The sequence below is a fragment of the Vicia villosa genome, linkage group LG7, assembly GCF_029867415.1.
Source record: "Vicia villosa cultivar HV-30 ecotype Madison, WI linkage group LG7, Vvil1.0, whole genome shotgun sequence".
Lineage (NCBI taxonomy): Eukaryota > Viridiplantae > Streptophyta > Magnoliopsida > Fabales > Fabaceae > Vicia > Vicia villosa.
The window spans coordinates 71,132,453-71,204,541 of record NC_081186.1 but is presented as its reverse complement, the minus strand read 5'-3'; the positions used below and the strand labels follow the sequence as shown (position 1 = coordinate 71,204,541).

Sequence of the window (72,089 nt, the reverse complement as noted above, 5' to 3'; positions counted from 1 at the left end):
TTCGACCAGAGATAGGGTACGGGAGTCGGTTACGCAAGGGGAAGGTGCTAGCACCCCTCACGTCTGTGGTACTCCACAGGATCCACTTATGTTTGTTCTATTCTAAGGGTGTATAAATCTAAAGCTTAATCGCTAAGAGAATGCATGCAAATGAAAGAAAAAGAAACACGGGGAAAATAAGGTTTATAAATAGTTGTGCTCGCTTAGGCCCCGCGACCCAATGCCTACGTATCCTTTTCAGGAATCAGAGCGCCGTAGTTCGGCTCTTCAGTTTTTGTTTGTTTTTGTGTTTTTTAGTTGAACAGTTACATTCGCACTCCGCTGCTCGACTTCTGGAGTCTTAAGCTGGGAATGGAGCGGAAATAACGTGTCCGATTAGGAGAAAGAATGCCCTGAAGGCAAGAGAAAGAATGCCTCGGAGGCAAGAGAGAGAAGAGAGAAAATTGGTTTGTGTTTTTTATGTAACTTCATGATGAACAAAACCCAATACAAGGTTCCGCACCACTTCGTTACTTTGATTTAGGTCTGAGCCTTTATTAGATGTTTTAGATGTTCTTGGTTGAGTGTTTTTTAAGGGATTTTAATCTGCGAGTTGAATCACATAGAATGTATGATGTCAAAGAAACAGATTAGGGAATGAATCCCACTCATTTCTCTACATGGATAGAGAAACAGATTAGGGAATGAATCCCGCTCATTTCTCTAATAATCGAGAAACAGATTAGGGAATGAATCCCACTCATTTCTCTTTGTAGTGATCGAGAAACAGATTAGGGAATGGATCCCACTCATTTCTCTCTCACTAAGTGTTCGAGAAACAGATTAGGGAATAAATCCCACTCGTTTCTCTCCCACTTTTAATGTGATTCGCCTCTTCCTTTGTTAAGTGTTTTAAAGTTGAAAAGGAAAATAAACAAAACTAGCCTAAGATGAAAACTAGCCTAATATGATGGGAACCTCTAATTCCTAAAGTTGTCATGGTTTCTACCTAATGGTTAGGAGCAAAAAGCGACATGAGAATATAAGCATAAGCGGAGATCGAAATTACAAGTAAAAATACAAGTAAATAACGATACAAGAATTAGTGTAAAATGGCTAACATAAACACTTGAAAATATGGTACAAGACATGAAAGTGAACAATGCAAAATAGTACAAAAATCGAATTTAAAATACTATTATTTTTATGGTTTTTTATGTGCCAAAAAGACAAGAATTTGATCAAGCAAAAAGAAATGAAATAAAAGCCTAAACTAATGTTTATTTGTTGATTATTTTTATATGCCAAAATCATGTATTAAAAGTCTAAAAACACTAGAAAAAGAATGTCATTTTTATTACTAAAAGAAACATAAAAAAATCTAAGTAACCTAGAAAGAAATGATAGAACCAGGGGGTGTGAATCGAAGACAATAGTGTGATTAGCAGGTGCTGGGCCCTGGGTGTTGGCCCAGCAATGTTTTTGTTGAGAATTTTGTTTAGGCAAGAAAAAGAGAGCATGGGCTTCAGAGGGGTGTAGTTGGAAATTCGTGTGGCCCATAGATATTTTGAATCAATTATCATTAATCACATTTTAATCCAGATTCATTATTCAAGTGAAACTTTATGCTAAATTAATCCCATTCCAAATAATCATACTAACACAATGGTTAATTGAGTTAATTCTAATTATTAATACTCAGACCTTATACACGTTTGATGGATTAATTCAATTAATGTTCATAATTTCAATTAAAACAAATTAATAGAAAAGAGGGATTTAGGGTTACTTGGTTGTGACGTTCCCAATTCATTCTTCAGACTCCTTCGTATTCGCTCTTCTCTAGCGAAACCCCAAACGGCGCCGCTTCAACCTTCCTCTCCGGCGAAACAAAATCTAACGCCGCCATGAGCCGAGCCACACGTAACTCTCTTCCTTGCCTCTCATCTCAAACTCAAACTCTCATAATCAAACCAAAAGAAGAACCCTAGATTCGATAAGAAAAATCTCCAATTTCTGGTAAATTTCGAAATCCCCTGAATTCAATCTTCGTCTCCTCCTTCTTTCTGTTTTATGGTGAGGATGATGATGAATTCTCCCGATTGAAGATGAAGATCGAATGGGAAGAGTTTGGTGATGAGAATTCATATGATTTGCAAAATTGATGACGAACAGATGAAGATGACTGCAACTCTGATGCGTGTCGAAGATTGGTAAGAGTTTGTGCCGATATGAACACTGATGGTAATTGATGATACCGATTGGAGCTATCGACTAATTTCTGATTCTTGTTTCTTTTTGCAGATTGAGGGGTGATTCTGGTGAAAGGAACGAAGGTTGATGATGAAGAAGTTATGAAGGTGGTAATTATGTATGGTATGAAGCAGAGAATGAAGATGATGGAGGTGGAGAAGGATAAAGAGTGGAATCTGCCAAATGGTGGAGAAAGATGAAGATGGTGAATGAAGTGTGTAGAAAGATGGAAGCAGAGTGGTGAAGATCAATGGAGTCATGGTGGAGTGAAGAGAGCTGAGAAGTGGTGAATGAATGGAAGTGAAGGGAGCTGTGAAGAATGTAGCAGTGCTCTGTTATATATATATTGAAGATGAAGAGAATTCCAGGTTATGAGGTGAGTTCAACTCTTGATTTCAGTTAATTCCCTCTCCTCCTTTTTGTGTCAAAATTCTGTTATCTGTTTAGAGTTTTGTAACCGACTTTGGGAAATTAGTTAGGGTTGTTATAGGTTGTTACAAGACTGCTTTTTCTGTTATAAAAATTGGTTAGAGGTGCTGTTATAAAACTGCTTAGGAAGTTAGTTACAAATCTGTTTTTGGTGGTTATAAGGTTAGTTAGAAGTAAGGATGTGAAGAGAAATTAGTTAGGGAAGCTGTTAGTTAAAACAGTTAGGAAGAGGTTTAGAAATAGGTTAGGACAATTAGGTGTTGAAAGGGTTATGTTTGGAATGTGTGTATATTTTTTGTGTGGAGACTAAACTGAGCAAGTTTGGATTTAATGAATTTGTATGAAGTGAATCGCTACAGGGACTGATTTTGTATTGCAGGGCTATTTCGGTTTCTTTATATGCAGAGTACCATTTATTTGATTCATGTGTGACTTAAACTGAACTTGAATATAGCATAGTGATGATGCTGATTAGTGTTGCAGGTTTTGGCTTGGCTTGAAACATGAGGCGTGAGGATATGAAAGCTTGAAGTGGATATGTTCGAGATGGATCGTGTGCAATGTGAAAAGCTTGAAACCTGAATTTGTTGAATTTTGTAACATGTACTTAGATGGCTGCAGCAAGTTCTTTTTTCCTCGATATAATCTTTCCTTTGCGATTTGTAGTGCCTCTGTAATAAGTTAGGATTATCAATTTGTAGGCTTGGAATATAATGTGATGCATTCTTGGAAAGTGCAATGTAACTTTTGGTCTTTGTAATTCGTAACTCAAAATGCAAGCATTTCACCTACGATTCTTTCCATCTTGCCATCTTTAAGATACTTTACTAAATTGAACCAATTTTGAATGAGTGATGAACATCCACATTCTTTGATGGTCTACTCTCCGCAATGCCTCGTGCTTCAACGATAAATTGATTAAAGACCCCATGTTCTTGGATTAATGAACATAAATGTAGCAATATATAGCCTGAATCCAACCCTACTTCACGGTCCTCAATTGACCTTTACCAAGCTCAAACGGAACGAATAAGAGCCATAATCCAGGATCCTTGAGCCCATACCGAATTTACTGGTTAATGGTGCATGTTGTATTTACATGACCTAATGGATGTATGCAGATGAATGTGAAACTTTAAGCCAGTTAGAAATAAAAATTAGGTGGGCAAATTTTGGGGTGCAACAGCTGCCCCTATTTAATCGTCTTAAACCTGAAAGTGAGATTGGCGCTAACCTTTCGAGCATTTGAGGTAGAAGAAGATTAAATACCAAGTGAACCTAAAAATTTGCTTGGAGAAAGATGAGATCCACTGGGATGAAAATGATATCAACTCTAAGGAAGATTGTATCAACTCTGGGTTGAACAAATTAACTCTGAGTTAGAAATGAAATAAACATCAACTCTGGGTTAAAAGAAAATTAGGTCAACTCTGGGTCGAAAAATAAAAGGAAGTCAGCTCGGGGTTGGATAAGAGGTAAATATTAATTCTGGATTGAGAACGAAAAGGGAAATCAGTATTAGTGGGACAAGATATAGGCATCAACTCTGGGTTGAGAAAGAAAGTACGAACATCAACTCTAGGTTGAAAACAAGAGATAGACATCAACTCTGGGTTGAGAGAAGGTAATTCAACTCTGGGTTGAAAGAGGGAAGATGAACAATTAGGAATACCTGTCAACTCTAGGTTGAGTGGGTAAAGACAAAAGATGACCATCAACTCTGGGTTGAGTGGGAAAGAGAAAAGATGACCGTCAACTCTGGGTTGAGTGAAAAATAAGAAAAGGTAACCGTCAACTTTGGGTTGAGTGGGAAAGAAAGAAGATAACCGTCAACTCTGGGTTGAGTGGGAAAAGACAAAAGATAACCGTCAACTCTGGGTTGAGAGAAAACAAAAAGATGACCGTCAACTCTGGGTCGAGTGGGAAGATACAAAAGATGATTGTCAACTCTGGGTTGAGAGAAAAACAAAAAGATAACCGTCGACTCTGGGTCGAGTGGGAATGATAATCAATTCTGGATTGAACAAAGGATAACCGTCAACTCTGGGTTGAGTGGGAAATACAAAAGATAATCGTCAACTTTGGGTTGAGAGAAAAACAAAAGATGACCGTCAACTCTGGGTTGAGTGGGAAAAAGAAATCAATAAGACATAACCGTCAACTCTGGGTTGAGTGGGAAAGACAAAAGATAACCGTCAACTCTGGGTTGAGTGGGAAAAGATAATTAACTCGGGGTTAAAAGATGAAAGGAGAGTCAACTCTGGGTTGAACACAAAAACATCAACTCTGGGTTGAAGAAAGATGAACATGATTGACTTTGGGAGCTGACACCACAATGGTAACTCTGAGTGATCCAGTAGAATATCAATTTGAATGCTTGTAGGGACCTCATCTGATGAGTAACTTGGCTTATGCTTCATATGCGAATGTTTGATTTATTTTATGCACTCCTGGAGATGCAATGAAATGAATTCTATATGCAGTGTACTGATTGATTATGGTTTCTGCTTTGTGCAGAATAGATTAGGTGGAGTTCTGACACTCTGTTTGAGAATCAAGGTAGGGTGGATGCCCCTGCTTTATTGATGATTGGATCAATGTGGGAGAAATGATAATGAGAATGCAATGATATGCATGATGCATGTGTGATTATGAGTGCAATGATTGTTTCCATGGTACAAGGAGTGGATGGAGGATGCCTTTGTGGAAAGGTCAATGCTTGTGAAATTGTTGGTGAAGGTGAGGTGTTTGGCTTGACCCCTCGACACCTATTTCGATATCTGACACTTGATTGAAGATGAAGAAATGAATCGTTGCTAGTTTGCCCCAGCTTGTATGATATTTTGGGATAGAACTTTGATATTCTTGAATTATGGAGATTTGAAATGGTCTGCCCCAGTGTAGATCAAGGGATGAATGAATGCCCCATATTGAAAGGAACTATTCCACTTAATGGATTCTTCAAATATTTGCTCAGTGGATGACCAAACTTTGCCCTTGTAAGATTACTCGATGGAATTTCAATGTTGAACTTTCCTTGGTATCAAGTACTTGCTTCTAGATTAGAGACAATTCTGTTTCGAAGAAGATAATGAGAATGCAATGCACATGTTAATCTCAAAGGGAAAGTTTTTATTTGTCAAAATGTTGTACTGATACTAACACAAGTGACAAGCAACATTAGGAGTCAGTTTTGACATGATTTTACAGTTGGTATGCTTTCAGAACGAACCTGCTTCAATTAGGACTTTTGAGGGTTGTAACGTGGTCGGGTTCACGGTTTGAGAAACAAAGGATAAAGGCTCAAGTTCTACTTAACCCATCCCTTCTTCGTGATGTTCTCCAGTCCTACGTTCAGCTAGTTTGACACGAGTGTTTGCCTTTCAGGAAGGATTGTGATGGGTGAGGATCCTTTATGGTTTTGATGGAGGTGGTAGCCACCATTTGGTTCTTTTGTTGATGGTCACAACAACTTGTCCCTTGGAGGACTTCTTTTGCTTTTTGCTTTCCCTAACTTTTGCCTGGACAAAAAGTTTCTTTTGATTTTGGTTTCCGTTGTCCAGCGGGATATGCCCTAATTTTTGCCTAAGTCATTTGCTTCAAAGCTTTTCTTTCTTTTTGACTTAGCGGGCTATTGTTTCTTCTTTTCTTTTTTTGTAAAAAAAATTTCATTATTTTTTTTGTCTCTCGTTCGGGAACAAGTTGTATGACTTTTGTGATTGACTTGATGAAAAGGTTGTGACTGTCTTATTCTCAGTGAATGAGAGACATCCATTGTGGATTGTACTCTTCTTCTTTTGTTGTGAGAGATGGAATATGATTGATCCTCTGATGGAATACCTGAAAGTTGAGCACTCAGTCGCACTGACTGAAGACTACCCTGCCCCTGGTTAAGATGAAGGGTTTCATTGTATTTATTTTTTTTGAAAAGAAACTACTACTCCTTAGGCTCAAAGGGGTTTACGAAGGTTTCACTCCCTTATAACTCCGGTGTTTAGGAATTAAAACAATGCCTGTACATCGTCAGCAGGATCTTTGTTCCAAAAGCATACAGTTAGTAGTTCATGTATTTTTGATTTTTCATCATTCTCCTTTTTTAATTGCTTAAGACAAATGAGTTGAATATCAATGAACATAATGACAAAGATGAAATGATTTGAGAAAAACATGTATATTACATTATTTTTATTTATTCAAACAAAATGAGTTTCTTACAATGAGAAGTACTTGATAACAACAAAAGTAATACAATTGAAAATACTAGAGAAATCTATACAATGGCAAGCTTGGCCTTATTCTAATGCAAATGAAATGTTCTCTGACAAACACAAAGTTTTTAGGCTCCTTTGGTGGAAGGTACCCTCACGAGGAGGCGTGGGGTCCTTAGATAGCAACTTGATTTTTCTTTTTGTAATTCCCCATGATTCTTTGCCGGTGAGCTCTTGTCAGATATCGGTGTGGAGGAATTGTCTTGTCTGATCTGATGGAGAGGAAGAATGTAGGAGTCTTGGTAACCATGGATGCATATGCATGAATGCAAAAATGTTAATGATGATGCAAATGCAGTAGGAATCAAGATCAAGGATCAAGGCCTCTTGTGATAATAACTTCTCATGGTCAATAAGATATGGTCGAATCCTCCAGATTCAGAGGTTCGACGTTGCTTTCTTGATAAATAGGCGGTGCATAAGCCCAAGATGGTTGAACCCTCCAGATTCAGAGGTTCGACGTTGATTCTGATAGATAACTTTGTAGAACTTCTGTATAAGTCAAAGATGGTCGAATCCTCCAGATTCAGAGGTTCGACGTTGATTCAGGATAGATAACCTTTGCATAAGTCACATAAGGTCGAACCCTCCAGATTCAGAGGTTCGACGTTGATTATGATAGATAGTCTGAACGGGCATAGGGTGGGATGGAGACATGTTTTCCTGCAAAACAAAATTTCCCAACCCCTCTCACAAGTAGGATCTAATACAAGGTAGGTCAAAAGGTTGCCAGCGTTAACAGTTCTCCTGAGACACCATCATCGTTGCAAATACATGCCAACGATGGTATCCCATTTGAACCTCAACTGGTCGTGGGTCTCATGATCGCAATCAACAGAACCTGACATTCTGTTGGGGTCATGACTATCCACTCTGTCCTAGGTAGCCTAAGTATCACTCTGGCCTGGGTATTGGGCCTTTTACCTCATAGAAACAACCCACCCAACCTGCAAACAGAGAAAATATGCGGCCCCCACGGGGACCCATAATATAGTCCAGAATGCGAGAAAATAAACATGATATGCGAGCAGTAAATAGTCATGATATGCAAGGCATAAAGAAATAAAGCAATAAAGCAGTAAAGCAATAAAGCAATAAATCAATAAATGAACACCCAAAGAAAAGAAAACAAACACAAGCTGGGATCGACTAAGCTAGTCCCCAGCAGAGTCGCCAGCTGTCGCACGCTCGCGAAAATGAACAACAGAGTCACCACCAATATATTTATCCCAAAGAGGGAAAGGAATATCAGAAAACCTAAGGTGAATAAGAGCGAGGTCTTTCGACCAGAGATAGGGTACGGGAGTCGGTTACGCAAGGGGAAGGTGCTAGCACCCCTCACGTCTGTGGTACTCCACAGGATCCACTTATGTTTGTTCTATTCTAAGGGTGTATAAATCTAAAGCTTAATCGCTAAGAGAATGCATGCAAATGAAAGAAAAAGAAACACGGGGAAAATAAGGTTTATAAATAGTTGTGCTCGCTTAGGCCCCGCGACCCAATGCCTACGTATCCTTTTCAGGAATCAGAGCGCCGTAGTTCGGCTCTTCAGTTTTTGTTTGTTTTTGTGTTTTTTAGTTGAACAGTTACATTCGCACTCCGCTGCTCGACTTCTGGAGTCTTAAGCTGGGAATGGAGCGGAAATAACGTGTCCGATTAGGAGAAAGAATGCCCTGAAGGCAAGAGAAAGAATGCCTCGGAGGCAAGAGAGAGAAGAGAGAAAATTGGTTTGTGTTTTTTATGTAACTTCATGATGAACAAAACCCAATACAAGGTTCCGCACCACTTCGTTACTTTGATTTAGGTCTGAGCCTTTATTAGATGTTTTAGATGTTCTTGGTTGAGTGTTTTTTAAGGGATTTTAATCTGCGAGTTGAATCACATAGAATGTATGATGTCAAAGAAACAGATTAGGGAATGAATCCCACTCATTTCTCTACATGGATAGAGAAACAGATTAGGGAATGAATCCCGCTCATTTCTCTAATAATCGAGAAACAGATTAGGGAATGAATCCCACTCATTTCTCTTTGTAGTGATCGAGAAACAGATTAGGGAATGGATCCCACTCATTTCTCTCTCACTAAGTGTTCGAGAAACAGATTAGGGAATAAATCCCACTCGTTTCTCTCCCACTTTTAATGTGATTCGCCTCTTCCTTTGTTAAGTGTTTTAAAGTTGAAAAGGAAAATAAACAAAACTAGCCTAAGATGAAAACTAGCCTAATATGATGGGAACCTCTAATTCCTAAAGTTGTCATGGTTTCTACCTAATGGTTAGGAGCAAAAAGCGACATGAGAATATAAGCATAAGAGGAGATCGAAATTACAAGTAAAAATACAAGTAAATAACGATACAAGAATTAGTGTAAAATGGCTAACATAAACACTTGAAAATATGGTACAAGACATGAAAGTGAACAATGCAAAATAGTACAAAAATCGAATTTAAAATACTATTATTTTTATGGTTTTTTATGTGCCAAAAAGACAAGAATTTGATCAAGCAAAAAGAAATGAAATAAAAGCCTAAACTAATGTTTATTTGTTGATTATTTTTATATGCCAAAATCATGTATTAAAAGTCTAAAAACACTAGAAAAAGAATGTCATTTTTATTACTAAAAGAAACATAAAAAAATCTAAGTAACCTAGAAAGAAATGATAGAACCAGGGGGTGTGAATCGAAGACAATAGTGTGATTAGCAGGTGCTGGGCCCTGGGTGTTGGCCCAGCAATGTTTTTGTTGAGAATTTTGTTTAGGCAAGAAAAAGAGAGCATGGGCTTCAGAGGGGTGTAGCTGGAAATTCGTGTGGCCCATAGATATTTTGAATCAATTATCATTAATCACATTTTAATCCAGATTCATTATTCAAGTGAAACTTTATGCTAAATTAATCCCATTCCAAATAATCATACTAACACAATGGTTAATTGAGTTAATTCTAATTATTAATACTCAGACCTTATACACGTTTGATGGATTAATTCAATTAATGTTCATAATTTCAATTAAAACAAATTAATAGAAAAGAGGGATTTAGGGTTACTTGGTTGTGACGTTCCCAATTCATTCTTCAGACTCCTTCGTATTCGCTCTTCTCTAGCGAAACCCCAAACGGCGCCGCTTCAACCTTCCTCTCCGGCGAAACAAAATCTAACGCCGCCATGAGCCGAGCCACACGTAACTCTCTTCCTTGCCTCTCATCTCAAACTCAAACTCTCATAATCAAACCAAAAGAAGAACCCTAGATTCGATAAGAAAAATCTCCAATTTCTGGTAAATTTCGAAATCCCCTGAATTCAATCTTCGTCTCCTCCTTCTTTCTGTTTTATGGTGAGGATGATGATGAATTCTCCCGATTGAAGATGAAGATCGAATGGGAAGAGTTTGGTGATGAGAATTCAGATGATTTGCAAAATTGATGACGAACAGATGAAGATGACTGCAACTCTGATGCGTGTCGAAGATTGGTAAGAGTTTGTGCCGATATGAACACTGATGGTAATTGATGATACCGATTGGAGCTATCGACTAATTTCTGATTCTTGTTTCTTTTTTCAGATTGAGGGGTGATTCTGGTGAAAGGAACGAAGGTTGATGATGAAGAAGTTATGAAGGTGGTAATTATGTATGGTATGAAGCAGAGAATGAAGATGATGGAGGTGGAGAAGGATAAAGAGTGGAATCTGCCAAATGGTGGAGAAAGATGAAGATGGTGAATGAAGTGTGTAGAAAGATGGAAGCAGAGTGGTGAAGATCAATGGAGTCATGGTGGAGTGAAGAGAGCTGAGAAGTGGTGAATGAATGGAAGTGAAGGGAGCTGTGAAGAATGTAGCAGTGCTCTGTTATATATATATTGAAGATGAAGAGAATTCCAGGTTATGAGGTGAGTTCAACTCTTGATTTCAGTTAATTCCCTCTCCTCCTTTTTGTGTCAAAATTCTGTTATCTGTTTAGAGTTTTGTAACCGACTTTGGGAAATTAGTTAGGGTTGTTATAGGTTGTTACAAGACTGCTTTTTCTGTTATAAAAATTGGTTAGAGGTGCTGTTATAAAACTGCTTAGGAAGTTAGTTACAAATCTGTTTTTGGTGGTTATAAGGTTAGTTAGAAGTAAGGATGTGAAGAGAAATTAGTTAGGGAAGCTGTTAGTTAAAACAGTTAGGAAGAGGTTTAGAAATAGGTTAGGACAATTAGGTGTTGAAAGGGTTATGTTTGGAATGTGTGTATATTTTTTGTGTGGAGACTAAACTGAGCAAGTTTGGATTTAATGAATTTGTATGAAGTGAATCGCTACAGGGACTGATTTTGTATTGTAGGGCTATTTCGGTTTCTTTATATGCAGAGTACCATTTATTTGATTCATGTGTGACTTAAACTGAACTTGAATATAGCATAGTGATGATGCTGATTAGTGTTGCAGGTTTTGGCTTGGCTTGAAACATGAGGCGTGAGGATATGAAAGCTTGAAGTGGATATGTTCGAGATGGATCGTGTGCAATGTGAAAAGCTTGAAACCTGAATTTGTTGAATTTTGTAACATGTACTTAGATGGCTGCAGCAAGTTCTTTTTTCCTCGATATAATCTTTCCTTTGCGATTTGTAGTGCCTCTGTAATAAGTTAGGATTATCAATTTGTAGGCTTGGAATATAATGTGATGCATTCTTGGAAAGTGCAATGTAACTTTTGGTCTTTGTAATTCGTAACTCAAAATGCAAGCATTTCACCTACGATTCTTTCCATCTTGCCATCTTTAAGATACTTTACTAAATTGAACCAATTTTGAATGAGTGATGAACATCCACCTTCTTTGATGGTCTACTCTCCGCAATGCCTCGTGCTTCAACGATAAATTGATTAAAGAGACCATGTTCTTGGATTAATGAACATAAACGTAGCAATATATAGCCTGAATCCAACCCTACTTCACGGTCCTCAATTGACCTTTACCAAGCTCAAACGGAACGAATAAGAGCCATAATCCAGGATCCTTGAGCCCATACCGAATTTACTGGTTAATGGTTCATGTTGTATTTACATGACCTAATGGATGTATGCAGATGAATGTGAAACTTTAAGCCAGTTAGAAATAAAAATTAGGTGGGCAAATTTTGGGGTGCAACAGCTGCCCCTATTTAATCGTCTTAAACCTGAAAGTGAGATTGGCGCTAACCTTTCGAGCATTTGAGGTAGAAGAAGATTAAATACCAAGTGAACCTAAAAATTTGCTTGGAGAAAGATGAGATCCACTGGGATGAAAATGATATCAACTCTAAGGAAGATTGTATCAACTCTGGGTTGAACAAATTAACTCTGAGTTAGAAATGAAATAAACATCAACTCTGGGTTAAAAGAAAATTAGGTCAACTCTGGGTCGAAAAATAAAAGGAAGTCAGCTCGGGGTTGGATAAGAGGTAAATATTAATTCTGGATTGAGAACGAAAAGGGAAATCAGTATTAGTGGGACAAGATATAGGCATCAACTCTGGGTTGAGAAAGAAAGTACGAACATCAACTCTAGGTTGAAAACAAGAGATAGACATCAACTCTGGGTTGAGAGAAGGTAATTCAACTCTGGGTTGAAAGAGGGAAGATGAACAATTAGGAATACCTGTCAACTCTAGGTTGAGTGGGTAAAGACAAAAGATGACCATCAACTCTGGGTTGAGTGGGAAAGAGAAAAGATGACCGTCAACTCTGGGTTGAGTGAAAAATAAGAAAAGGTAACCGTCAACTTTGGGTTGAGTGGGAAAGAAAGAAGATAACCGTCAACTCTGGGTTGAGTGGGAAAAGACAAAAGATAACCGTCAACTCTGGGTTGAGAGAAAACAAAAAGATGACCGTCAACTCTGGGTCGAGTGGGAAGATACAAAAGATGATTGTCAACTCTGGGTTGAGAGAAAAACAAAAAGATAACCGTCGACTCTGGGTCAAGTGGGAATGATAATCAATTCTGGATTGAACAAAGGATAACCGTCAACTCTGGGTTGAGTGGGAAATACAAAAGATAATCGTCAACTTTGGGTTGAGAGAAAAACAAAAGATGACCGTCAACTCTGGGTTGAGTGGGAAAAAGAAATCAATAAGACATAACCGTCAACTCTGGGTTGAGTGGGAAAGACAAAAGATAACCGTCAACTCTGGGTTGAGTGGGAAAAGATAATTAACTCGGGGTTAAAAGATGAAAGGAGAGTCAACTCTGGGTTGAACACAAAAACATCAACTCTGGGTTGAAGAAAGATGAACATGATTGACTTTGGGAGCTGACACCACAATGGTAACTCTGAGTGATCCAGTAGAATATCAATTTGAATGCTTGTAGGGACCTCATCTGATGAGTAACTTGGCTTATGCTTCATATGCGAATGTTTGATTTATTTTATGCACTCCTGGAGATGCAATGAAATGAATTCTATATGCAGTGTACTGATTGATTATGGTTTCTGCTTTGTGCAGAATAGATTAGGTGGAGTTCTGACACTCTGTTTGAGAATCAAGGTAGGGTGGATGCCCCTGCATTATTGATGATTGGATCAATGTGGGAGAAATGATAATGAGAATGCAATGATATGCATGATGCATGTGTGATTATGAGTGCAATGATTGTTTCCATGGTACAAGGAGTGGATGGAGGATGCCTTTGTGGAAAGGTCAATGCTTGTGAAATTGTTGGTGAAGGTGAGGTGTTTGGCTTGACCCCTCGACACCTATTTCGATATCTGACACTTGATTGAAGATGAAGAAATGAATCGTTGCTAGTTTGCCCCAGCTTGTATGATATTTTGGGATAGAACTTTGATATTCTTGAATTATGGAGATTTGAAATGGTCTGCCCCAGTGTAGATCAAGGGATGAATGAATGCCCCATATTGAAAGGAACTATTCCACTTAATGGATTCTTCAGATATTTGCTCAGTGGATGACCAAACTTTGCCCTTGTAAGATTACTCGATGGAATTTCAATGTTGAACTTTCCTTGGTATCAAGTACTTGCTTCTAGATTAGAGACAATTATGTTTCGAAGAAGATAATGAGAATGCAATGCACATGTTAATCTCAAAGGGAAAGTTTTTATTTGTCAAAATGTTGTACTGATACTAACACAAGTGACAAGCAACATTAGGAGTCAGTTTTGACATGATTTTACAGTTGGTATGCTTTCAGAACGAACCTGCTTCAATTAGGACTTTTGAGGGTTGTAACGTGGTCGGGTTCACGGTTTGAGAAACAAAGGATAAAGGCTCAAGTTCTACTTAACCCATCCCTTCTTCGTGATGTTCTCCAGTCCTACGTTCAGCTAGTTTGACACGAGTGTTTGCCTTTCAGGAAGGATTGTGATGGGTGAGGATCCTTTATGGTTTTGATGGAGGTGGTAGCCACCCTTTGGTTCTTTTGTTGATGGTCACAACAACTTGTCCCTTGGAGGACTTCTTTTGCTTTTTGCTTTCCCTAACTTTTGCCTGGACAAAAAGTTTCTTTTGATTTTGGTTTCCGTTGTCCAGCGGGATATGCCCTAATTTTTTCCTAAGTCATTTGCTTCAAAGCTTTTCTTTCTTTTTGACTTAGCGGGCTATTGTTTCTTCTTTTTTTTTTGTAAAAAAAATTTCATTATTTTTTTTGTCTCTCGTTCGGGAACAAGTTGTATGACTTTTGTGATTGACTTGATGAAAAGGTTGTGACTGTCTTATTCTCAGTGAATGAGAGACATCCATTGTGGATTGTACTCTTCTTCTTTTGTTGTGAGAGATGGAATATGATTGATCCTCTGATGGAATACCTGAAAGTTGAGCACTCGGTCGCACTGACTGGAGACTACCCTGCCCCTGGTTAAGATGAAGGGTTTCATTGTATTTTTTTTTTGAAAAGAAACTACTACTCCTTAGGCTCAAAGGGGTTTACGAAGGTTTCACTCCCTTATAACTCCGGTGTTTAGGAATTAAAACAATGCCTGTACATCGTCAGCAGGATCTTTGCTCCAAAAGCATACAGTTAGTAGTTCATGTATTTTTGATTTTTCATCATTCTCCTTTTTTAATTGCTTAAGACAAATGAGTTGAATATCAATGAACATAATGACAAAGATGAAATGATTTGAGAAAAACATGTATATTACATTATTTTTATTTATTCAAACAAAATGAGTTTCTTACAATGAGAAGTACTTGATAACAACAAAAGTAATACAATTGAAAATACTAGAGAAATCTATACAATGGCAAGCTTGGCCTTATTCTAATGCAAATGAAATGTTCTCTGACAAACACAAAGTTTTTAGGCTCCTTTGGTGGAAGGTACCCTCACGAGGAGGCGTGGGGTCCTTAGATAGCAACTTGATTTTTCTTTTTGTAATTCCCCATGATTCTTTGTCGGTGAGCTCTTGTCAGATATCGGTGTGGAGGAATTGTCTTGTCTGATCTGATGGAGAGGAAGAATGTAGGAGTCTTGGTAACCATGGATGCATATGCATGAATGCAAAAATGTTAATGATGATGCAAATGCAGTAGGAATCAAGATCAAGGATCAAGGCCTCTTGTGATAATAACTTCTCATGGTCAATAAGATATGGTCGAATCCTCCAGATTCAGAGGTTCGACGTTGCTTTCTTGATAAATAGGCGGTGCATAAGCCCAAGATGGTTGAACCCTCCAGATTCAGAGGTTCGACGTTGATTCTGATAGATAACTTTGTAGAACTTCTGTATAAGTCAAAGATGGTCGAATCCTCCAGATTCAGAGGTTCGACGTTGATTCAGGATAGATAACCTTTGCATAAGTCACATAAGGTCGAACCCTCCAGATTCAGAGGTTCGACGTTGATTATGATAGATAGTCTGAACGGGCATAGGGTGGGATGGAGACATGTTTTCCTGCAAAACAAAATTTCCCAACCCCTCTCACAGGTAGGATCTAATACAAGGTAGGTCAAAAGGTTGCCAGCGTTAACAGTTCTCCTGAGACACCATCATCGTTGCAAATACATGCCAACGATGGTATCCCATTTGAACCTCAACTGGTCGTGGGTCTCATGATCGCAATCAACAGAACCTGACATTCTGTTGGCGTCATGACTATCCACTCTGTCCTAGGTAGCCTAAGTATCACTCTGGCCTGGGTATTGGGCCTTTTACCTCATAGAAACAACCCACCCAACCTGCAAACAGAGAAAATATGCGGCCCCCACGGGGACCCATAATATAGTCCAGAATGCGAGAAAATAAACATGATATGCGAGCAGTAAATAGTCATGATATGCAAGGCATAAAGAAATAAAGCAATAAAGCAGTAAAGCAATAAAGCAATAAATCAATAAATGAACACCCAAAGAAAAGAAAACAAACACAAGCTGGGATCGACTAAGCTAGTCCCCAGCAGAGTCGCCAGCTGTCGCACGCTCGCGAAAATGAACAACAGAGTCGCCGCCAATATATTTATCCCAAAGAGGGAAAGGAATATCAGAAAACCTAAGGTGAATAAGAGCGAGGTCTTTCGACCAGAGATAGGGTACGGGAGTCGGTTACGCAAGGGGAAGGTGCTAGCACCCCTCACGTCTGTGGTACTCCACAGGATCCACTTATGTTTGTTCTATTCTAAGGGTGTATAAATCTAAAGCTTAATCGCTAAGAGAATGCATGCAAATGAAAGAAAAAGAAACACGGGGAAAATAAGGTTTATAAATAGTTGTGCTCGCTTAGGCCCCGCGACCCAATGCCTACGTATCCTTTTTAGGAATCAGAGCGCCGTAGTTCGGCTCTTCAGTTTTTGTTTGTTTTTGTGTTTTTTAGTTGAACAGTTACATTCGCACTCCGCTGCTCGACTTCTGGAGTCTTAAGCTGGGAATGGAGCGGAAATAACGTGTCCGATTAGGAGAAAGAATGCCCTGAAGGCAAGAGAAAGAATGCCTCGGAGGCAAGAGAGAGAAGAGAGAAAATTGGTTTGTGTTTTTTATGTAACTTCATGATGAACAAAACCCAATACAAGGTTCCGCACCACTTCGTTACTTTGATTTAGGTCTGAGCCTTTATTAGATGTTTTAGATGTTCTTGGTTGAGTGTTTTTTAAGGGATTTTAATCTGCGAGTTGAATCACATAGAATGTATGATGTCAAAGAAACAGATTAGGGAATGAATCCCACTCATTTCTCTACATGGATAGAGAAACAGATTAGGGAATGAATCCCGCTCATTTCTCTAATAATCGAGAAACAGATTAGGGAATGAATCCCACTCATTTCTCTTTGTAGTGATCGAGAAACAGATTAGGGAATGGATCCCACTCATTTCTCTCTCACTAAGTGTTCGAGAAACAGATTAGGGAATAAATCCCACTCGTTTCTCTCCCACTTTTAATGTGATTCGCCTCTTCCTTTGTTAAGTGTTTTAAAGTTGAAAAGGAAAATAAACAAAACTAGCCTAAGATGAAAACTAGCCTAATATGATGGGAACCTCTAATTCCTAAAGTTGTCATGGTTTCTACCTAATGGTTAGGAGCAAAAAGCGACATGAGAATATAAGCATAAGCGGAGATCAAAATTACAAGTAAAAATACAAGTAAATAACGATACAAGAATTAGTGTAAAATGGCTAACATAAACACTTGAAAATATGGTACAAGACATGAAAGTGAACAATGCAAAATAGTACAAAAATCGAATTTAAAATACTATTATTTTTATGGTTTTTTATGTGCCAAAAAGACAAGAATTTGATCAAGCAAAAAGAAATGAAATAAAAGCCTAAACTAATGTTTATTTGTTGATTATTTTTATATGCCAAAATCATGTATTAAAAGTCTAAAAACACTAGAAAAAGAATGTCATTTTTATTACTAAAAGAAACATAAAAAAATCTAAGTAACCTAGAAAGAAATGATAGAACCAGGGGGTGTGAATCGAAGACAATAGTGTGATTAGCAGGTGCTGGGCCCTGGGTGTTGGCCCAGCAATGTTTTTGTTGAGAATTTTGTTTAGGCAAGAAAAAGAGAGCATGGGCTTCAGAGGGGTGTAGCTGGAAATTCGTGTGGCCCATAGATATTTTGAATCAATTATCATTAATCACATTTTAATCCAGATTCATTATTCAAGTGAAACTTTATGCTAAATTAATCCCATTCCAAATAATCATACTAACACAATGGTTAATTGAGTTAATTCTAATTATTAATACTCAGACCTTATACACGTTTGATGGATTAATTCAATTAATGTTCATAATTTCAATTAAAACAAATTAATAGAAAAGAGGGATTTAGGGTTACTTGGTTGTGACGTTCCCAATTCATTCTTCAGACTCCTTCGTATTCGCTCTTCTCTAGCGAAACCCCAAACGGCGCCGCTTCAACCTTCCTCTCCGGCGAAACAAAATCTAACGCCGCCATGAGCCGAGCCACACGTAACTCTCTTCCTTGCCTCTCATCTCAAACTCAAACTCTCATAATCAAACCAAAAGAAGAACCCTAGATTCGATAAGAAAAATCTCCAATTTCTGGTAAATTTCGAAATCCCCTGAATTCAATCTTCGTCTCCTCCTTCTTTCTGTTTTATGGTGAGGATGATGATGAATTCTCCCGATTGAAGATGAAGATCGAATGGGAAGAGTTTGGTGATGAGAATTCAGATGATTTGCAAAATTGATGACGAACAGATGAAGATGACTGCAACTCTGATGCGTGTCGAAGATTGGTAAGAGTTTGTGCCGATATGAACACTGATGGTAATTGATGATACCGATTGGAGCTATCGACTAATTTCTGATTCTTGTTTCTTTTTGCAGATTGAGGGGTGATTCTGGTGAAAGGAACGAAGGTTGATGATGAAGAAGTTATGAAGGTGGTAATTATGTATGGTATGAAGCAGAGAATGAAGATGATGGAGGTGGAGAAGGATAAAGAGTGGAATCTGCCAAATGGTGGAGAAAGATGAAGATGGTGAATGAAGTGTGTAGAAAGATGGAAGCAGAGTGGTGAAGATCAATGGAGTCATGGTGGAGTGAAGAGAGCTGAGAAGTGGTGAATGAATGGAAGTGAAGGGAGCTGTGAAGAATGTAGCAGTGCTCTGTTATATATATATTGAAGATGAAGAGAATTCCAGGTTATGAGGTTAGTTCAACTCTTGATTTCACTTAATTCCCTCTCCTCCTTTTTGTGTCAAAATTCTGTTATCTGTTTAGAGTTTTGTAACCGACTTTGGGAAATTAGTTAGGGTTGTTAAAGGTTGTTACAAGACTGCTTTTTCTGTTATAAAAATTGGTTAGAGGTGCTGTTATAAAACTGCTTAGGAAGTTAGTTACAAATCTGTTTTTGGTGGTTATAAGGTTAGTTAGAAGTAAGGATGTGAAGAGAAATTAGTTAGGGAAGCTGTTAGTTAAAACAGTTAGGAAGAGGTTTAGAAATAGGTTAGGACAATTAGGTGTTGAAAGGGTTATGTTTGGAATGTGTGTATATTTTTTGTGTGGAGACTAAACTGAGCAAGTTTGGATTTAATGAATTTGTATGAAGTGAATCGCTACAGGGACTGATTTTGTATTGCAGGGCTATTTCGGTTTCTTTATATGCAGAGTACCATTTATTTGATTCATGTGTGACTTAAACTGAACTTGAATATAGCATAGTGATGATGCTGATTAGTGTTGCAGGTTTTGGCTTGGCTTGAAACATGAGGCGTGAGGATATGAAAGCTTGAAGTGGATATGTTCGAGATGGATCGTGTGCAATGTGAAAAGCTTGAAACCTGAATTTGTTGAATTTTGTAACATGTACTTAGATGGCTGCAGCAAGTTCTTTTTTCCTCGATATAATCTTTCCTTTGCGATTTGTAGTGCCTCTGTAATAAGTTAGGATTATCAATTTGTAGGCTTGGAATATAATGTGATGCATTCTTGGAAAGTGCAATGTAACTTTTGGTCTTTGTAATTCGTAACTCAAAATGCAAGCATTTCACCTACGATTCTTTCCATCTTGCCATCTTTAAGATACTTTACTAAATTGAACCAATTTTGAATGAGTGATGAACATCCACATTCTTTGATGGTCTACTCTCCGCAATGCCTCGTGCTTCAACGATAAATTGATTAAAGAGACCATGTTCTTGGATTAATGAACATAAACGTAGCAATATATAGCCTGAATCCAACCCTACTTCACGGTCCTCAATTGACCTTTACCAAGCTCAAACGGAACGAATAAGAGCCATAATCCAGGATCCTTGAGCCCATACCGAATTTACTGGTTAATGGTGCATGTTGTATTTACATGACCTAATGGATGTATGCAGATGAATGTGAAACTTTAAGCCAGTTAGAAATAAAAATTAGGTGGGCAAATTTTGGGGTGCAACACCCATGACCGATCCAACATCATCCAGATACGGCCCTGCCAGCACAGATTCCACACAATGGGAATCATGCCCTTCACTGATCCAACACCCCTTATGGATACAGTATCATCAATGAATATGAATGAATGCAACATATATAACATACTTATACCATCATCATCATCATCACCAATACCATCATCATCATCAAGTATGTTCATATATATTAACATCATTCAATCACCATTCTATCATCATCGCATAGAAAAATATACATGTATTTTGCACCAATCATCATAATCAATAAGGAATAGAACACATGTATTCTCATCATTCTAAAACCAATCATTCATCATCATATAGATTGTTCTATAAGGTTCATTTAGCCCGAAACGGCGCATCAAAAGGACCAACGGTTAAAAAGTTATGCCTCTTTGAACTTTTTAAAAATATCTAAGAAAAACACCAACAGCACGCGGCGCCAAGCTTGGTTCGCGGCGCGAACTGAGCGTTCCAAAAATCCTTGGCTCTCTGCCAAGCTGTTCGCGGCGCAAACATCTACACGCGGCGCGAAACGAGAAAAACTTACGCCTTCGCGGCGCGAACACAGGTACGCGACGCGACCTGAGCGTAATCACAACTTCCTAGCATTCTGCCCACCTGTTCGCAGCGCCACCCTGTGCACGCGGCGCGAACCGGCGATTTCAGAAACCCCAACCTGCAGAAAACAGCATTCTATGCATTCCAAACACACACAATTCATACCAGTACGAACCTAGGGGAATAGAATGCACAAACAACACAAAATACATCTCATAATACACCAATTACACATCAATTGGGACCATAACAACGCAGACATCATAGATTCAAACATAGAGATCAAACATCATATAATTGACTCAATCCCTAAACCTATCATATGACTCAATCGACCCGAATTCCACATCTATTCAGTATTATCAACCCCTAACCCGATAATAGATGATAATCAGATAAGTCCCCCCTTACCTTAGACAAATTCTTGATTCTTGGTCTCTCCCTCTACCGTTCTCCTTCACGTTCCTCGTTCCTCAGACTTCTGTTCTTTCACATTCTTTCTTTTTTCCCAATTCCAATTATTTTATGAAAAATAATAATAATATTAGTAAAGGGCCTTCTTATCTCACAAGTCACACCCCCCCCCCCCTTCTACTATTTCTCACATGGCCCAAATGCCATAAAACATTATTTATTTATTATTTTCACAAAATCCTTAATAATTCTAATTATTAATTCAATATTCTTGATTAAATTAATATTAAAATTATACGGGCGTTACAGAAGTAAATACTTCTCTCTGTGTCACTCGCCAAATATGTTGTTTCTCTCAATAAACATTAATCCTATTACTGAATAAATCTCTTGTGTATTCAGTTTGTAAATGTTTAAGTTCATATTGTTCTGTCATTACTACCTGATGTCTTAGTCTAGTAATTAATTCATATTGTTGTAATGTTATGGAATCACCATTGTTTCAGAAGAGAGGGAAATAACAAGAAGGAGAGATCATTCTGCTCACCAGCTTTTATAATCCCACATCGGTTGTGTTCAGCCACATAATTAGTGTTTATAAATCAATCAAATACGTGACTAATGAGTTGAAATTGGTGAGAGATTAGGTGGTAATTGGGCTTATGCCCATTTATATTTACGAAAACGTTTTAAAAAACTAATAATATATTAAAAAAAGTAGTAATACAAATATTAGTAAATTCCATGTGTATTTAAATATTTTAAAACATAATTAAAAAATACCACGTGGACTGCCACGTAGGCAGGCTAAAATCAAACGTAGGCAGGCTAAAATCAAAGTTCGCTAACATTACAAGGGGTTTTGTATATTTAACTCTAGATATTATATTAGATTAACAATAGAAAAAATATAATAGTTTGAAATTAGCAAATTCAAAAAGCAAATAAAAATTAAAGATTATTAATTATAATATTATTATTATTATTATTAATAGTAGTTTTTAAAATAATACTTTTGTTTTCTGATATTTAATGATTATTACATTTTAAAAAATTATTTATAAAATATTTTCTTAACATAAAATTTTTTATCCCATACCTCGCACTGGTAGACAGACTAGTTAAAAAAAGGTATATTTAATCTTAATTATTAATTAAATGCATCAAGTTTTCATTTAACACTTTTGTTTCTATTTCATTATAGAGATAGTATATTGGTGAAAAGAAATAGAAAACAAAAATAAATAAATTGATTTTTTGTCTTATGTTAATCTCGGAGTATATGGAAATCTCTTAAAATATTGATCTCTTTTTAATTGTTCAAAATAAACCAAATTAATCCTTTTTATTCATTAATGACAAATTTAATAACAGATTTTTAAGTTTTGTTATTAATTCAAAAAATACTAACATAATATGATTTAAAGAGTTGAGAAATTAATATATTTTTTAAATAAAAAATTAAAATAAACTTTGAAATTAATGTAAAAGGAAAAAAATATTTAAATTATTTTTAAATACTCGTTGTGAATAAATACATTATTAAATAAAAATTAATCAATGTTAAATTTGATGTAAAATAAAACTTAGAGGAAGAAACAAAATAAAACAGTTTTTTTTATTAAAAAGAGCTAATGAAAATACTCAATAAAAAATACGAGAATATGACAATAAATTTGAGAGAGTATCTGATTTGGGAATAGAAAAGTAAAATCACCTATTAAAGAATTTTAAATAAGAAATTTAACTAGTAGAATTACGTGAATAAACAAGTACTATAGTTTAAAAGGTTTAATTAATATCATGGGGGCTCAATTGAAAGTATAATAGTACTATCAAAATAAATTTGTGTTTTCTTGTGGAGGAAATTCACCAAAGGTGCATCCGCCCCTGATCCTTACCACTAACTTATAAGCTCAAAAGACCTCATGGAGTATTGCACCAAAATTATATTACTGCAGAACTAAATTATTTCATAATTTGTAACTCAAATTTTGCTAGTAATGGAGTAATGCAAAAAAAATGAGTATGACAGATGCGGTGAGGATGATTTGTGGTTGATAACAGTGGCAGTGTGACCACATCGTTGATCGACGGTGGAAGAAGTTGGGACGATGAAGGACGAAGTAAAAGGGCGTGGTGAAAAGGCGTAGTGGGTCACAACACAAAAATGCATTTCTGGTTTGGATCGGTAATTAATGATGTGTTTTCCTTTTTTGTTTTTTCTATATTCATCAAGTGGTTTAGTGGCATCACGTGAACGATTTGAATAATCATACAGACCAAATAGAACAAACAGTAGAGTGCAGTTGGTGCTAAAAAGTTAGAGAATTCGGATCCGTATTATGCATGGCCGATAGAAGTTATTTTACAAGTAACTTAAGAGAACTTACTTTCTAAGCATATAATCATATGATTTTAGTCTTGGAATAAAGGTTGGTTTAGTTTGGTAAAATTGTTTCGAACATAAAATTCCATTTTTTATTTATCAAAGGATGTCAACATATGAGTTTACTTTAGGGCAAGTGTTTCGCATTGAGGTCATTGCACGAAATGTTAGTAATGAAGCATAAAAATATAGATGAGAAAACAGAGAAAAATCATGAGCAAATAATAAGTAAAATAATAAAAGAAATCTAAAATATTCATATTAAATTCTTAAAAGAGAGAATTAACATTTTTTGTTGTGCTCACCAAGAACTTTTTCTTGTTATATTTTTTTTCTTTAGAGATACTGTGAATAAGGCATGAAAAATAAATATGAATAAAAAAACAAATATTAAATGTATGTATGCATGATGATGCAATTTAGTGATGAGATAAAGAGTAACCCTTAATATGTAAGTTCATAAGTTTTTTCTACGGGCAATCTACCCTCCCATAAAGGTAGTATTTTTCTAAAGGGATTTATGGATAACACAGAAGGAAAAAGCACAAGGGCCTCCCTTAAGTGGAGCCTCGTTGTAGACCGTTATTTTGTCTCTTAGGTCGTATAAAGGTCTCACCATAAGTTTTTGTTTTGGTTTTTACAAAGAGTCGTGGGTCAAATTCAAGTCTTGTCTCTGAATGAGTGCTCTTTATATAGAGTGCTATTTACATCTGGGTATGTGTTTATGATAGGATCTGGAGCTGTATCTTGGTCATCTAAAAAATAGCCTGTGGTGACTTTATCAACTATCGAGGCTGAATATATTGCAGCAACTCTATGTGCTTGTCAGTGTATATGGCTTAAGAGAATCTTGCGAAAGATTAGAGTCGAGCAAGTTGAAGGAACTATAGTTCAATGTGACACCAGCTCTGCCATTCAGTTGGCTAAGAATCCTGTTTTTCACGGAAAAAGTAAGCATATTCATGTGTGATTTCATTTTTTAAGAGATTTAGTGAATGAAGGTGTTGTAGAATTAAAGTATTGTAACTCTCAAGAGCAAGTAGCAGACCTAGTGACAAAACCCCTCAAACTTGAGCAATTTGAAAAATTCGGTGGTATGCTAGGAATGGTTAGTGCGTCAGAGTTAAACTAAAATACATGTGTTTTAGTTTAAGGGAGGGAATGTTAGGTGGACATGTGTTTTGTTGTTAAGCTACTGTTTTATTAGTCTGTTTGAATAAGACCCATTCTTTAGGAGAAATAGGGTTTGTTATTAGTGTCACTACTTTGTAGGCATGTAAAGAGTAGAGTTAGTTATTTCCTTTTGCTTGTAAAATGGCTATACATTAGCTACTGATTAATCGAATAATAACACATTCCTCCACTTATTTTTTGAAGCTTTGTTTAAATCTGATTTCCAACAATGGATAATTAAACTTTGTAACAACAATATAAGACTTAGGCCAGTAAAATTGATTTCACTTGTGACATTTGTTTGTACAGAATTTTACCTTAAGAGGGGTAAAGACTGTTGGTAGGCCCTTTGGTGATAAATAATTGATGCATATGCATTATTAGAGCAACACACTAATTTTCCAGCATTACTACTAACACAGTCTAAAGTAACCGGCTTGCAGCTCAAGACACCCGTTTTCCAGCATTACAGTCAGTAGTTTCTCTAAGATTAGCATGCATTTTGGTAAAACCAACCTAGCTGAAACATGTTGAATAAAAAGCCATATTATTTTGTTTTCAACATGTTGAACAAGATGTCACAACATCACATGTATGACATCGTGTTTGTTGGAGCTGATCTGTCAAGTTATATCAGTTGCTTTGTTAGCGACAAAATATTGTGAAATATTCGGTTAGCTTATATGTATCCAAGATCGACTCAATTAGAGATATATCAGAGATATTTGTTGATTTTTACAATATCTATAATTGGTAACAATTTAGTAAAGATTGGATTAAAAAAACCTATTTTCTTGGAGATCTGGCAATAGACTTTGTACAGCCTCCTCGCTGCGGTTTTAGGCCCAATCAGCCAATACTATAACACCCCATAAATTCTGATTTATTAATTTAATTGAATTTTTAAATTAATTAATTAATATCAGTATTTGAGATTGGGATTATTGGAGAATTATGGATTAAGGGCCATTGGGCCGGGTGGTGAGAATTAGTAGTGTGGGGCTAAGTGAGTAATCCCATTACTAATTATTTTATTTTTTCATAAAATAAAGGAAATAAGGAAAAAAGAGTTAGAACGTGAAAAGAAGGGAAGTTGAAGAGAAGAGCTGAGGAACGTAAAGAGGAATGGAAGAGGAAGAGACCATAATCAAGAATTTGGCTAAGGTAAGGGGGGACTCTCCGGTTAGCATTTCTTATCGTGTTTTGGACGGTAACATTGATTAGGAATATTGTCTAGGTCAATTGGATTATATGCTAGGTTTAGGGAGGGTATAATTGATGAAATTGCATAGATTATTGATTAATAATGTGTTGTTTTGATGTATAATGATGTATGGTGATGCAATTGATGATTATTTGGTTGTATATGATGTTTAGAATCGATTTTGGACTTAGAATGTGTAAGATCGCAGGGTCTGTCGCAGACCTGAGAATATGCAAAATCGTAGGTCCGCTAAGCGGAGGGGGGGTCCGCTAAGAGGAGGACCCAATCTTGTTAGCTTCTGTCCAAGGTCGCTAGTGGTCCGCTGAGCGAAGGTCTGAAGGAAGTTCACTTCTGTCACGAGTCGCTAGTGGTCCGCTGAGCGGACCTTGCTGTGCAGAAAATTTTTCAAACTTGAAAATGACGTATCTTTTGAACCGTTGGCCTGTTTGTAGTGCCGTTTCGAGCACGATGAACCTTATGAGATAACCTATGTGTTTAAATGATGGAATAAGGTGTAACTTCAATTGTTTTTAAGACATGATTTTATTTCTTGAATGAATAATGTATTGTACATATATATGATGAGATGTGTTAAATACATGTTATGTTTGAAGTAATAATCGTGTGATGATTTATGAATTGTATAATGATGATAATTGGATGATATTTTAATGATGCTAATATATATTTAAACATACTTCATGATGATGATGATGATGATGATGATGATGATGATGATGATGATGATGGTATAAGTATGTTATATATGTTGCATTCATTCATGATCATTTGTTGAGGGTCGAACCTGATGATGAGGGGGATTCAGTGAAGGGCATAATTTCTATTGTGTGGAATTTGTGCTGGCAGGGCCGTATCTTGAAGATGTTGGATCGGTCGGTGGGTTATTCCCATTGATGATGTCTGGTACCACATGCATAGTGTCAGTTCATTCATATGCATGATGTTCATAACATGATTGAATGTGTTTGAGTGTTATGAAGTGATGATGTGTTGGTTGTGTATTTGTGGAATTGTCTGAATATAATACAATTGGGTGATTAACATAACTATGGTGTGTTATTATTTATGACGCAATAATATTTGTTAATTGCGATGAGACTCACCCTTACACTATATTTTTCAGATTGAGGATAGCGGCTTCGACTTGGTGAGGATTAGCTCATGAGTCTTTGTTAGTTAGCGTCAGGTGTCATGCTCTGATAGATGTAACACTGGGGAACGTTATGTTTTAAAATTAATTTAATAACTCTGTTTTATTTGAGTTAATTTTGAGGATTGGTGGTCTTGATGATGAAATACTATTTTGATAATTTATTCCGCTGTGTAAACATGAGGTTGATGAGTTATGAAGGATTATTCCCTAGTAAATGCATGACAGTGACAAATAATGTTTATTTTATTATCAATTGTGGCACCCTTGTTTGCATGTACTCTGATTTAATTATTAATCTCCGCGGGGTTTAGAAGGGTGTTACAAATACTAATTCTATAAATAGATTGGCCTATACCTAGTTTTAAGTGGAACTGATATTTGTATTTTTAGGGTTCTAGGAATCCGTATTGTGTGTTGTGTTGTAAGTTCCATATGTGTGCATTCACAAACCTGTAGGTGTTGAATGTTGTTTAATCTCTGAAGTTGTTAAGCAAGGAGAGTAATGCTGTTCTCATAAGCTTTTGAGCATTGAGAATTGTGTGTTTTGGAAGAGTGTCTTCTAAAGTTTATTGTTTGTGTTGTTTGTCACGGGTTGTGGCTGTGGGGATTTGAGGAGGGTTTTATACCTAAGTGAGTCTTAGATAGAAGTCATAGGAAGGGTAGTGATTAGGTGAGAGATTGTAAACGGGGGAGTTTAGCTTCGAATTGATACTATCGTATATTGATTTCATCCCTGGCTTGGTAGCCCCCAGAGTAGGAAGATTGTTTCGAACTGGGTAAACAATTCCTTGTGTTCTTTATCTTTCTGCACTATTTTAGTTTTGCTACCATCTTGCTCCATTAATTTCATCAACATATATTTGTGTTGTGAAATCGTATTCGACATCACATATCTGATACCAGAATTTCATAGTCAGTGGAGACACAATACAAAATACTATTATTTACTATTCAACAATCTATATATAGAATTTTGTGTTAGCTTAAATAATGGCAAGTGGGATTTTCTTTCTGCAAGAATTCACTAAGTATCATTGAAGTGGTTGTTTAAACAAGAGAATATTATAGGTTGAGAATATATTGTAGAAGCTGTGTGTTTTATTAATTCAGGTTTCCTACTTATACACAATAAATATGAGGGTTTCAGAGATTTGCTAAAATCTATCCGTAAAGCCACTAACATAACTTACATGCCACATATTCAACATAAAATAAGGAATAACATTGACTGAGTTTATTTGAATATATAACATTAAAAAAGGATAAATAAGATTAATTTTATTCTCTAACAAATATAACTAGATCACTGTGTCATCAGATTTTGAAATTCTGCAGAAACTATAATTTAGAAGGGGATGCCATGGTTTTGGAAAAAGTGACCAAACTGTAAATGCACAGACACTTGCAGAGTTAGCACCCATTGAAGACAACAATGAGGCTAGAATTCTTGTATGCTTATTGGCACAACTCGCTGAGGAAGGTGGCTAGGAACATGACATAATTTCTATTCTGAATCTGGTGGCAACTATGATTCATATATGTCCAGCTGCTTCTTCTAACAACTATCTTAGCACGGAATATGAACAACAACAATCGGAATTAAGTGCTTCTTGGCAACAACTTTGATGCCCATCTTGATTTTAGTTTTTAGCACTTTGAGTTCAGTGCATCCCAAACGACTACTTATATCCCAACAATTATTCTTCCATACCCCCAACAATTATTCTCCTATCCTACCATTCAACCAATTTGACTAAAATATCCTTAAATAAGTAATTGATGTTTGGAAAACAAAATTACCTTTTTGAAAAAATAAATAATAATTCATACATTTTCGGAAGACTTTAATTATGATATTCAGGTAACATTAAAAAAAACAACTTTAGGCAACAAAAAAATTGTTGCCTAAAGTGATTGTCTACACTCCGACACGCTTTATTTTACAAAATATACACTCCGACATGTTTTGTTTTACAAAATATACCACTTTAGCCCTAAAGTCTAAAATTTTGAAAAAAAATTAAATCTCCGGAACACTTTAATAAAATTGTCCGGTGAATGGTTTGAAAATAGCCGGAACACATTAATTTGTTTGCAAATTAAAATTTGATTACTAAAACATTTTTTCAAGTATTTCAGTACATAAAAAATAATTAAAAAAAATTAGCGAAACTCTTTTGTCAAATATTCTGGTATATTAAAAAATATTTAGAGTTAAAAGGTAGTGCACTGACAGTGTAAAATAGTTTTACACTGTCATCCAATAGAAAATCATAAATGTTCCATGTCATTAATTTTTTTTTAAATAAAAAAGTGGTTTAATTAGATACATGGGTGGTGATTGGTTGACAGTGTAAAAATATTTTACACTCTCACTGCATCACCCCTTTTCTCAAATATTTAACTATTGGGGTACAAAAATTAGCGAAACTCCTTCAATATTTAACTATCAAAGCTTTTTTCTCAAGTGTTCCGATAAATTAATATAGGGGTACAAAAATTTTCAATTTTAAAATAATTAATAATAAATAAAAAAATAGGTATAATTGAAATATTTTGATAAATATTGGGGTATAGGAATAATGGTAACATATGGCATATTTATATCCTTATATCTGAAATGAAAAGTGCGGCCCAATCCATTCTTCTCTAACCTAGGTATAAATATGTTTGTTCCTCTGAATCACAAAAGCAACCTTTAGGTACTACCGTTCAATATATGGTGATTTTGTACAAGTTATTAAACTATTGAATTCAACACATTCATGTCATCTCAATATCGTATCAAGACCACCGGTTAGTACTGATTTATTTATCTATTTATTTTCCTTTTCTAACGTATTGTTTAGAAATACATCTCCTAACATTGCTATTGATTTGATACAAAAGATAATGGTCAACTTGCTCAACTTCCATGGGATGTGCTTGATATCATTTGCAAAGCACTGGATTTCAACGACCTCTTTTCGTTTTCGGGTGTATCATTTGCAAAGCATTGTATCAATTTTCAAAGTTACTAAAACATTAGATATTTAAAGCCACACTTACCGCTAGATCTGAAAGAAGGAAATGAACATGAACATTAACATCTTCACACCAAAAAAATTGAATCTGACCGAGTAAGCAAAATCTTCACACCAAAAAGATGAAGAAAACTAAAAAAGTGAACATGAAAACAAATCTGTAACTGATCTTACAAACAACATTGAGTGAAGCAGAGAGTGTAATGATTTTTAGTAAAAGTTGTTTGAATGAGTTCAGTCTGGCACTTACCGGAATCAAAGATGTCCTTGATGGTTTTGGCAGAGGGGGTGTTGTTGCCTACGAGAATGGCGAGCACGTATGCGAAAATCACCTTCATTTATGTGACGGCGTCTTACAGAGAAATAGTTATAGAGATTTCAAGGGTTTTAGGGTTTTATGTAAAAGGAGATAGAAGAGAAGATGAGAGAGAGAACAGAATGAGGAGGAAGAAGAGATGAGTGATTTTGAAATAACAAATGTGGCCACAGACAAAGTGACACTTGTTAGTTTCTTTGATATAATGTACCATTTGTCATTCTCTCATTAGTCCAAATTTAAAGTTGATGGTTAATTTGTTAGTTACGAAAATGACCACAGTAGACTATGGTAACTTGGTATTGTAAAATTTTGTTTTCTTATAAAATCATGTTTTTTCTCACAAATTCTATCATTATAAAAGCTTGAAAAAACAGCCTACAAATTTTTAAAGTGTTGCTTTTCTTTACAAAAGTTATTTTTTTCTTGAAAAACCGTAACAAGCCAAGCCATTGGCATGGACTTGTACCGAAAAATTTAAGCAAAGAAGGGATGTGCACCAGTCTTTTAAAACTGCAGCATGACCCATATGTTTCTTTCTTGTGACTTCTCCCGTATGCCTTTTGTCTTTGATGCTTTGTTTGTACATTGAGTTGCTTAATCTCTACGATTTGTGTTATGATCATCTAAGCCCTGCCTGGTTTATGCCATCTGTCTTTGATGCTGAGTTTGTACATTGAGTTGTTTAATCTCTATGATTTGTGCCACAATCATCTCTACGATTTGTGTTATGATCATCTAAGCCCTGGCTGGTTTATGCCATCTGTCTTTGATGCTGAGTTTGTACATTGAGTTGTTTAATCTCTATGATTTGTGCCACAATCATCTAAGATAGCTCTGTCTTTCCAACATCCCAAAATATCAAACACCTGATAGCAATATGTAACTAGAAGTTTCCAAATACATGATGTACAAATGCAATATGAAAATGTCTAGTGCGTGAAACAATGATGCCGGACTATCCTACTAGCATTATGACTGGGAATTTGGGCAGGGCTTGGTACCAATAGGGATTTAAACTAACATACTGTATTGTAAGCAGATTCTTGTTCATACACCTTTCTCTTCACGGGTTAGACATCAATCCTTATTAGGCTACAGAATTGCAACCTAATTCCTCCTTGAATGCCTCCACAAGCTACTGTCATCTTATGAGTACCATTGCCTATTAGCTTTCAGTCTCCAAGTTGCACATTAACATTATGCTCTAAAAGAGCACGGTGACCAAGTTTAAATAAATATTCATAGTCGTCATCGAATTTGTCTAAGACCAAGCACACCATGATCACTTCGTTTTAGAGTAAAAAAGCCGTGGAATCCAACAATATTTGTAGATATAACTACCAAGGAATAACATTTAGCCTAAAACATTAAACCATTAGACATGCCCATCAAAAACCCATCATCACACCAAGGAATACACACAAAATATAAAGTTGATATTCAAAAAACAAATTCAGCAGGTTTAGAAACTTGCTGCTTACAAAATTCAGGAGTTCGAACAAGACATAATAATTAAAGCATAAAAACAAGAAAAATCACTGCCACCGTCGATCTAGAACCCAGTTCTGAGAAAAGAAGCTCCGCGACGAGGGTGCAGACTTAACACATAATCCAAAATACAAGTTAACTAAACGAGAAATATAAATACTGAATACCATAAACTGCTGTTTATCATAATAACAACAATGGACCTCCCTGGATGAATCATCCCGCACATGTCATTTCTTCTTGAGTGCTGACTTGGTAATCTTAGATGCACTTGGATCCTTCTTCTCCACAGCCTTGATGACTCCAACAGCCACAGTTTGACGCATGTCTCTGACAGCAAATCGTCCGAGTGGAGGATATTCAGAGAAAGTCTCGACAACCATGGGCTTGGTGGGAAGCATCTTAATAATACCAGCATCACCATTCTTTAGGAACTTGGGCTCCTTCTCAATCTCTTTACCAGAACGTCTGTCAATCTTGGTAACAAGCTCGGCAAACTTGACAGCAATGTGAGAGGTGTGACAGTCAAGAACTGGGGCATATCCATTTCCAATCTGGCCAGGGTGATTCATGATGATCACTTGAGATGTGAAATTAGCAGCCTCCTTAGCTGGGTCATCCTTGGAGTTTGAGGCAACGTAACCACGCTTGAGATCCTTGACAGCAACATTCTTAACATTAAATCCAACATTGTCACCAGGGAGAGCCTCAGTAAGAGCTTCATGGTGCATCTCCACAGACTTGACTTCAGTTTGAAGTCCAGTTGGCGCAAAAGTCACCACCATTCCAGGTTTAATGATACCGGTCTCAACACGTCCGACAGGCACAGTTCCAATTCCTCCAATCTTGTAAACATCCTGAAGAGGTAACCGAAGGGGCTTGTCTGATGGCCTCTTTGGCTCAGTGATTTGGTCGAGAGCATCAAGAAGAGTTGGTCCCTTGTACCAGTCAAGATTTGTAGAGCGCTCAATCATGTTATCTCCCTCAAAACCAGAGATTGGAACAAATGGAATTTTATCTGGGTTATATCCAACCTTCTTCATATAGGATGAAACCTCCTTCACAATTTCTTCATACCTACTCTTGGAGTACTTGGGTGTAGTGGCATCCATCTATTTGCAATAACAAACTATTAGTTAAGAGATTATAGAAACAACCAAAAGCAACCTTAAAGAAACTGAAAACTACCTTGTTGCAACAACAGATCATTTGCCTCACACCAAGAGTGAAAGCAAGGAGAGCATGTTCACGGGTCTGACCGTCCTTTGAAATACCAGCCTCAAAACCACCAGTAGTGGAATCAATGATGAGAACAGCACAATCAGCTTGGGAAGTCCCAGTAATCATGTTCTTAATGAAATCCCTATGACCGGGAGCATCAATGACAGTGCAGTAATACTTAGTAGTCTCAAACTTCCACAAAGCAATATCAATAGTGATACCTCTTTCACGTTCAGCCTTGAGCTTGTCAAGAACCCAAGCATACTTGAATGAACGCTTGTTCATCTCAGCAGCCTCTTTCTCAAATCTCTCGATCACACGCTTGTCAATACCTCCTAGCTTGTAGATCAAGTGACCAGTAGTAGTTGACTTCCCAGAGTCGACATGGCCAATGACCACAATGTTAATATGAACCTTTTCCTTACCCATCTGATCTTAAGCTTAAAGATCTGCCATAAAAAACACATCATAAGCAAGGTTCAAAAGAAAAAAACACAAACCATCATTACAACACAAACAAATAAAGACAAGTGTTACAGCAGATTGAAGAAACTGAATCTGATCCAAAAACAAATCACAAAGGTATATCTGAAATATGTAAAAATACAAAACCCTCGGTACTTCAGCTTAAAAATCATAACTAATACTTTGGTATCAAAGAAAAGCTACCAATTCAAAAACATAAACGATTATAACACTATATGGATTCAAAATAACTATTAAACAGGCACATGAATCTCATCATGTTATCATCACATCGTCATCAAATAGAAACAGATCTTAGGTGGAAAAAAATAGGATCTAGATTCAAAAACAAAACAGTTTCTATAGATATCAATCGATGAAGTCAATGATAAGAATAACAAGACCTGAATTAGAAACGAAATAGAGAGATATACCTTTGAAGGAAAAAGCTAGCCGCAAAGGAAGATATGAGAGTAGAGAAGAGAGTTGCAGTATTAGGGTTTATATATATAGAAGAATGAGAAGTGTTTTTTTTTGACGGAATTGCCCTCTACTATTTTCGTTTGGCGGCCAACAATTTTAGAAGGGAGCCTTATTTTTAGGGTTATGTCTGCAGCAGCACTATAGCTAGGTTAAGCAAGTGAGTTGACCAAAACTCATCCAATAAGAATTTGTTTTTAATATCAAATTATTATTTGATTTTAATCTTTACAATTTTTTTATTTATTTTTTTGATTTTTTGTATATACAATTTATTTAACATTGTAAATATTGCTTAATTTTGTATTTTTTTTTGGAAAAAAATAACTTAATTTGAAAGAAAATAAATGAATTTCAACATTATATTAGATATGGTTAAAATTGAAAAAATTTATTCTCACTTTTAGTGTATGTTTGAAATATATATATATATATATATATATATATATATATATATATATATACACACACACACACACTACCTCATTTGTAAATGACTCATTTTCTTGCATTTATCGACTCCTTTGATCATCACACAACTTTTCTTCTTGGTTTTTTTTTTTCGTTGAGGTACTCTCAAAATTTTGGTGCCCCGATCTCATCTTATCTCAAAATGTGTAGGCTTTTAAGGTAACAATATATTTTTTCTTATCACTTTGTTTGCTTTTTGCTAATGTTTTGGATATGAATGACATGGAAAACTGTGAGGCCGATATTGTTGCCAAATAAGAGTGTCTCCTTATTGGTGTTACCCTCGAGGAGGTTGTTAGGGGCTTTGTATTTGACCAACCTATAATATGTGGATGACTTCTGGGGAGAGCGTAAGGCATAAACTTATATTAGGGCGCATAAAGGTGATTTTGGTTGCAACCTAATTGATAGTTAGATTAGATGATGGTTAGTGTCGCAGTCGTGTGTTTGTAGTTACAATCGTTCCATTTTGCCTTTTAATAGCAAAGTAGTAATGGATAGGGAGGATCAACAAAATGGCGAGGCACTTAAAGTCAAATACGGGGCTTCTTCGAGTAGACTAATATATGCTACATAGGGCTTTCGTATTTGATGACAAAAGGGGTATTGATAATGCCTTCACTGAGGTGGCGCTTCCCTTGATTGGGGGTGTTGCACCCATAAAATGATAAGAGCTTATGAAGTTGATACGTGGGGTACATTCTACCTCTTCATAAGTGTCTTTCTTCTTGGACGGGGTTTCTGCTTTTCTTCAATGATTTAAAGGTGGGCTTTCTTAACCATATGGGGATCACCTAATCACAACTACACCATGTAAATTGGGAATATGTCAAAGTTTTTTCAATACATGTGTGAATACCATAAATTTATTCTCATCTCTTTAACATCCAACGGAATTCGGCTAACTCATATTGGGGTCAATGTTTACTCTCCCTCATGCAAGGTAGAAAGATATTTAAGGTATATGTCGACAACATGAAAAAAATTGAGAACACATATTATTTGGCCATGCCCCTTTACTAGTATTGCTCTTGAGTTTCTCTACAAGATTCAACATGATGTCCCCTCCAAATGTACATATTAGTTCATTGAATTTTGGTGTCAAAACGACTTCTTGGTAGGATCGGGGACATAGATCTAAACGACCGTTGATTTTCCCAAAAGGAGAAGTATTTGGAGATTAAGTTTGCTTCTTTCTAGGAAGGCCTACACTTTGTTGAATAGACTAGTTGTGCTCTTTATTGATAAGGGTGATTAGGACAAATCATTATGTCATTTACTTGCTTGCCTTTTAACTTCTTGCAATTTTCATTCTAAGTTTAATTACTTAATTTCAGAAAAATTAAAAGGGAAGTATCTTTGCTTAAAACAAGAAAAATCCATAAATCCTAATTTAGTTCCTCTTAGGTTGCTCTCTATACTTACACTATAACCTCTTCCCAAAAGATGATATTATTTAAGTTTGAGAACTCCTTGATAAATTTAGTCTGTGTTGAGGAAGAAGACATCAATTTAGTGTCACTATCACTAGGCAATCTAATATCTAAACTATCACTAGATATGCTATCATAACTATCAAAAATTTAAATACAAATAAACTTACAATTTATTCACCCATTATCCATTTTCGAACTCCTTAAACACTAATACATAACTCACATCTCTCATAATCAATTTAAGGTGGATTATGTTTGTCGTAATAAGAAGAAGCATTTGTTCCTATTCAAAGTCGACTTCAATAAAGCTTTTGACCCTGTTTCTTTGCTCTCAGTCAAAAGAACATTAGTGAAAGGTGGATTAAGTGGTTTAAACCTTGTATGTGTTCTAGCTCTCTCTCTCTCTCTCTCTCAATTATCGCCAACGAAAGCCCAATGACAGACTTTGAAGAAAATAAAGGACTTCGACAAGGGGATCCCTTCTCACCCTTTCTTTTTTATCATTGGAGTCAAAGGCCTATCAACTTTATTGAGTAAGGCAGTTGCACGGGGAATGTACCAAATGTTCTCTATATCAAAAAAATATTCATTCGATGTTCAATAATTTTTAGACGACACCATTATTCTAGGCCATTCTTGTTAGGAAAATATCTGGACGTTGAAAGTTATTCCTTGGGGATTTGAAATGGCTTGCGGTTTAAGAATCAATTTTCACCAAATCAGGATTTTCTAGCTCAATACTAATGCATAATTTTTTAAATTAACCTCTGATTTTATTGCTTGCTTCGTTTCTTATTTGCCTTTCAATTTCTTGGGCATTCCTATCGGCATTAACCCCAGGAGGCGCAATTCGTGGATCCCGATTTTAGAAAAACAAGGGGCGTCAATCAAGTTAAAAACTAAATTTCATTTCCTTTTGCGTTCAAGTTGTGCTTCTTAACGCGATCCTCAACTATATTTCTATTTATCTTTTCTCATTCTATCAAGCTCTTAAAACTGTGATTCAAGAAATCATTCGAATCCAGACGGTTTTCTTTCGGAAAAGTGAAGAATCAAAGAGAATAATTAATTGGGTATCGTAGGAAGAGGCTTGAAAACTGATATCAGAGGGAGGTTTGGGCCTTAAAAATTGCAAAATTAAAAAAATAGTATTCTTAATAAGTGGATTTGGAATATTGTAACATAAAAGGACCCCCTTGGTCTCAACTTCTTTCGTTCAAATATGGAGATATTAAAGGTCTATTGCTTGACAAGGAAATACCGTTTGGCTATAAAAAATGTCTATTTGGTCGCGCGACTTGAGACTCATGGTGGCCTCTAATGGTTTGTCAAAAGGTTGGTTTCTCTAGTGCGTATCTTGTAAGCTTTGTAAAGGGTCGAAAACTAATTTTTGGAAGTTCAATTGGATCAGTTCTCAAACCCTTAAAGAGACGTTTCCAATTATGTTTCATTAATTTTATGATCAAAATATGCTGATGAGTAATGTAGGTGTTTGATCTTGCGATAATTGGAGCTGGATTTTTGTGGTTGATCCGACTCTGCTATCTGCAGAAGCAACTTGCAAATTACAAGAGATGGAATCAACTCTTCACCGTATCTCCCTTGATTCAATGGTAGCAGATTCAGTGTCTTCTGGAGAGATCCAACAAGTTTTTCAGTTAAATTTGCATACTTTACTCTTTCATCTATTTCATTTCCTCATCCTCTCTTCAATGAAATCCAAACTTCGACGTTACAATTCAGTTGGAGAATACACATGCCTTCAAACATTCAGTTCTTTGTCTGGAGACTCCTTTAGGAAGGCTCCATTCAAGAGATGAATTGGCTTGGAGGAATATCCCATTTGCAGTCCATGTTCTCGTTTGCCCCCTTTGCCTTGGACAACCAGAATCAATTGCTCACTTTTCCATGTTTTGTCTAGTTGCTAAGTATATTAGGGGAGAACATTTTTTAGTGAATCAAATTGGAACAAGGGTCACCTTGTTTCAATTTATCGTCTTATTTAGTAGTTTTTAAAAAGGTGGTGGCTCATCTTTTGTTGGGAGCAGCTTATACCTTTTACTTGGTTAGAAATAAAACTCTATTCAAAGGAGGCCACAAAGGAGCAAATGCCATTATTGTCTTAGCAAAGAAACTTGTTGGAGATTGGCTAAGAGTTAGACAAGTAGGGTATTTTTTTTGTGTTGTCAAGTGGAATAAAAACCCATATACTATTAAAAATTAAAGTAAATATTATATGATATCATTAATTATAGTTTTTTAAGACAAATAGTTTAGTGGCTAAAATTCAACAAAGTGGGAGGTAGTGGATTTGAACTCGCGTCCTTACACCTAAAATATCTACACAACTATCATATGAGTTATGCTACTTGATTACAATTATTATAAACCAACTATCATATTAAACATTTTAAAAATCAATGAATGCTAATATAGATATTCAATTATATTGTCCTTAAATACAAATGAAAGGTAATGTTTATTATTCTAAATAAAAGATTTCAATTAATATTTTCTTTTTTAACAAAAATAATATTCATTCATAAAAAATATTAATGTAGTATTATTCATAAAAAAATTAATACAATAATATATTAAAAAACAAATTATATTATATAGCAAAACTTTTTTCTTCTCGAGGCTAGATGACATTTGTGTGCCCTTACATCCATACACATTAAATATTCGGGAAAAAAAAGACGATTCTACTAAAAATTTTTGTTAATTTTGTTTGATTAAGTATCATGATATAGCCATAATTTATATTATAAAAAATTTATTATATATAAAATTTACGGTTGTCATGATGACAACCCTAAACAAAACTACAACCTCATATTTATGTGACAATCTCACATAGTTTCTCAAGTTATTTTTTTTTATATTTTATAAAATTCTATATTTATTTTTAATATAAATCTCAAATAAATATGTTATTAATTTTTTAGAATTAATATTCCAATTAACATTTCCTAAAGTATTTACAACTTTTCTAACTCTTATTATTATTATATATGTTATTAACTCTTAAACTATTTTTTTTATAAATTAATAGTCACTTTAATTAATTAAAATTAAATATTTGACTAAATAATTTTAATTATAAATTTAATTATACATTAAGAATTTAAGATAAATATTTCCAGCAATGCTATTTATCTCGAGAGTTGCAATCACGAAAAGCTCACAAATCAACACTTAGCCAATATAATTCATTATTGACCGAAAATCATGGGTGTTAAATAAAAATATAAAAAAATTGCGTAGGCTCTCTTTAATTTAGCGTAGTTTTACTTCACATTGTCTTCTCTTCGGTAACAATAACCGACCTCACACTATGTTCTTCATCTTCTTTTTATGGTTGATAAATTTTTGTTTCCCATCTTAACTTTCAGATTTTAGATAATTAATCTTTTTGTTTATTGGTGTTTGACATTCTATATTTTATTCTCATAGCATTTTTAGAATCATAGCAAATAGCAATGTTTTGTCAACAATACACGTATCACATAAAGTTTTCTTCGCCAACACAAATTCACTAGGAACAAAAACATATTTTCATTTACATCATGATTAGAACTGAGCAAGGATGCTAAGATATCCATTTTCCACTTCGGCATCTACTTCTCAAATTGGGTCCAAATTTCTTCTCACCATTACAACATATTTGTGGTTAACACACTACTTCTAAAAATGCAAGTGATGTGAAATCCTTGAGAGGTAAATCATTATTGTGAGCAAAGTTAGATGCCATGAAACTATGGAATGAGAAGGCGGTTTTAGAAGACAAAAATAATTGAAAATAAAATATTGGTGAGAGAAATATAAGGAAGACAAACAATAATAAAATATGTAAGAAGAAATAAAACAAATAAATTGGGGTGCCACGTCCTTTCGTGATGCTCGTGAAAATAATTTGGAAATTTCTCTATAGACCTCTCAACCTTCTAGTCCACCTCTGGTGAAAAACCCAAACTACCCCTGACTTCGGAAGTTCATTTCCGAAATGCAAGAAAAAGGCGTTTTCGGAGATGCATCTCCAAAAGTGTCTTTTTTTTTTGAAAAAATTGTCTTATTTCGGAAGTTCATTTCCGAAAACAGCATTTCAGAAGTGAACTTCCGAAATACTGCGCGTTCTGCAGATTTATTAAAACACTCCCCCTCCCCATTCATTTACCCTAACTCAAATCAAAAACAAGCAAAGGCGAAAATTTGTGCAAACAGAATTCCAAGGCTGCATCAAGGCTCCAATCACACTGCTAAACAACATTCAAAAGCCCTCAATCCTAACACTTTGTAAGTTTTGAAATTTTTAGATTCATTATTCAAATGCATGTTATTTAGGGTTTTAATTGCATAAATGATATATGGTTAGGTTGTTAGTAGTATTTAGGTTGTTTAGAAGCATTTTTGATTTGGTTTGAAGTTTGGTTTAGGGGTCTGCCATGGAAGTTGTAGAAAACTCCATCGCAGGGGTGTTTCGGAAGTTCATTTCCGAAAACACCTCCATCCCAGTTTTCGGAAATGAACTTCCGAAATGTATCAGAAGTTCAAATTTTTTTGTTTTTTATTTTGTCTCGCATATTAATCGATTTCAATTGTTTACAGGAACATGTCAGACAACCAACCAGCACACATCAGACAGGGAAGGGAGACCAAGCCTGCCTCGGCTAGAGAGGGTAGGGAGTGTCCGTTTTAATTTGCAAGTACTTTATTTTTAACGCCTTTGTTTACTATGCCTGTTTCTTTGAAGTTTGTGTGCATGCGTTCTAACTTCTTTGACGGCGTGTCGCTGGTTTCCAACGTCTTTGTTCTTTAATGACTTGTCTGTTTCCCAAGCGTTTTTGTCCCCTTTCTTCTTTTATAAAAGGAGGTCTCATGGACCTTTCTTTCTTCATTTTTACGCAGGAATGGGTGGCGCTAAGGGAAGAAAGGGTTCTTCAAAGAAGGAGGTGAAGGAGGTGAAGGAGAAGAAGAAGGTTTTGACTGGTTCTGCTTCTCGTCCCCTTGGGGTCCATTGCTCGGACGTGCAGGCTCAGTCTTCAGGCGTGATCAACGCTGATGGTTCTGAGACTGAGTGGGATGAGGATTGGTATAATTATCTTCATTCGGAGGAGTTCGCTCGTCGGGAAGAATAACGTGTTTTTGTTCTGTTTGATGTGTATTTTATAACGCTCGTCGGGCAGAATAACGTGTCTTTGTTTTGTTTTGTTTTGATTTCGGATTGTATCTTTCGCACAGTGTTTTTGGATTGGATTTATCATCTTAGTATTTTCAGTTTATCTGTTGCTTATTTTTATTTGGCGTTTGCGTTTAATTAAAATGCGAGACAGTTTAAGAAAAAACATAAAAAAAAAAACACAGTTTCTGCATATTTCGGAAGTTCATTTCCGAATTCACCCCCATGAGGTGTTTTCAGAAGTTAATCTCCGAAGACACCCCCCATGAGGTGTTTTCGGAGATGCACTTCTGAATTGTGGAAATTTTTTTTAAAAAAAAGTGCTTCGGAAGTTCATTTCCGAAGCAGGGGTATTTTGGGATTTTCGCTGGGGGTGACCCCCATAGGGAGGTGGCTAAAGAAATTTTCAATAATTTTCGTTATATTGAGCATTTCCCAAATATTTTTCATAAAAAGTTTCTTATATTTTCTCATAAATGTTTTTTTAAATTACATTTAATTAATTACATAACAATTACAAAGTTGATTCTATCTTTCCCAAACCCTAATTCCCAAAATCCTTCAAACTCAATCACCATCACCATCTTCACCGGCCGTCACACACAGTAGCTGCGAAACGGAATTCAGATTTGTCACCGCCGTTGCATCTCCGATATTCTGTAAGTTCTTTTTCCTTTTTCTCACTCCTTGCAGATGGTTTGTTGGAATGAGTACTTTGATGTATAGATGATATGCGAGAGAAAACCTTTATAGAGTAAGAGAATATGGTGGAGAATATTGAGAGTTAGGTGAAAGTGAAAGGCATTGTTCTCAAACCTGAAATTGTGATTTGTGAACTTAAAGTTGCTACAAGGTAATGATTCATATATATGGTTCAATTTGGTTTGGTTTATAATCCATGCACACCCCTACTGCAACCTCTATTCCCTTTTTCTGTTAGGTTTCATCATTAAGGGTAAAAACTTGTTCATCATCTCTAATCGGGTTTGCTTAGGTTATTCATGCTAATTGCATCTCTAATTTTCTTATAAATGTTATATTATTGCACCATGCCTGACTCTAACCCCAACGTATACAGGCTCAGAACATGGATGATCTCCGTGTAGTGACCTGTGGATCCTGTAACTTTGTGGGAGAACCTTTTGAATCGGATGACTTCTTCTTTTGCATTAGCTGCGGAGAACAAAATCACGATGCTTTTGACAATGGTTACAAAGAGGAAGAAGCCATTGGTGGTATCTACCAGGCCAGTCACCAACGTCGGGCACCTGCTCGTTCCGAAGCAATTGATGTTCTACCAATCTCACATTATGACCCATTATCCCAATCCACCTTACTTTCCAGCCTTCGGTTAACTAATCCCCCGGTTAAAGTAAAATAAGAGAATGTTGATCTACCTCAGTCTTCATTTAGTCCCTCAACTTCTACCAATTTTGGAGGCTCGAATGTTCCAAGCTCTGAAGATTACCACAATGAGATAAGGTATCGGTATGTGTTCGGGTTACAGATTATGGTGGAACTTTAATGTGAAGCTCTGGTGAAGGAGTTTAAGGTTACACCTTTGATATGTGGCTTGGTTGGACCTATTTGGTTGAGATTTATCGCCAAGACTGGTGTTTTCGATGAAGACTGGGCTAATAAAGTACTTGATGACTCTGAGACGGAGAAAGAAGGTAATAGTATGAAGTTTAGTATTGCAGAGTATATTTTGGGATTTACACTACAATACGTGTATCCCTTGTTTTTGTGTGAATAAACCAATTTCTCAATGTGTTTTTAATAATATTCTTGTTTTGGATTGATGGAACATGATTTTCCAATTGTTTATTTTGTTTATTTGCTTGCAATATATGTAGCGATATGGTCTTGTTCATTAGAGGTTTTTATTGTATTGTACATGTGAGGTTTTTATTTTATTGCATTATTTCTATTGCATTGTTCTTGGATCTTATTAGGGGCAACTTACGCTGGAGTTTATTAAGTAAACTTGGATTTGTGCCCTTATTTACGGTAAGAACAATATGATGAGAGGATGAACTTGAAATTTGCCCTGATTTTTCTTGTTAGTCAAATGTCTAATGTAGTTTTTTTTAACGCACCTAGAAGATGTCTAACTTATTTTCAAGTGCAGATTGTAATTTGTAAATTTCTCGCTTTCTTGTTCTCAGGAGAACCAGAAGATTATAACACACGTGGTAAATACAGATCAGAACCTCACAATATGTATGGTCAGCGAGTTGTGCTTATATGGTTTAGGTCTTTAAAGAATAGGATTCCACTAGTTAGCACCATTGTTGTTTCATATTTGGCATGTCATATTGCCAGGGAAGCCATCATGCCATCAGACATAATTAAGTGGGCACGTGAAGGGAGGCTTCCATATTTATCTGCTTTTGTTGAAATTGAAAAGCGTATGAAACATCCATCAATTGCATGTCCTATCAGTTCAAGTTATATGTTCAGGCCAAAGCGAGCTCTTTCTGTTTATAAACTAGAGTCACATGCCTCGTCAATTGCCCAGTTTATAGGCTTAGAGTTACCCCCTGTTAACTTTTATGCATTAGCTTATCGTTATCTTGAAAACTTATCTCTTCCTGTTGAAAAGATTCTTCCATATGCATGTCGCATTTATGAATGGTCGATGCCTCCAGATTTGTGGCTATCGTTATCCAAGGATTATTTTAGACTACCTACTCATGTTTGTGTTGTCTCGGTTCTGGTAGTAGCAATAAGGATTTTGTATAACATTAATGGTTATGGAGACTGGGAGAAAAGTTTATCTCATAATGGTAGTGCCAAAGATTCAGCCAAAAATCAAGCAGAACATCGAAAACACGATTTGGATTATGTAGGGCTTCTCCAACACCTTCACGCAACATATAAAGAGATTGCGGACAGCAGTGGTAAAGTTTGTTTACTTGCAGTATTATCTTGTTGAACCTATATTATGTGAACTTATATTCTCTTTCTTCCTATTTTCGACAAGTGACAATATTCAACTAACTATATAACATAACATCCTTGTTTTTTTTATAGAGTATTCTAAGGACTTACCTGCATACCTCAAATACTGTAAGGATGTTGTGTTTGCTGGAGTAGAACCATCATGTGAAGAAAAAAATATGATCGAAAAACTATGGGAACATTATCGGAATGAAGAGGTAATTTAAGATTTGAATGAATTAATCCATAGGCATGCATAGACATTTATAGTTATAAATATCTTGGAATTACTTGCAATTCTTTCTAGTCTTTCTTGGGGTGTATCAATGAAGCAGTTGGGTTGTAGGGTTGAGTTAGATTCAAACCGTGTAGGTTGAAAATTTTCTTTCCATCATCTTTGATAATTATGTTCAGCATTTTAAATTTTTTTACTTAGGTCTATCTCCTATATATATTATGTCTAGTTTATGGGTGTTCCTTTTCTTGCTGGCTAACTACATTATGAAAGTTGCTTGGCAAAATAAATTTACATTGATGTTATGTATATTTTTCTTTCAGAATACTGAATCATCACAACCTGGAAAGCAAGACAATTCTTCTTTTAATGGCTCGGGGTCGATAAATGAAGGATGTGTCAAAGAGACATCTAAAAATGAAAAGAAAAGAGAATGTTTCAACGAATCCTCTCATGACAATGGCAGTTGCGTTGCAGATGACTTTCCCGGAAGTTCAAGTTATGATAATTCCTCCAAGAGTTTGCCGGATGGAGAAGCCTTTATTAAACAGTTGAAAATAGACATGGAGGAAAACCGATTTTGTTACATGCCACCCAATGTCAAGCCGAAAAAACTTGATTATGTTCACTATGTTCGAAAGAAGGATAAAGGTGCCCTGTCCTATGTTGCTCATGCTGATTATTACATTTTGCTTCGGGCATTTGCTAGAGTTGCATATGATAATGACATTCGGATTTTGCATATCGGTGTTTTGAGCCTTGAAAGAAGACTTGCTTGGCTAGAGAAAAAGATTGGTCAATGCTTGCTTTTGAAACCTCCTAATATTTCTTGTCAATATTATACTCTTAGGCCAACTGAAAAATCAGATGATGAATCTGAACACAAAACTTGAACATTTGAAAATAAATGTTGTGCTTTTTAACATTTCATTGTCTTTTAATATGTACGAAATAGTATATACATGTTTTTTGTTTTGGTGATTTTGGAATCATTTCATTGTCTTATCCATTATCACTTCCAACTCGTCGGAGATGGTGATTTTGGAATCATTTTCTTTCGGCGGGTCAAAATCATCAAAACGGAGCTTCTTCCAAAGGTCGATTACCTCGTCCATGCGTATCGATGAATTCAAATTCATTTTTTTAGAAAGTATACAAGCACATGGAAGGCCGTATGTCTTTCTAATGGTGCACCCACATTTAGAACTATCCGGACCCGTTATCTCCGCCCGCTTCGCTTCATGAAACATAAAATTTAAACCCGAACGGGATATGTTGTAAATCAATTGCGAGAATAGATTTTTACCCTTAAACCGGTGTTCCATAACCGTCTTGCTCCGACCGAACGATGTTTGAATTTCATTGTGTAGATTTTGGAGCATTTGGTTCACGGTATCCCATCCCCGACATAAATCTCCCTTGCTACCACCTAACCATCTCTTCAACACCGCATGTGCGGATTCAACTCGGTTAGTCGTGGTGCAACCAAGATGTCTTACTCGATCCGTCCAAGCACAAACAACTTTTTCCTTTACTTTGTCAAGGATAGTGGATTCGACATAATGACAAAAAGTCTTAATGGAAACGCACAAAGACCTAAAGTGTACCAATTTCTCGGTATACAACTCTTCGGTGTGTGCATCTAAAATCTCCCTCCATGCGGCCATAATCCTATCCACTACAACATCGGCTTTGATGACTTTACTGTTTTCATCCGGCCTATCTTTCGTGCCAACCGCGGGTTTGAGCTTACTTCTCACGTTGCACGTTATGTGATACCAGCAAAGTAATGCGGTCGATGTCGGGAAGACGGTATCGACCGCATTCATCAAAGCATTGTCTCGGTCGGTAACAATGACACTTGGCATAACCTTTTGATCAACCAACAAAGACTTGCATATTCCCAAAGCCCATGTAAAGTTATCTTCTTTTTCACATTCCAAAAAAGCAAATCCGACCGAATATGTCTTGTCCGTCGAGGTCACACCGACAATCTCTAGAAGAGGGAGCCTATACTTGTTGGTCTTGTACGTCGAATCCATCACAAGAACGGTTGGAAATGTGTTGAACAATTTGATACTTTCGGGATGAGTCCAAAAAATGTCACGCACCGTAACTTTGTCCTCGGACGTTCGGAAGCTTGACACGTATTGGTTATCGCCTAATAGTTTCAAAAGTTGTTGCATTTCCGACCGAGGGCCCATTTTCAAGACTTTAAGATTGTGTCCTTCATTGTAAACTTGCTTGACATTTGAAATGCTATCCGGTTTTTTCCGCTTCAAATCGGCAAGTATGTTGCGAGGCGCCACTTTGACTATCGATAAATCCGAAATAACATTCTTCTTTTCGCGGGACAAACGAAACGCCATTGGATGCCCGTGTAACTTGGCATCCAAGGCATGATTATGAATTCCACAAATGACGCTTAAACGCCACAAATCATCAACCCCCCGAGTCACGCGCAACTTAAACGGACACCCACACTTTCTCGATCCCGTGTCTTCGTGTTTTAACACCCGCTTTGTTGGTGCATAACTCCCACCCCTCTCGCAATTCAAAACGACAAAAACTTTCCGTCTACTATTTCCATTGTCGGGCCTTAAAATAACAATGCCAAATCCAAGTTTACTAGCTTCGCTACGAACCCAATCAAGCAATTGTTCACGACTAGCGAAGCTTCGATCATTTGTAAATTGTTGTCATACATCTACCGCATCGATCATAGATTTAACATCGATAACCGGATCGTTATTAACATTGACAACTTCCGGAACTACTACGTCATCGTCGACAATATTGTCCGGATGCACCATACCTAACATATGCAAAAATTAGCAAAATTGGCCAAAACAGTTTTTTTTACTGCCAGGAATGATTTCGGAAGTACATTTCCGAAATTTGTTAGGTAACTTATTTCGGAAATGTACTTCTGAACCATCGCAGTTTTTAGCACAGATTTCTTCAATCAATGTAGTGAAATAGAGGATGAAATGAGAGATGTTTACCTCAAATTGTAGCTTTCTATGCTCCCTTTAACGTGATCAACAGTTTGAAACTTGATTTTGAGACGAAAAATGGTTTGATTTTGATGGAAGTTTTGGAGAGGGTTTGGGTTTGTTTTGGAGAAAAATGATGAAATAATGAAGGAGGGAAAATAGTATATGAACACTTTTTTTCGAAAATGAACTTCCGAAATATTACCTGATTGTAAAAAACAACGTATTTTTTGAATTTTCATGCATTTCGGAAAAGCATCTCCGAAAACACCAATTTTTTGGTGTTTTCGGAGATGCATTTCCGAAGTCTGAAAAAAATAAAAAAAAAAATTACTTCGGAGATGCATCTCCGAAACAGGGGCAAATTGAGATTTTCGCTGGAGGTGACCCCATAGGGAGGTGGGTAAAGAAATTTTCTTTAATTTTGGCCTTGCCTCATTTAAAGTTCATCTAAGGAGATTTAAATATGAAACCTTGAAAATAGCATAATTTTAAAGTTCAAGTTTTAACCACCAGACCAATTCATGGGTTAATAAGTAAAATTAGTATATTGTTTTTATTTAATTTAGAATATTAAAGAAAATACTAAATTTATTAATTGTTTAGATACTAATAAATATGAGAATTTCTTTATCCACCTCTCTATCTTCTTGGTGACCTCTAGCGAAATTCCGTAATTGCCCTGTTATTTCGAAAATGCATTTTCGAAGTTGAAAAAAAGACTGATTTCGGAAATGCATTTTCGAAATCATCTTTTCTTTACGTAAAAAAAAATATCGGAAATGAACTTCCGAAATACTGCGCGTTCTGCTGTTTAAACAAAGCAATCCCCCCGCCAATTCCATTTTATCCTAAAACTCAAATATTTTCAAAAATCTTCCCATTTGTGGTTGCTACTACACGAACTTGCTCTAAAGTTGCTTTACAAAGTTGCTCTACAACCTTCAAAGACTACTCAAAGGCTACATTCAAAGCTTCAAAATTGTAAGTTCTCACAAACTTAAATTGTAGCATTGATATTCAAATTAGGGTTGTTTGAAATTAGGATAATGATATAGGGTTAAGTTACTATTAGTCACTTAGGTTGATTAGATAGGAAAAATCTGATTTTGAAGCATTTAGGGGAAGAAATGAGTTTTCTGCAAAAATGGAGTCGCAAGTGTTTTCGGAAGTGCATTTCCAAAACACCTCCCTGACCAGTTTTAGAAATGCACTTCCGAAGTTGACCCAGAAAGTTTTTTTTTTCTTGATTGTTTCGCCTTCTAACCTGTTCGCTTATGGATTTCAATTGTTTCAGGAATATGACAGACAACCCAACACATATCAGACAAGGGAGAGAGACATAGACAGCGTCGGCTAGACGCGAGCGGGCGGCGCAGCTTGCATTGACGCGTGGATGGGGTGGAATACGAGCACCCGTACAGACAGATGAGCCTGGTTCCTTGTCTGGATTGAGGAGTCGGGTGGCTCGGGTATCTTCTTCCCGTCAGGAGGAGGTACGAGAGGAGGAGGTACGGGAGGGGGAGGAGGTGAGATACCAGGAGGCGGAGGAGGAGATATCTGATGCTGATCCTCCACACGGGGAGGAGGAGGGCTACCCGGGAGGGCCTAGGGACACGTTCGTGCTGATTTCCTACCACGAGCACGTCGCTCGACGTGTCTGGGCAGGAGAGGTATTTTTTATAATTTATTCGACTTTATTATTTAACCGTTTTTTATTTAGCTTTTTATTCCACATTTTCTTAACGGTCTAATTAACAATGTTTTTTGTTTTTGTTGTAACAGGAAAGGCTGACTTTAAAAATGATAAACCACGCGCGAAATATTTTTTGTCTCTTTAAACCAGAGACGCAGTGGTTTAATGATGCGGTGACTGCTTCCGGGTTAGGTGGGTTATGCATGACCGAGTATACCACCATCAGCCACGGCATGCAGGGGGCTTTTGTGGAACGGTGGCATAGGGAGACGTCTTTTTTCCACTTATCGGTTGGCGAGATGAGGATCACCTTGCACGATGTGCATTGTCTTCTCCACTTGCCGATTAGGGGGATGCTGCTGAACCATTCCCGGATCCAGAGGGTCGATGCGATCGAGTGGATGGAGATCTATATGGGTATGGACCCTTATATGGCTGATTATGAGTGTCGGACGATAAATGGGCCTCATATCTGGTTCTCCATATTGAGTGCTCCCTTTTTGCTCACCCGTTAAGATATTTCAGAAATGCACTTCCGAAATATCATCAACCCATAAACAACTCCCTTTTTGCTCTAAATACCTGGTGATTTCTCAAACATAAGTAGCAAACACTGATTCACAATATCACCATCACTGCATATCATAACCTTTTCAACCTATTCGCACATATTAGAACCTCCATACTCACCCAACCAATTGAAATCCATCAATTTATGGACCCACCTCTTCGTTGGTAACTTTTTTGCATGTTTAGATGTTTGCTACCACAAAATTCAAAATTCTTGCTTCAATGTTTGATTTAGACTGTCATTGAGATTTGGGGTTCAATTTCGGATCATTGAATTTGAGGTTGTTGTTTGTTGATTTAGAGAATTTGGGTGGTTGGTTCAGTGTTTGAAAGATGAAGAAGCCATGATCATGGAGGGTTTTTGTTTTTGGAGATGTATATCCGAAAACACCAAAAAATGGATGTTTTCGGATATGCATCTCCGAAATAATTGAAAATGTGAAAATGGGTGATTTCGGAGATGTATCTCGGAAATCTAGGGGTATTTTGGGGTTTTAAGAAAGGGTCTTCACCCTATTGGAGTCTATAAAGAAATTGTCTTTCACAAAAGTAGGATCTCGGGCTTCAACATCGATCCAGCTTTCCTGTAGACTACTTCGGACTTTCTAGCTTGTTCAATTTCACACCTTCCTCTAAATTTTTTGACAATTCCCTTAGGCGTCAATCCTATAAGGCATAGTTCATGGCTTCTGATTCTTGATAAATTGAGATGTCGTCTTTCAAATTGGAAAAGCAAGTTCATCTCCTATGAAAGGAAAATCGTTCTCTTAAATGCAGTTCTTAACTTCATTCCACTATATTTGTTTTTTTCTACAAAGCTCGAAAGGTGGTGATTGATGAGTTAATCAAGATTCAAAGAGCTTTTCTTTGGAAAGGTGAGGAAAGTAAGAGGCAGATCAATTGAGTATCCTAGTCATTGGTGTGTAACTCTAAAACTGATGGGGGATTGGGAATAAAGCACTGTGGGTTTTTTAGTGTAGCTCTGGTCAGCAAGTGGATTTAGAAAATTGTGAATAAACAAGATTTACCTTGGGTTCATGTTTTATCTTTTAAGTACGATGATATAATAAGTCAATTTCTCGACACTTCTATTAGAGATATTGTGACTACAACGGGTTTTGACTGAAGATAATGTTGCTGATACGATCACCAAGATATTGCCAAGTTGCAAATTTTTTCACTGTATGCAGTTGATAAAGCTGCATGAAGAAAGCTAGTTTGTTCCCTTAATATTGTAGAGTTTGTTTCAAGGTGGAGATTTATGGTAATTTGATCGAACTCTAGTCTTGACAAGGATTGAATCGACAAAAGTCAAAGTCTTGCATACTGTAGTTGAAGTTCGTTCAAGCGTGTAGTTGTAGAAATATGTTATGTTGTTAGCATGTCGAATTGGGCCAGTGTGTTAGCTCAATTGTTTAAGTTAGCTTCTTACTTAACTTAGCTTAGTAGTAGTCTATAAATAGATTAGTTCTCTCGGGTTTTTGTGAAAGAATTGGTTGTTATTATTCACTTGTAATCATTTAACCTTAATAAAAAAAGTGAATATTAAAACAGTTATAACCAATTATGGTTTCTTCTTCTTCCATCTCTTATCTCTTTCATAACACTGAATGGTTTCTTATGTTTGTTCAAGAAACTCAATCTTTCTCATAGTTTAAATTTGTTCTTGATAATGCTCGTTACAACAAGAAGGATCATGGGTATAACCTATGAAAAAACTCACATCAATAGTGGAAAATCTAAAAAAATAAATTATTGGGGAGAGGAGTAGGTGAAATGGTTAGGCCGAACTTCTATAGCTATCTTCTAGTGCAATTCTCTTAACATTTATCTCTTTATATTTCAACTATTTATTTATTTCCGCCGTGTTTTCATTGTTTTTAATATGATTTCCTTTTCTTTAATATGATTTCCTTTTCTTTATTTATTTTAATGTATATTCTTTATTTGGTTTACAATTCCACACACACACAATTTGATGAAAAAGATGTTAAGCATTGTCTCTGTAGGTATTGTTTACATATGAAAGCAAGTAATATATATTTATAATTAGACATTAATGATTTTTAGTGAATAATAGTTTGTTATTATTACAAGTGTTTTTATATTTCATTCGACTTATAGGTATTTAACGAACACACATCATTCACAAATGAAGACTTATATGACATCCAATTACGTTAGACAACTTGTTTTCTTGAATTTTATGAGTCTACACGCTGATTTATGGTCTCTGTTAGTTGTTGCCTTGTTTGTTGAACCATTTGATATGTTTGAGTGTTGTTGTAAAAAATTGAATATGTATTGTTTGAGTCACTCTGAATATGTTTGTGTAGCTTACCCGATGTAAAAAAAAAAACACACTTTCCTAACACCCTACATTACCTCTAACAATCAAAAGGAGATAAAATACCTTTCCCAATCGAGATAAAAAGTTTTTTTCGTAATAGTGGGAGTTATTCTTTCACAAGAGATACATATGTTCTTCTCTTAATCACAATTTTCATTTTCTTCGTCTCGCCCTAGGTCCCATCATTTCGAACCACGAAGACTTATTTTTTTATCATTCAATTTTTGGTGCATCTTTTAATTGAAACACATATTATTCTTCATCATAATTTTCATCAATGAAAAAGTCAAATCAATGTTCTAAATATTAAAATATTGTAAAAATAAAATCAACATATTAAAGAGCAAATATCATCTTTTAATTGCATATTATATTTTATAAAATAATTGAATTACTATAAGTATTATTATTATCTTTATAAATTTTACATTTTAGTAGAAATATATAGTTTTGACTAAAATAAAAAACACATATATTATTATTTTTAATCATAAATTGCTATATTAAAACAAATAAATATATAAAAAAAATGGTCTCACATAAATTTCTATATACATAAAAAATACATGGATTAGATAACAAAAATCTCTTTACGTTTAACCAAAGATTCTTGGGTTCAAATACAATTTTGGAAATGTTGTACAAATTAGTCATTCTCGACTCAAGAGATTAGTCTTTCCATTTAACAAGATACTCATTTCATATAAAAAATTATATTTTTTTCTATGATAAATAAATGTGTAGTTTACTTATTATCAGTATTGGTTCACACACTTATGCACTTACTTGATCACAAAGTAAATATTAAAATCCCTAATTTATTTATATAATGAAATGTTGTCCTTCATTTATAAATTGATCCTTCATTAGTATTATTTGAATATGATAGGAATGATGATTGAAATGCTCCCCAAAAAGGATTAAGGAAGCCATGCATGAAGGTAAACGGAGGTCAAGATTCAGACCTAATTCATTGAACGAACCACGGGTAAAGGAATTCCTTGTGAAATAGTGCAAATTTGCTTGACAAACACACATTTAATCAACGATTGAAAGGTTGCCCAAAACTTTCTTTTGTGCGAAGTAAGTTCAATCTGCTAGCGAGCCATTTTAATTTTTACTTATACATCAAACAACAAATTTTCTTCTTCTTTTCTTCTATTTTAGACAACACATTTTAAAATTGGCATGAAAGATTAGGCAACACATTTCAGTTCAAGGGAACAGATGTTTAAACATCTCCTTTATCTTGTACATTAGTTACTCAACCATTGCCAGATATTTTGGACATATACATATATGACTTAATGTTGCGAGCCTTCCCTATATAGTTTTATGTCACACTTTCTATGCGTTTAACTATGGTTCTAAATTACAGTTTGCGAGTGCAATTGTGGCTGCAATATTGTTGATGCGGTAGCCTCCACAAGCGCATCAGACCAAAATGTTAAGGTGAACTAAAACCATGATGCTGGCCGCGATTTAAAATCACATGAGACAATTTCACACATGTTTCTTCAAGTATTTTCTTCGAAATTCAAAATTTTAGAACCCAAAAATTCAATAATTTGCTTCCTTAGTAGTGAAATTTTTTAGCATTAAGTATTTTCTAACTGTATATTTCAAATACCTCTCAATTAAAATTCACACTGCAACGGCCCTAAAACACATTGTAGCAACTGTAATGACCGCTATTGCAATACCCACAACCACAATCACATCCGCAATTTAAAATCGTGGTGTAGACGACAAATATTCACTTGTTGAATGTTTTGTTCAGCCCCCAATATTTTGTTGTAGACAATATTTTTCAAACATATTTCTATTCATGATTTACTAATATTGTTTAAATTAAATAAACTTTATTTAAACAATTTTAACTTGAATAAAAGAAATGTAAAACAAATTACATATAACATGATAACTAGTCCAAAAAGCTAAATAAAAAGTTATTATAAAGCAAAGTTAATTAATTACTCATTCTATTGGTTAAAGTGGCGCAATCAAACTCTTTATTCTTGTTTTACTATGAAAACAAAACAAAGTCAACAATAGATTTTTTTCTCCTTAGAAACCGAATGGAACTTGCATCAATTATTGAAAGTTGCATTGTTGTTTCGTGGGTATTTCCTCATAATTTCCATTAACTTTCTAGCTTAGCATATACTTATATACTCACATTTCATCTGTTTACTTCACCACTCATTCATTCAATCTAAACAAGTTTCTCATCTTTTCAACTTTTTCTTTTCTCAAAAAATGGCAGAGGCCTTACTAGGAGTAGCATTTAAGAATTTGATGGCTCTGCTTCAAAATGAATTTTCTATCACTTCCCAAATCAAGTCAAAGGCTGAAAAGCTATCAGCCACCTTGGATCTGATCAAGGCTGTACTTGAAGATGCTGAGCGGAAACAAGTCACAGACAGGTCTATCAAAGTATGGCTGCAACAACTCAAAGATGCTATATACATGCTCGATGATATTCTTGACGAGTATTCTATTAAATCCAATCAACTTAGGGGAGTCTCATCTTTCAAGCCAAAAAACATCATGTTTCGCCATGTCTTTGGCAACAGGTTGAAAAATATTACAGAGAGATTTGATAAAATTGCTGAAACAAAAAACAAGTTTCTTCTAAGAGAGGGTCTTACTATTAGGGAAAGCTCAATTGAAGTACCTGAATGGCGCCAAACCAGCTCTTTTATTTCTGAACCTAAAGTTTTTGGACGAGAAGGTGATAAAGAGAAGATTGTTGAGTTTCTTCTCACCCAAGCGAGGGACTCTGGCTCTCTTTCCATCTATCCAATTGTTGGCTTAGGCGGCGTTGGAAAAACAACTCTTGCTCAATTGGTCTACAATGATGTTAGGGTGAGTAACAATTTTAATACAAAAATTTGGGTTTGCGTTTCTGAGGCATTTTCGGTCAAGAGGATTCTATGTTCCATTATAGAATCTATCACATCTAGGAAGTGTGATTCCTTACATTTAGATGGAATACAAATAAAGGTGCAAAGATTGTTGCAAGATAAAAGATATTTTCTAGTTTTAGACGATGTATGGAACAAAAATCATGAGCTAGAATCTGGATTAAGCCAACAGAAATGGAATAAGTTGAAATCCGTGCTGTTGTGTGGATCTAGAGGCTCTTCCATTTTAGTTTCCACTCGAGATGAGGATGTTGCAGAAATCATGAGAACATGCCAAACCTATCACTTGTCTGGGCTCCCAGAAAATGAATGTTGGTTGCTATTCAAACAATATGCATTTGGACATGACAGAGAAGAACGCGCAGAACTTGTGGCAATAGGTAAGGAAATAGTAAAGAAATGCGGTGGATTGCCTCTTGCGGCACAAGCATTGGGAGGTCTGATGCGATCAAGGAGTGGAGAAAAAGAATGGCTTGAAGTTAAAGACAGCAGAATTTGGGGTTTAACACATGAGGATTCAATCTTGCCTGCCTTGAGATTGAGCTACTTTCATTTAACTCCGACCTTAAAGCAGTGCTTTTCTTTTTGTGCAATATTTCCCAAAGATAGAATAATCATGAAAGAAGAACTGATTCATCTTTGGTTGGCTAATGGATTTATTTCGTCTAGAGAAAATTTGGAGGTCGAAGATGTTGGAAGCATGATTTGGAATGAATTGTGCCAAAAATCATTCTTTCAAGACATCAAGATTGATGAATATTCTGGAGACATTTCTTTTAAGATGCATGATCTTGTCCACGATCTTGCTCAGTCGATAATGGGGCAAGAATGTGTGATTTTAGAGGATGAGAACATGGCTAATTTGTCCAAAAGTACCCATCATATTAGCTTTTACTTTGGTCCTTATTTATCAGTGGATGAGAGTGCTTTGAAAAAAGTAGAGTCCTTACGCTCAATGTTTGAGTTGAATCGTGATAGATATCTACAAACTAATTACTTCCCATTCCCAACAAACTCTTCTCTTCGGGTTTTACGCATTTCCCCTTTCCAGGTATTATCACTAGGAAGCTTAATTCATTTGAGGTATTTGGAACTTTATGATCGTAACTTCGAAAACATCCCTGACTCAATTTGTAACTTGCACAAACTGGAAATCTTGAAATTGATGAATCTCTCAGAATTGAGATGTCTACCAAAACGTTTGACTTGCTTACAAAATCTTAGGCATCTTGTCATTGAAGATTGTGATTCACTTTCTCAATTGTTTCCCTACATTGGAAAATTATCTCGCCTAAGAACATTAAGTGTATACATCATTGGTTTAGAGAGAGGGCAAAATTTGATAGAACTACACAATCTAAACCTTAGAGGAAAACTGAATATTAAAGGGTTAAAATATGTTGGTAGTTTATCTCATGCTCAAGATGCCAATTTGACAGCTAAAAAAGAAATCCATGAAGTATGCATGTCATGGAGTGTCGATGATTATATTACTGACACCCCGACTGTTAGTTCCGAGCAAGTATTAGAAGGGCTTCAGCCACACACAAATCTCAAAAGCTTGAAGATACATTACTATAATGGCTTATGTTTCCCAAGTTGGATCCAAACTCTAACTAGTTTAGTTTCTCTTGAACTTAAGGGTTGCAACAACTGTGTGCAGCTTTCAGGACTTGGTAAACTACCATCTCTTAAGAAACTCGAACTATGTGATATGAATAATCTGAAATTTGTGGATGATAATGATGACGACGATGGCGAATCTCACAACAGTATGAACGTGAAGATTTTCCCATCTCTTGAGGAACTCATATTATTTAATTTACCAGGATTAGTGAAGTTATTGAAACTGGAAAGAGGGGAGATGTTTCGTTGTCTTTCTTTTTTAAGAATTTCCTTTTGCCGTCAACTTAGATTGTCATGTCTTCCATATGTTAAACGCCTCTCTGTATTTGGATGCAACAATGAGTTACTGAGTTCAATCTCAAGCTTCTATGGTCTTACTACCCTTTACCTTGGTATAGGTACAGGAATAACATCCTTTCCAGAGGGGATGTTCAGAAACCTTACTTGTCTTCAAACTCTAGAAGTAGATGCCTTTTTGAACTTGAAGGAGTTACCAAATGAACCCTTTAACCTTGCTTTAATACGTCTGCATATCACTTACTGCAATGAGCTTGAGTCTTTACCAGAAAATATTTGGGAAGGTCTGCAATCCCTTCGGTCCTTGACAATTAGTAGTTGTAAAAAACTGAGATGCTTTCCAGAGGGTATTCGACACCTCACTTCTCTAAAGGTGCTGAATATTTTTTATTGCCCAACATTAGAGGAGCGATGCAAGAAGGAAACGGGGAAGGACTGGAATAAGATAGCGCATATTCCAAAAATAATTATTGTTTAGAGTGAAGAAGTAGAAATGTTTACTGCATCCATATTCATCGCATTTCCACCTCCACCTTTCACTATTGTCCTGCTGCTGTTATGTTGTGCAGTGTATGTCTGAGACTTGAATGTAATAGAAGGCAGTTGATTGATCAAGTTATGTCTACTGCTTTGTTTGAAAGCTAGAGTCTCATGCAATTTTTCGGCTGCAGTGGAAGTTCTTATGATTGCTTAATTTTAGTCCTGATTTGATAATGTTATTGTGCTTTGGGAGTGATTATGCTTAAGCATAGTAAATGTAATTAATTAGATTGATACCACATTAGTGCTGTTAGTTAATCTCCATGTATAAATTTGGTATATGTATGAAGTTTGTGGTTAGATGATTTTGCTTTAATGTAATGTTACTTTTGTTGTTTTGTTTTGGAGAGTTGGATTGATGGTTTTTTTCCTTTCTTTTTAAAAAATATTTGCTAGTTTTGGATGATGTGTGCAAGTGAGGTATTTAGAGCTTTATTTTGTTGACATGAAAACCATCCCTGACTCAATTTACAACTTACATAAATTGGAAATCTTAAAATTGAAATATTTAAAAACACTGGTTTGTCTTCCCAAAGGTCTGGCTTGTTGAAGTTGGTATTTGTGAGTTTGTTTGAAGTCTCACATTGCTTAGGTTCCCGGACTGTTGGGTGTATAAATATGTGAGGACAACCTCATCTCTTGAGCTAGCTTTTGGGGTTGAGATCCAAACATATTTAACATGGTATCAGAGCCAGGTTAAGGACTGCAATGTGGGCGTTTGGCCCATGTCCACGCTAGGCGTGAGGGTGGGTGTTGAAGTTGGTATTTGTGAGTTTGTTTAAAGTCCCACACGCTAGGCGTGATGGTGGGTGTTGAAGTTGGTATTTGTGAGTTTGTTTAAAGTCCCACATTACTTAGCTTAACATTAAGGCGTTTGGCCCATGTCCACGCTAGGCGTGAGGGTGGGTGTTGAAGTTGGTATTTGTGAGTTTGTTTAAAGTCCCACATTACTTAGCTTAACATTAAGCGTGGACATAGTGGTACTATTACTTCTTCCATTAAAGATTTAAATGTTGGTACTATACTACTTACATTTCTGCTTGAGCTTCCTGTTACTACTTTCATTTCTTGGTATAGTAACTTTTCTCTCATCTTTTTTCTCCTTTAATTTGCATCTTTCAGATTTTAGCTATCGACAAAGACATGTTTGTGTTGACAGATTTAAATTCATCTAGTGCATAATCACTTGAGATTATTTGAGGGAGTTTATGGAAAGAGTTATGACACGTCAATAAAAATTAATTGTTAAAACAGAAAATTGTAGACTCTCTCTTCCCCTCCACCCTTATTTCCACAGCCTTTCTTATTATGTAGTTAATCTCTTGTACTATGTTTGCAGGATATGTCACTCTTTGGTCTTGTCTCTCTAGTGTGTGAGTGTTCTATCTGATCATTAAGACCAACGATCTGCCATAAGGGATTTGGTGCTGGTGTATTGTGATGCTTCCTACAATTTCACAGAAGGAGTTTGTCAACAATTTCTACAAGGAGTTTGTCAACAATTTCTTATGTATGATACAATTGGCTTCCCTTCTACAATTTGTATGTCCATGTCATTTTGTTTCAGAGAAATTTTCTGAGAATGGCTTTAATTGCATATATGCATTAGATGACACCATGGGTTATTCCCTATCCCATGTCATGTATTGTATAGCACTATTGTATTGTATATTTTTGAACTTTATATAATACGGAGTATACAATACACTGGTATGGACAACTGTTCATTATAAAAGCAAAGTTACTTCATCATTATGTTCATTATAAAAGCAAAGTTAGTGTTCATCATTCTGTCTGCCACATCTTAGTGGTTAAAGTGGCTCAATCAAACTCTTCCCTTCCCAACAATCTTTACTGGCCAGTGGGGACCTGTTTCAGGATATTTATGCAAAAGTAGACTTTTTATTCATATGAAAACTAATGAAAAGACACAAAGAAAATCAATAATGGAACCTTGAATCAATTATTGAACTTTTCACTGTGCTTTTCATAATTCCCAATACATCAGCTTCAACTACTTAAGCACTTGCATTCTACTCACAGTTCTTCCTGTTTACTTCAACACTCCAAAATTCAACCGAAACCAATTATTCATCTTCTGATTTTTCATCTCTTTCATTACTGAAAAAATGGCTGAGGCCTTGCTTGGATTTGTGTTAGAGAATTTGTCATCTCTGCTTCAAAATGAATTTTCCACCATTTTCGGAATCAAGTCAAAGGTTGAAAACCTATCAACCACCTTAGATCTCATCAAGGCTGTCCTTGAAGATGCTGAGCAGAAACAAGTCACTGACCGCGCTGTTAAGGTATGGCTGCAACAACTCAAAGATGCTGTATATGTGCTTGATGATATCCTTGATGAATGTTCCATTCAATCTACCCGGCTGAGGGGTATCAACCCAAAGAATTTAGTTTTTCGTCGTGACATAGGCAAGAGGTTGAAAGAAATTACAAGGAGATTAGACGATCTTGCTGATAGTAAAAACAAATTTCTTCCTCGAGAGGGTATTACTATTAGGGAAAGCTCAATTGAAGTACCCGAATGGCGCCAAACCAGCTCTTTTATTGCGGAACCTAAAGTTTTTGGACGAGAAGATGATAAAGAGTAGATTGTTGAGTTTGTTCTCACCCAAGCGAAGGACTCTGACTCTCTTTCCATCTATCCCATTGTTGGCTTAGGTGGCATTGGAAAAACAACTCTTGCTCAATTGGTCTACAATGATGTTAGGGTGAGTAACAATTTTAATACAAAAATTTGGGTTTGCGTTTCTGAGGCATTTTCGGTCAAGAGGATTCTATGTTCCATTATAGAATCTATCACATCCGAGAAGTGTGATTCCTTACATTTAGATGGATTACAAATAAAGGTGCAAAATTTGTTGCAAGGTAAAAGATATTTTCTAGTTTTAGACGATGTATGGAACAAAACTCGAGAACTAGAATCTGGATTAAGCCAAGAGAAATGGAATAAGTTGAAATCTGTGTTGTTGTGTGGATCTAGAGGTTCTTCCATTTTAGTTTCCACTCGAGATGAGGATGTTGCGGAAATTGTGAGAACATGCCAAACTTATCATTTGTCTGGTCTTCCAGAAAATGAATGTTGGTTGTTGTTCAAACAATATGCATTTGGACATGGCAGAGAAGAACGTGCAGAACTTGTGGCAATAGGTAAGGAGATAGTAAAGAAATGCGGTGGATTGCCTCTTGCGGCACAAGCATTGGGAGGTCTGATGCGATCTAGGAGGGGAGAAGAAGAATGGCTTGAAGTAAAAGAGAGCAGAATTTGGGATTTAACACATGAGAATTCAATCTTGCCTGCCTTGAGGTTGAGCTACTTTCATTTAACTCCGACCTTAAAGCAGTGTTTTTCTTTTTGTGCAATATTTCCCAAAGATAGGATAATCATGAAAGAAGAACTGATTTATCTTTGGTTGGCTAATGGATTTATTTCGTCTAGAGAAAATTTGAAGGTGGAAGATGTCGGCAGCATGATTTGGACTGAATTGTGTCAAAAATCATTCTTTCAAGACATCAAGATTGATGCATATTCTGGACACATTTCATTCAAGATGCATGATCTTGTGCACGATCTTGCTCAGTCGATAATGGGGGAAGAATGTGTGATTTTTGAGAATAAAAAGGTGGCTAATTTGTCAAAAAGTACACATCATATTAGTTACTATGCTCGCCATTTATCAGTATGTGAGAATTCTTTGAAAAAAGTAGAATCGTTACGCACAATGTTTGAGTTGAATCATTATTATCATAGACACACCGATTACTTCCCCACAAACTATTCTCTTCGGGTTTTACGCATTTCCCCATTCCAGGTATTATCATTCGGAAACTTAATTCATTTAAGGTATTTGGAACTTTATGGTTGTGACATTCAAAACATCCCTAACTCGATTTACAACTTACGTAAATTGGAAATCTTGAAATTAAAAAGTCTTGCAAAACTGAGATGTCTACCGAAACGTTTGGCTTGCTTACAAAATCTTAGGCATCTTGTCATCGAAGGTTGTAATTCACTTTCTCAATTGTTTCCCGACGTTGGGAAATTAACTTTCCTAAGAACATTAAGTGTATACATGGTTAGTTTAAAGAGAGGACAAAGCTTGACAGAACTACGTGATCTAAACCTTAGAGGAAAACTGAATATCAAAGGGTTAAAAGATGTTGGTAGTTTATCTCATGCTCGAGATGCCAATTTGACAGCTAAAAAAGAACTCCAGGAAGTATGCATGTCATGGAGCATCAATGATGAAATCACCGAGACCCCGAGTTTAAGTTCCGAGCAAGTACTAGAAGGGCTTCAACCTCACACAAATCTCAAAAGCTTGAAGATACATTACTATAATGGCTTATGTTTCCCAAGTTGGATCCAAACTCTAACTAGTTTAGTTTCTCTTGAACTTAAGGGTTGCAACAACTGTGTGCGACTTTCACCACTTGGTAAACTACCATCTCTTAAGAAACTTAAACTACGTGATATGAAAAATGTGAAATTTGTGGATGATAATGATGGTGACGAATCTCAAGACAGTATGGACGTGAAGATTTTCCCATCTCTAGAGGAACTCATATTAAATAGTTTACCAAGATTGGAGAGGTTGTTGAAAGTGGAAAAAGGGGAGATGTTTCCTTGTCTTTCTATTTTAAAAATTTCCTATTGCTTTCAACTTAGATGGCCATGTCTTCCAAATGTTAAAGACCTCGAAGTATTTGGATGTAACAATGAGTTACTGAGTTCAATCTCTAGCTTCTATGGTCTTACTACCCTTTACCTTTGTATAGGTAGTGGAATAACATCCTTATCAGAGGGGATGTTCAGAAAGCTTACTTGTCTTGAATCTCTAAATGTACAGTATTTTGAGAACTTGAAGGAGTTACCAAATGAACCCTTTAACCTTCCTTTGGAGTGTCTGTATATCACTGACTGCGATGAGCTTGAGTCTTTACCTGAAAAAATTTGGGAAGGTCTGCAATCCCTTCGATCCTTGACAATTAGTAGTTGTGAAAAATTGAAATGCCTGCCGGAGGGTATTCGACACCTCAGTTCTCTACAGTTTCTGAGTATTTATGGGTGTCCAGCATTAGAGGAGCGATGCGAGAAGGAAACAGGGGAGGACTGGAACAAGATAGCGCATATTCCACATATAAACTTTTCCATTTTTATTTAAAAAATAGGAGATTGAAGGGGTTGTTTAGAAAAATATAGAGGCTAATTGGAATGCACATTTTTTTTAGTCTGAGTTAACTATGACACTTTGTTGTTTTGTTTCCGTTCGAAAATGTTTTGTTTGAGTGACGTCAAATGTTTGGATATAAGAAGGATATATGATTTGTTTGGTATTGTATCTTAAATTTTTTGTTCATATTTTAAAACTTTGATAGTAATATTTTATTATGAGTCCATTAATTCCATTTTATAGATAACTCTTATGTTTTTTATTAATATATTAATTGTATTTTAATTTTTTGAAAAATGATGTATCTTGTACCGGTACCGGTATCTACATCAGGTACATTACCAGTGCATATGCATCATAGTCTACATTTAGGAACAAAATCGGTCACCAATTTCTATCACATATGACTCATGTAGAGTCGGTTACGAAGTACCTATGTATCTGTTCGCAGTGATTTCTGACAAACAACCGCTAGTCCTCCAAACTCTATATTTTGATAACGTGCATGATCGATTAGATTGATCCTAGGACATGTGTCACAGTTCTTATTATTTCCATGGTCAGACTTATATTAAACATTGCTTCGAATGACAAAAGGTAACAGGAATTCTCTTACAGATTATAACTTAACCAAGAATAAGAATAAAACTGGTGTTGCCAACCAATTCTAAATGACTGAATCTTAAGGCTTGAATTGACAATTTGGCAGGAAAGTAAAATGTATGTAAAATGACTAAAACTTAAAAGGTCGTTGACGGTAAAAGTAACTTTAACATAAAAAGTGATGTTTCTTATACGTACATTCTCAGCAAACTCGTTTCTCTTACGCTAGTACTATGAGTATTTGAGTAACTTTTGTACAAAATGAACCCACGAATCCTAACATTAAGACTCCTATTTATACTAATTCGACCCTAACGTTCTCTTCACAAAAATATGCCACGTTCGACATTTCAAAAGCTTCGATCTTCTAAAGTTTCCACACGTCCTTCTGGCCAAAACGAATTTGTTTGAATTTCAAACTTTCCCGCTCGAAATTTTGAAACGATTCAACGTGACTTGTCAAAGCGTGTTTCAAAATATCTGAAATATTCTAAGTCTTCTACTCCTTCGACTTCAAAGGCATTATTTTGGACTCCAGTTCGACATAACATTAAGTTCTTCATAAGAATGAACTCATAAATGGCCTTATGAAGTCATATCTCAATCTATTCTTCAAAACATGGTATCTTTAAATCGACATTAACTGCATGTCAAAATCTCCAACTAACAAATTGCCCCCAATAAATGTCTATTTCGAATTGATGCATAAATGGATATTTCTTGAAACTTTCAGATTTCGACCAACAACCTTTCATTGACCCTCAATCCATGATGTCATAGTCAATCATGACTACTTTTTCAAAACGTCTCCTCAAGACGTGCGTGCAGCAGTTATTTCATCATTACTGCCAGTTTCCAAGAAAAATGAATAGTAACCTCTTTGTCTTCCTCACAGGGAGATGATATGTGCCCCACCAACTCTTTGAGGTGTAACCTCTCCATGTTCCAAATACCCACTATAAATACATTGTCTCTTTCATTTCTCCCTTTTCTGCTTTTATAAACCCAGAATATCAAAAAACTTCTGATAAACACTCCAACTTTCTCCTTAAAGCTTCATCAAAACTTTAATTCCTCAATAATGTCTCCTAACAAACAACAACAAAAACCCAAGAACACCAAAGAAGCTGAAACTTCTAAGGATTCTTCTTCTCAATCCGAACCAACTAGCAAACTCATGACTTCTGGGAATCAAAAGTTCATATCACCACCTAAACTTACCAAAGAACAAAAAGCCATTTACGCTTCCCAGGTATTGATTCCTTCCTTGCTTTCTGGTAAAACCTAGGTTTTATGGGTCCTTTGATCTCTACAGGACATTTAGAAAAATATGTAGAGTATTTTTCCCGCTTATCATGTTACAAAACCCATAGCTAACAAAATCACACCCCCTAAGAAGAATGCTGAAGTTTCGGCTAAGAAACCCACAAAATCTTCCAAGGATAAAACTTTTGAAGATACTTCTTCAATTCCTAAGGTAGAAAGAGAGGCGTTTCAATTGGATTACATAACTGAAAATTTTAGAACCTTTCGATCATGCCCAACTTTAGACAAATCCTATTTATCCTAGCTTACTAAGGTTGAAAAGAAAAAGGCTCAAGCTTCGAAAGATCTAGGAATCTTCGACTTGATCCAAATATCGAAACTAGGTTTTAATTATTGTCAACCTTTACTATTAGCGTCCTTATATTTTTGGGATAACACTTATAATACCTTTCACCTTCCTTGTGGAATAATAACTCCTACCTTCTTTGATGTGGTTGTCATAACTGGACTTCCTCCTACTGAAGAAACCTTTGATCCTTATCTAGACTCTGACAATACCATTGATTTCAACGTCAAAAATGCCTTTTTCAGTGCTTACATGAATCTCTACCATATCAAAGGAAATGAAGTCTCTGATGTTGAACACATAGCTTTCCTAGCCTTATGGCTGTATAAATTTATATTCTATTGTAAATCCTTGCAAGTAGCCAAGATATTTTTAACTCTATCCAATCAGTTACATTCTGGTCGAAAATTTTATTTAAGCGAATTGCTTTTAGCTAGTCTGTACGAAAGTCTAGGGGCTGCCACTGCTAAACTGAAAGAATGTGAGGCTGGCACGAATCTTCTTTTGTCTGGTCCTTATTGGCTTCTTCAATTGTGTCTAAATGCGACTTTCGAACCTTCCATTCGAACCTCTGGTACAGTGAATGAAAAGGATCCTAATATAGTGAATCGAAGCATTGAAGGAACTAGACTTCTCCAACTGACCCCTAATGATGACGTAAAAAATCTCCAGACTTGTCTCACCAATTACATGTTGATGTTCTCGAAGAGCCACAATTTCACCTCTTTTATGACTCCTTTCGCCAGTCCTCACGGTCCTTCCTAGTTTACTTCGTCAATTGAGGATTTTGGAAGGATGCAAACGCTGAAGTTGAAAACATATGGCGTGCGTTTCTTCTTCCTAGACAGTTTGTTTCTAGGATCATGCCAATAAAGAGCCATGTTTGTCTGCTGGCTTACCAACCTAACTTTGTATCTCGACTGTGAGATATTGGATCGAACTCTAGTATGACCGAAGGGTAGCTACTTGGTTCGACAGGATTAAGCATGAAGTCGAAGGTTGTTCACATGCTTGTGTCGAAGATGCTAGGTTTGTTAGCATGTTAAATTAGGTTTTAGTGTTTAAACCCTAATTTGTTAAGTTAGCTTATTTATTAAGTTGACTTGTGTAATGGACCTTGTGGAAAAAGCCCATTAGTTAGTATGTTCAGTTTTATTATAAATAGCATACTAGTCTCTCATCATTGAAAAGCTGCAAATCCTAATTTAGGGTGAGAGAGGTTATTTGTTATTCTTGTAAACTTGTAATCTTGTAATCTTGTTTTAAGAGAAAGTAAAAGAATAGCAGTTATAACCAATTCTTGTGTTCTTCTTATCTTCCCTAATTCCTATTATATTTTGTTTTTGACATCGTTTTTCACAACAAATTGGTGCGGTGAGCGTGGAGAAGATGTCTTCAACAAAGTATGAGATTGAAAAGTTCACCGGGGTGAATGATTTCGGTCTGTGGCGCTTGAAGATGAAATCCCTACTGGTTCAGCATGATTGCTTGGAAGCGTTGAAGGGAGAGGCAGCCATGAATGTAGAATTGACAGCAGCGGAGAAGACATTGTCAAGTTGCAAGTTTTTCCAGTGTATGCAGTTGATAAAGCTACATGAAGAAAGCTAGTTTGTTCCCTTGATGTTGTAGAGTTAGATCCAAGGTGGATATTTGTGAGATATTGGATCGAACTCTAGTATGGCCGAAGGGTAGCTACTTGGTTCGACAGGATTAAGCATGAAGTCGAAGGTTGTTCACATGCTTGTGTCGAAGATGCTAGGTTTGTTAGCATGTTAAATTAGGTTTTAGTGTTTAAACCCTAATTTGTTAAGTTACCTTGTTTATTAAGTTGACTTGTGTAATGGGCCTTGTGGAAAAGCCCATTAGTTAGTATGTTCGGTTTTATTATAAATAGCATACTAGTCTTTCATCATTGAAAAGCTGCAAATCCTAATTTAGGGTGAGAGAGGTTATTTGTTATTCTTGTAAACTTGTAATCTTGTTTTAAGAGAAAGTAAAAGAATAGCAGTTATAACCAATTCTTGTGTTCTTCTTATCTTCCCTAATTCCTATTATATTTTGTTTTTGACATCGTTTTTCACAACATCGACAGCTTGGGTTATGCCAACTCATACCTGAACCCCTCTTCAATCGAAAACGTGAAATTTGCATTGTAGGAGTGGACTATTCTGTTCGAGATATTGCAAAACATCAAGAATATCATGCTAATTTTGCAGAGTTCAAACTCATCCCATTTCAACCAAATTTCTATATGACCAAGGGCTTTCACTCTTGGTGGACAGACTTTTTTACGAACAATGTGTTCGATACTGCTCAAATAAGCAAATGTCTGACTAAAGCCTTTTCACTTGTGTAGGAAAATGTCCAGAAAGGTAAATTAACACACATCAAGGAAATCCAAACGTTCCAAAAATTCTTTGAAATTGTCTATGATCCAACCAATCTTAGTCGAACTGTTGCTAATGCAACAAATGTTTTGACAGAAAAATTTACAAGAAATTTCCAAGTTTAAAAATTCCTTATTCTATAAAACCTGAAAAATAGATATGAGTTAGCCTTTGAATTACATCCACCAAAATTTCTAAAATTACCCAATGCTGATTTTGGCTTGCCATTTTTTCCACCCTATCCAAACTGGTTTACTTGTTGTCATACCCCAAAATTTGCCCCTGATTGTATTTCTACGGGTTTACGCTTTGCCTATTATTTGCGTAATTGTGCATTTATTCACACATACTAATTATCGTGGTTTACGGGTTTAATATAAAATCCAATCTTAATTTAAATTGAATTTTAAATTAAAACTATTAAACCATTTTAATTCATTACACTAATATTTTATCTTTTTTTAATGTATTGTTTGTTTGCTCTTACTAATGTGTCTAGGTACAAAAAGAAGAAGCCCAATCTTAACCTCACATAAGGCCCATTAGTTCATTCCTTTAAATTTATGTTATTTTATTTATTTTATTTTATTTTGAAATTTATTCACTAAAATTCAATCTAAGAATAAATAAATAAAATAAGGAAATATCTAGGGGATGCTTATTTTTGAAACAAATCTTGAGCACCCAATTAACCTTGCATCTAAAAATTGAGAAGATTTAGGCCAAAATAGAAAAATTGGAAGTTGATTCTCAATCAAATAATTATTATTCCAATCATTGATTTTGTTTTTTTTTGTTAACCTAGACAGGCTCCTATATAAACATAATGATTCAGCAAGCACAGGGAGGTCGAATGGGCAAGGGTTGGTAGTCCATAAGAACTTGCAAAAACTCAAAATTTCAGAAAAAAGGACCAACTCGGATTCCATATTGCATTGTGATTGAAGCCTAACAAAGGATCCCAATCAATTCCTGAGTATTTTTTGGAGCTATCCCAATCCTCCTATACGAAAGGACACTCAGAGCCATCACAGGTACGTCCATGGTTTGACTCTCCTAACTTAGAATCGTTTTCGATAAATTGCGCATAATGAAGGAAATTTGGATGCATATTTGTGTTATTGATGTGATTTTGAAGCTTTCCATACGGTTCAATCGAAGTCTAAGCGCATGTTTAAGATTCCGCCATGACTAGGGTTTAGGAGCTCCGAATTAGGGGTTCCCACGTTAGGCCGAATTAAGTCGAGTTAATAGTACCACCATGTTCAGGAAACCAAAACAAATTAATTCATGGATTTCCTTTTGATTATTGTTGCCTGTATAGCGTTTTGTGGTTCTGCAGGGCTAAGAAAACGCACAAAAACTGTTGCCATAGGTGTCTGAGTTTTTGACGTTTCCACGAAGAAGAAACAGTCTGGGCGCGGGTTCAATTTGATTCAAATGCTCTTATTTTATTGTATTATATTAATATAGTTGCGCGATAATGACAATCAAAGAAGCCGGCGCAGGTGGCAGGATGTTTGGATCTTTGACAAGCGCTGGGGCCTGGGTTCGATTCCCAGGCTAGACCTTTAGTTTTTTCTTCTCTTATAAACCTTGCAGATCCAGTGTGTATGAGACACACACCCTCGCCATGGACCCTCAGTGTTCCACCGTCAGATGGATAGCGCTCCAGATCCAAAGGCTCAGATTGGGCTCTCTATGGTGGACTCTCATGGATGTACCACACTGAATAGAAGCTAAGTCTTTTTTTCTTTTAATTGTTTTATTCTTTATTTTCTTTTCAATCATTAACCTTTTGTTTTACTATTATTTTATTTCCAAACATAAAACTTTTTATTATTTTTAAGCAATTATTTTATTTTTAAATATTTATTTTATAATTGAATAATTGATTAGTTTAATTATTAATGATGATTCTTATTTGATTTAAATAATTAGTTGATTAATTTAATTGCTTAAATAATTTAATTAATTATTAATATTTTCAAAATGCATATTAGGGTTAGAATGTTCGATTGAAACCTGATTGTCACCAATTTAGTTAATTAGGTTGAAAACCAATAATTAATTAATTAATTTGACGTTCATCTATTCTATTAACTATGGTTAACTTGTGTCCTACTCAGGGTTTACAAGGATCGTGCCTACACTGAAAAATTCCTTTTTCTTTGTATAGTTTTTCAGGGTTACCTTTTCGAATGCACTCCGATTACGCGCCACGTCAAATAGAAAGTTAAGTATTAATTTATTTCAAAGTCTATTTTGTTTCCTTTGATTTTAGGGTTTGCCCTTATATTTCTTGAACTGTGCATACATTCACTTCTCTCTATTACTTGCTTTGCCATTTTTCAGGGTTAACCTTAAAGGCGCCCTATCAACCATATCAGATCAAATCAGAGCTAAGTACCTTTGCCTATATCATTGTTTTAAGCTTATTTATTCTTTATTTTAGGGATGATCTCGTTCGCCTTCGAACTAGCCATACACTCACCCTATTTTTTGTTTGCTTGCATTTCCAGGGTTTGTTGATCGCCAAAGCTACGAGTTTGGTAACCCTAAACTTTACCCTTTATTTTTCTGTTTTATTATTACTTATGTCAAACCCTATTAAGGGATCCACTGGTTTCATTGTCCCCTCCCCCATATTACTGTTTCTTGCCTTATATTATATGCGTGGTTAGTAAAATAGGGAGTGACAACCATTAAATCGAATTAGCCTCACTAATTTGCAAGATAATATAATTGAATATAATCACGTGATTGGTGCACACACGCACGCTTTTGGGTAACCCTCTCTGCTGCCTTGTTGCCTGTTGCCTGTTGCCTTGTTGCCTTGTGTTTTTGCAGAATAAGCCACGTCCCTCGAATATGAGGATACCTCAGCCATGTTGCCTCGAATACTAAAGGTCATACGACCCTAAATGATGCTGCCTTCGATACACAAATGACCTCGACCCTCGGAAGTTGCCTACGAAAAAAGGCTGAGGTATCTTCTGGCTGCCTACGAAATGGCTTATTCTGATCCTTGCCTTAGACTACCTGCCCTTCTATGGCATGGGACAGTCTTATGGCAAAGGATATTTCGATGACCCTTCAACCTCCAAACGAAAGGCTTCCTGCCCTCTTATGGCAATGATAGACCCTTTCATTCTGAAAGGCTAAAAAGAGACCTATCATCTGAGTTTAAGGTAATTGCCCCTAATTGCCTTGCAATGCTCAAACTTTCATTATATTCTTTCTCATAATTTTTCAAAAGGGCAACGCTCATTTACGAGCTAAAGTCCCTATCTCTTTCATCTACATTTTCTAAACAAACGAGCAAGCAAAGCAATTAAGAGCCCATGGAAAACCATGGATGCAAAGGGTGCCTTACACCTTCCCTTTGCATAAATTACCCCCCGAACTCAGATTTTCTTTAAAAAGGTTTTTTTTCTGTTTCTTTTTGCCTTTCCGAATTTGTTTGGATAAAATAAAAGTCGGTGGCGACTCTTGCTTACCGCGACATTTCGATCGATAAAAAGTCAGTTCACCGTATTACAGAACTGGCGACTCTGCTGGGGACAAATTTCGATAAAAGAGGGGTTACCTTAAAAGTTTAGGATTCATTTAAATGTTTTCTATTGTTTGCTTTGTTTGATTTAATTTTGCAGGGCTGTTTTGGGTATTCTGTTGTGTGAAAGATCCTAACCCGGATCTGAGTACCTTAGGTATATGGCATGAGATCAGTGAGACTGCACAGCGTAAACAAAGCGCATCCAAAAGACAATTCACAAAGATCAACATGTCTTTGACTCAAGCGCTGCAACACTTGTTGAAAGCAGAGTTACTTATACAGATAGCTCCTCATCCAAATCCCAACACTTCCTCCCCTCGCTATACGCTGTGCAGTCTCACTGATCTCATGCCATATACCTAAGGTACTCAGATCCGGGTTAGGATCTTTCACACAACAGAATACCCAAAACAGCCCTGCAAAATTAAATCAAACAAAGCAAACAATAGAAAACATTTAAATGAATCCTAAACTTTTAAGGTAACCCCTCTTTTATCGAAATTTGTCCCCAGCAGAGTCGCCAGTTCTGTAATACGGTGAACTGACTTTTTATCGATCGAAATGTCGCGGTAAGCAAGAGTCGCCACCGACTTTTATTTTATCCAAACAAATTCGGAAAGGCAAAAAGAAACAGAAAAAAAACCTTTTTAAAGAAAATCTGAGTTCGGGGGGTAATTTATGCAAAGGGAAGGTGTAAGGCACCCTTTGCATCCATGGTTTTCCATGGGCTCTTAATTGCTTTGCTTGCTCGTTTGTTTAGAAAATGTAGATGAAAGAGATAGGGACTTTAGCTCGTAAATGAGCGTTGCCCTTTTGAAAAATTATGAGAAAGAATATAATGAAAGTTTGAGCATTGCAAGGCAATTAGGGGCAATTACCTTAAACTCAGATGATAGGTCTCTTTTTAGCCTTTCAGAATGAAAGGGTCTATCATTGCCATAAGAGGGCAGGAAGCCTTTCGTTTGGAGGTTGAAGGGTCATCGAAATATCCTTTGCCATAAGACTGTCCCATGCCATAGAAGGGCAGGTAGTCTAAGGCAAGGATCAGAATAAGCCATTTCGTAGGCAGCCAGAAGATACCTCAGCCTTTTTTCGTAGGCAACTTCCGAGGGTCGAGGTCATTTGTGTATCGAAGGCAGCATCATTTAGGGTCGTATGACCTTTAGTATTCGAGGCAACATGGCTGAGGTATCCTCATATTCGAGGGACGTGGCTTATTCTGCAAAAACACAAGGCAACAAGGCAACAGGCAACAGGCAACAAGGCAGCAGAGAGGGTTACCC

General features: G+C 36.0%; 4 protein-coding genes, 1 long non-coding RNA gene and 1 pseudogene across 5 annotated transcripts; 5 read left to right on the top strand and 1 right to left on the bottom strand.

The window, feature by feature from the left end:
* Positions 1 to 29,839: 29,839 nt before the first annotated feature.
* LOC131620746 (uncharacterized) lies at positions 29,840 to 30,309 on the top strand. The gene is made up of 2 exons (XR_009289261.1): positions 29,840 to 29,990; positions 30,084 to 30,309. It is a non-coding gene; the product is annotated as an uncharacterized LOC131620746 (long non-coding RNA).
* Positions 30,310 to 31,951: 1,642 nt separating this feature from the next.
* LOC131620745 (elongation factor 1-alpha-like) lies at positions 31,952 to 34,301 on the bottom strand. The gene is made up of 3 exons (XM_058891909.1): positions 34,145 to 34,301; positions 33,213 to 33,694; positions 31,952 to 33,136 (listed from the first exon to the last, which is right to left on the bottom strand). The coding sequence occupies exons 2-3, from the start codon at positions 33,672 to 33,674 to the stop codon at positions 32,255 to 32,257; spliced, it is 1,344 nt and encodes a 447-aa protein (XP_058747892.1). The 5' UTR covers positions 33,675 to 33,694; positions 34,145 to 34,301; the 3' UTR covers positions 31,952 to 32,254.
* An 8,062-nt stretch (positions 34,302 to 42,363) lies between these two features.
* On the top strand, positions 42,364 to 44,214 carry LOC131619296 (TATA box-binding protein-associated factor RNA polymerase I subunit B-like). The gene is made up of 3 exons (XM_058890408.1): positions 42,364 to 42,648; positions 42,820 to 42,949; positions 43,361 to 44,214. Exons 1-3 carry the CDS (start codon positions 42,364 to 42,366, stop codon positions 44,212 to 44,214), a joined length of 1,269 nt encoding a protein of 422 aa, XP_058746391.1.
* Positions 44,215 to 44,398: 184 nt separating this feature from the next.
* On the top strand, positions 44,399 to 45,379 carry LOC131619295 (TATA box-binding protein-associated factor RNA polymerase I subunit B-like). The gene is made up of 2 exons (XM_058890407.1): positions 44,399 to 44,437; positions 44,778 to 45,379. Exons 1-2 carry the CDS (start codon positions 44,399 to 44,401, stop codon positions 45,345 to 45,347), a joined length of 609 nt encoding a protein of 202 aa, XP_058746390.1. The 3' UTR covers positions 45,348 to 45,379.
* An 8,805-nt stretch (positions 45,380 to 54,184) lies between these two features.
* Positions 54,185 to 57,750, top strand: LOC131620743 (putative disease resistance protein RGA1). Its single transcript, XM_058891908.1, has one exon. It carries the CDS (start codon positions 54,326 to 54,328, stop codon positions 57,392 to 57,394), a length of 3,069 nt encoding a protein of 1,022 aa, XP_058747891.1. The 5' UTR covers positions 54,185 to 54,325; the 3' UTR covers positions 57,395 to 57,750.
* An 840-nt stretch (positions 57,751 to 58,590) lies between these two features.
* LOC131620744 (putative disease resistance protein RGA3) lies at positions 58,591 to 62,867 on the top strand (annotated as a pseudogene).
* Positions 62,868 to 72,089: the final 9,222 nt, after the last annotated feature.

Excerpts from the sequence above, each read along its gene's own strand:
- LOC131620745 (XM_058891909.1), bottom strand. The coding sequence starts at position 33,674 with ATGGGTAAGGAAAAGGTTCATATTAACATTGTGGTCATTGGCCATGTC. Across the intron at positions 33,137-33,212 it reads TGATCTGTTGTTGCAACAAG|ATGGATGCCACTACACCCAA; the intron begins GTAGTTTTCAGT and ends TATTGCAAATAG.
- LOC131619296 (XM_058890408.1), top strand. The coding sequence starts at position 42,364 with ATGGATGATCTCCGTGTAGTGACCTGTGGATCCTGTAACTTTGTGGGA. Across the intron at positions 42,649-42,819 it reads TAACTAATCCCCCGGTTAAA|GAGTTTAAGGTTACACCTTT; the intron begins GTAAAATAAGAG and ends GCTCTGGTGAAG. Across the intron at positions 42,950-43,360 it reads CTCTGAGACGGAGAAAGAAG|TTTTTTTTAACGCACCTAGA; the intron begins GTAATAGTATGA and ends TGTCTAATGTAG.
- LOC131619295 (XM_058890407.1), top strand. The coding sequence starts at position 44,399 with ATGATCGAAAAACTATGGGAACATTATCGGAATGAAGAG. Across the intron at positions 44,438-44,777 it reads AACATTATCGGAATGAAGAG|AATACTGAATCATCACAACC; the intron begins GTAATTTAAGAT and ends TTTTTCTTTCAG.
- LOC131620743 (XM_058891908.1), top strand. The coding sequence starts at position 54,326 with ATGGCAGAGGCCTTACTAGGAGTAGCATTTAAGAATTTGATGGCTCTG.